This window comes from Peromyscus californicus, unplaced genomic scaffold, assembly GCF_007827085.1.
Source record: "Peromyscus californicus insignis strain IS unplaced genomic scaffold, ASM782708v3 Scaffold_17__1_contigs__length_78620276, whole genome shotgun sequence".
In the NCBI taxonomy this organism is placed as follows: Eukaryota; Metazoa; Chordata; class Mammalia; order Rodentia; family Cricetidae; genus Peromyscus; species Peromyscus californicus.
In genome coordinates, this window is record NW_026294469.1 from 73,851,575 (window position 1) to 73,923,663 (window position 72,089).

Below are 72,089 nucleotides of genomic sequence, written 5' to 3' on the forward strand. Positions count from 1 at the left end.
TGGGAGGTCCCAGCTGGATCAGGAACAGAGTGGGAGAACAAGGAAAGAGATACCATGATCAATGAAGACCCCATGGGAATAGGAAGAAGCAGAGTGCTAGAGAGGTCCCCAGAAATCCATAAAGATACCTCCACAATAGACTACCGGCAATGGTTGAGAGAAAGCCCGAACTGACCTACTCTGGTGATCAGATGGCCGAACACCCTGGCTGTCATGATAGAACTCTCATCCAGTGTTTGATGGAAGCAGATGCAGAGATCCAAGGCTAAGCCCCAGGTGGAGCTCTAGGAGTCCAATCGGTGAGAGAGAGGAGGGATTATATGAGCAAGAGATATCGAGACCGTGATTGGAAAAAGCACAGGGACAACTAGCCAAACTAGTGGAAACACATGAACTGTGAACCAATAGCTGAGGAGCCCCCAACTGGACCAGGCCCTCTGGATAAGTGAAACAGTTGATTAGCTTGAACTATTTAGGAGGCCCCCAGGCAGTGGGACTGGGACCTGTCCTTAGTGCATGAGCTGGCTTTCTGGAACCTAGGGCCTATGCTGAGATATTTTGCTCAGCTTTGGTGTAGGGAGGAGGGGACTCGACCTGCATCAACTAAGTCTACCAGGCTGAGCTGAATCCCCAGGGGAGACCTTGCATTGGAAGAGGTGGGAATGGGGGAAGGATTGGGGGGGGAAGTCTTGGGGGTGGGTGGGTGGGAGGAAGGAGGATAGGGGAATCCGTGGCTGATATGTAAAATTAAATTAATTATAAAATAAAAAATGTAAAAAAAAGAGAAGAAAAAGAAGCTTCTTTGTTGAGACATGAGAGCTACATTTATTTTAGGCATAAGGGTAGGTGTTTAGAGTGTGTGGTGGTTTGAAAGAAAAAGGTCCCCAAAGGGAGTGACACTATTAGGAGGTGTGGCCTTGTTGGAGTAGGTGTGGTTTTGTTGGAGGAAGTGTGTCACTGTGGGGGCAGGCGTTGAGGCTTCTTTTTCTCAAGCTTCACTCATCATGACAATCAATCTACTTCCTGTTATCATCCGATCAAGATGTAGCCAGCACCACATCTGCCTGCATGCCGCCATGCTCTCCACCATGATGATAATGGACTGAACCTCTGAACTGTAAGCCTCCACCTCAATTTTATAAGAGATGCCAGTAGTCTATTGTGGAGGTATCTTTGTGGATTTCTGGGGACCTCTCTAGCACTTTGTTTCTTCTTATTCCCATGGGGTCTTCATTTATCATGGTCTCTCTTTCCTTGTTCTCCCTCTCTGTTTTAGTTGATTAGCTTGAACTGTTTGGGAGGCCCCCAGACAGTGGGACCAGGACCTGTCCTTAGTGCATGAGCTGGCTTTTTGGAGCCTGGAGCCTATGCTGGGACACTTTGCTCAGCCTGGGTGAAGGGAGGAGGGGACTGGACCTGCCTCCACTGAATCTACCAGGCTGAGCTGAATCCCCAGGGCAGTCCTTGCCTTGGAGGAGATGGGAATGGGGGGGTGGATTGGGGGTGGGGGACGGGAGGAGGGAGGACAGGGGAATCCGTGGCTGATACGTAAAATTAAATTAATTACAAAATAAAAATAAAAAAGAGTTGCTATGGTCATGGTGTCTCTTCACAGCAGAAGGAACCCTAACTAAGACTGAGTGTAATTAGAAATTATACTGGTTTAGAGAAGTGGTAGGTTCTCTTCTAGGGTATGTGGCCGCACCAGCCACTGGGGGTGGGGCTAGGTTTATAATACTTGGCATGAGTCCCTCCTACGGAGTAGGACTTAAGTCCAACTTGGTGGCTGTTCGTTCCCACTATTGCGCCTTTGGGGATAGCTTGTCACACTGGTCATTATTGCTGTTCATAAGCATCACACTTGGTAGGACACTTGTTGTTTTTCTCCACTGGCAGCTTCTACAGCTCCTTCTGGTGCCATGAGGGGTTGTCCCCAGGGAGAAGAATATTTTTTTTTTTTTTTTTTGGTTTTTCGAGACAGGGTTTCTCTGTGTAGCTTTGCACCTTTCCTGGAACTCGCTTTGGAGACCAGGCTGGTCTCGAACTCACAGAGATCCGCCTGGCTCTGCCTCCCGAGTGCTGGGATTAAAGGCGTGCGCCACCACCGCCCGGCGAGAAGAATATTTTTAATTTTAGACTAACTTTAGATTTACAAGTACTTTATTTAGAGTTTTGCATATGTCATGTGAGTAAAAGGCAGCTATAGTTTAATTCTGTTTTCTGCTCTTTTATCTGTTAAAGCAATGTTAACGACATAAAATAAATTGAAAATATTTTTATCTTCTTCAGAGTTCTAAAGTCTCCCCTATTTCTGCCCTTTGTGTATTCAGTAATTTACACAACGTTGTATTCATTTCTTTGAAAACACGAAGGGCTATCTTATTTCACTGACTCTAATATGCAATTTCCCTTAATTTTTAGACAGATAAGAAAGAAGAAAACTGCTTGCCAGAATATAAATATAAGAAATCTTGTACTTTAGGACTTTTCATTTTACTTATTAAAACCTTATTGGAATGCCTAAGATACGATGTTTGTTTGTTTGTTTAGATATTTGAGACAGACTGGCCTTCTCTTCACTATGTAGCCACTGATGTCCTTAAATTCCTGATCCTTCTGCGTTCATCTTCCAAGTACTGGGTTTTTGGTGTATGCCATCATGCCTGGTCTATGCAGTGCTAGGGCTTTGTGTAGGCTAAGCTGGTACTAACTCAAGACAGGTTTGTAAAAAGTTGCTATTGATATATTATTTACATGTGTAAAATAAATATAAGTTTTTCCTAAACTTCCCTTACATTCAGATCTTCATTCTTCTGAATCCCCTTCAGACTCCAAATCATTTTTGTTCACCTGTTGCCACCCATCAAGGACTCATGGGGCAGGTCAGTGGAGGCTACAAAGTTGTCTGAGTTTTTCCTTTCTCAAGTGCTCAAATGTTTCTGGAAGTTGTGCTGTGCACACACCATGCCAACAATTACATCACCCTAGGCAATGAGTTCAGGTATCTCCCAAGTTCCGAGGTGCCAAAGTAGGGAGAGCTCAGGTGTGGGTGTGGATGAAACAGCACCTGGTTTCTCTTTTTTTTTTTTTTGGTATATTAAAATCTATATTTTGTGTGTTTTCATTTGCAACATTCTTTTTTTTTGTTTGTTTGTTTTTTGTTTTTTTTTTAATTTATTTTAATTTATTTTGCAATACAATTCAGTTCTACATATCAGCCACGATTCCCTTGTTCTCCCCCCTCCCGTCCCCCTCACCTTACCCCCAACGCCCCCCCCCCCCCCCATTCCCATCTCCTCCAGGGCAAAGCCTTCCCCACAGACTGAGGTCAACCTGGTAGACTCAGTCCAGGTAGGTCTAGTCCCCTCCTCCCAGGCCGAGCCAAACAATCCTGCATAGGCCCCAGGTTTCAAACAGCCAACTCATGCAATGAGCACAAGATCTGGTCCCACTGCCTGGATGCCTCCCAAACAGATCAAGCCAATCAACTGTCTCACCCATTCGGAGGGCCTGATCCAGTGGGGACCCCTCAGCCATTGGTTCATAGTTCATGTGTTTCCATTCATTTGGCTATTTGTCCCTGTGCTTTATCCAACCTTGGTCTCAACAATTCTCGCTCATATAAACCCTCCTCATTCTCGTTAATTGGACTCCCAGAGATCCACCCAGGGCCTAGTCATGGATCTCTGCATCCAGATCCCTCAGTAGTTGGATGAGGTTTCTAGCACGACAATTAGGGTGTTTGGCCATCCCATCACCAGAGTAGGTCAGTTCGGGCTGTCTCTCGACCATTGCCGGCAGTCTGTTGTGTGGGTATCTTTGTGGATTTCTGTGGGCCTCTCTAGCACTTTGCTTCTTCCTGTTCTCATGTGGTCTTCATTTACCATGGTCTCCTATTCCTTGTTCTCCCTCTCTGTTGTTGATCCAGCTGGGATCTCCCGCTCCCCCAGGCTCTCTTTCCCTCGACCCTCGCCTTTCATTACCCCCACTCATGTCCAGGCTGTTCATGTAGATCTCATTCCATTTCTCTGTCATTGGGCGATCCCTGTGTCTTTCTTGGGGTCCTGTTTTCCGGGTAGCCTCCCTGGTGATGTGAGTAGCAGACAATTCATCCTTGTTTCATGTCTAGTATCCTGCTATGAGTGAGTACATACCATGTTTGTCTTTCTGAGTCTGGGTTACCTCACTCAGGATGATTTTTTCTAGATCCATCCATTTGTCTGCAAACCTCATGATGCCATTGTTTTTTTCTGCTGAGTAGTATTCCATTGTGTATATGTACCACATTTTGTTTATCCATTCTTCAGTTGAAGGGCATCTGGGTTGTTTCCATGTTCTGGCTATTACAAACAATGCTGATATGAACATAGCTGAACAAGTGCTCTTATGGTGTGGTTGAGCATTTCTTGGGTATATGCCCAAGAGTGGTATAGCTGGATCTTGGGGGAGATTGATTCCCAATTTTCTAAGAAAGCGCCATATTGATTTCCAAAGTGGTTGTACAAGCTTGCTTTCCCACCAGCAGTGGAGGAGAGTTCCCCTAGCTCCACATCCTCTCCAGCATAAGGTGTCTTCAGTGTTTTTGATCTTAGCCATTCTGACAGGCGTAAGGTGGTATCTCAGAGTTGTTTTGATTTGCATTTCCCTGATGATTAGGGATGTTGAGCAATTCCTTAAATGTCTTTCAGCCATTTGAGTTTCCTCTGTTGAGAATTCTCTGTTTAGTTCTATAGCCCATTTCTTAATTGGACTGTTGGGCATTTTGATGTCTAATTTCTTGAGTTCCTTATATATTCTGGATATCAGTCTTCTGTCAGATGTGGGGTTGGTGAAGATCTTTTCCCATTCTGTAGGCACTGTACCCTCAACACCTAAACTGTAGGCAAGTAGCTTTTTCCATCTGAAACTATTTATGTTTTCTGTTTGTCTGCTTATCTCTGCTTCATTTCCACAGCCACTCTTTGGGCCTATGTCACCCAAGACTTTGGGGTGGATGACAGCATAACCCTTAGAGTGGTGCTTCATGTCCTCTCTTGTTTCTTATGATCCTGTTTTACATGTTTTCTCAAATCCGCATTCTGACCTTGAGCCACTGTATAATTTATTCCATCCCGATGCCGTCTATTATTGACTGATATGTGCCAACTGCCTCCAGAGCTCGAGCTGCTCTTTCCTCGCATCAGCACCACACTCTAAATATCCTGGGGTGTCAGCATAAATGTCACTGCTTTATAGATAGCTTCCCAATCTCTCTCCTAACTTGTTCCCTGCTCTTGTTATTCTCTAGTTCCAAGTACACTCACTCCAAGAATAGATTGTGGTGGCATTTCTCATCTTGTACTTCCCCTGCGCCAACTTCCTTTTGTCTTATGTCATGAATGTCAACTGGACGTTGTCATCTTCCTTTCAGAGTCCCCCCTGCCTCATCATCTTTTCCAGGGTCTGCTTACTGTGATTTATTCCAACCTAGTGGACAGAACATGCTAATTATACCCAGCATACAGTTTTGTTTCATCGTCATTGGTTAATATAGTTGGTGTTAGATAAATTGCAATTTATGTTAAGTGACTTCTGAAGTCAGTTGTCCCCCTCCTGAACACTGGGAGGTGGGGAGCTGCAGTTGTCCATGGCTCCCAAGTGTTTGAGAAAGACAGGCTTATAAAACTGAGAAGAGAGTTGAAAGCAGATTTATAGTTCATATAATTACCACATCTAAAAGACTTGAGAAACAGAGGTAGAAGATGAAGAAGCCTGTCTATGGTTTAGCCCTGCCGAGTGTAACATTAAATTGTCTCAATCAGTAGGAAGTCATTAGTGTGTGATTTGAGTCTCTGTTTTCCATTTAAACCATAAATACCACTGCAACTTTTAGATTGTGAGGAGGAGCATGTGGTAAAAAGCAAAGCTCTATGCTGACTCATTTTTTTTCAGGTGACATTATCCTTGGGAAGCTCATGCTGACACGTTGGGTACCAAGGCTCCAGCATTCTGGTTCCTTCCGGGCTGAAGAGATGAGCGCTGCAACATGACAGACATGTTAATGGGAACAACAGATTCTGTCTTCTATCAGCCATGGCCTGATGGTGTGCTTTGGATTTCTGAGTGATGAGGTGGCCCAGGAATATTGAGGACTGTAAGCATGGAACCTATGTGGGGCTTGAGACTTCGCAACACACAAGTGCCTGTTATCTGCTCTGTGAGAAGGTAAGCGACGGCCAGGGTGCCCTAAATCCTCTAGGTTTTAGGGGGGGGGCTAGAAGAGAGAAATTTATTAGTGTAACTTCAAGGGGTGAAAAGTTGCTGTACATGTTCCATCTTGTGGAGAGGCTCCTTATGACTTAGGAAGTAAACAAAACTTACAAGCTCAAGTAAAACAACTCACATATTCCTGAAATTTACAAAGCTCAAAAGGCTTCTTCCAAGGTTGTATAAGCAGTAAGGACCACCCCGATAGGAGACTCTGACCGGTTGAGTTGTCTTCGAGTTCCTCAGGGTGTTCCAGTGAGGCAGATTTTGAGACTCATCACCCATGCTGGGTGCTAGATTTGGTTTCATTGTTGTGATACATCATTACTAAAAGCAACTTGGAGAGGAAAGGCTTTATTTGGCTTATACTTCTATGTCAAAGTTATTCATGAAGAGAAGTCAGGGCAGGAACTCAAGGCAGGATCCCAGAGGTAGGGACCAATGCAGATGCCATGGAAGAGTGCTACTTCCTGGCTTGCTCAGGGTACTTTATTATATAACCCAGGACCACCTGCTAAGGGTCTAAAAAGTGGGCTAGGCCCTCCCACATCAACCGTTAATCAAATAAATGACCCACAGACTTGCCTGCAGGCCAATCTAATAGAGGAAATTCCTTAATTAATGTTCCTTCTTAGATTACTCTAGCCTGTGTCAAGGTGACAAGTTCCTAGCCAGCACAAGGGGCTATGCTTTTTGGTGATGCTGCTGCCTTTGAGTCATCCAATGCCATGTCAGTAACCCCAATAAATTCACCAACTCACTATGCTAGCCTTCAGTGGAATTGTCCCTTTGGTCTGTCATTGGTACCCTATCTGTGGTGAAAAGATGTCTGTTCAGATCTCCCTGGGGAAAGTCACACAACCATGGCAGCACCTGTTAGAAAAAGGGCATCTGGAAATCATGACAGGAAATCCATGAAACTTGAGTAGGCCAGTCATAATTAAGAAGGACTTTCTCCCCTTCATCTGTTTTCCAGACTATTTCAAACATGTCTCTGAACACATATAGGGCTGTGTGTAATAAAATCTGACAGGTGGTTAATACGTAGAATGTGATATGTTGCTGTTGGCAGGTCTCCTTATCTAAAAGGGTTTCCGCGGTGCAGCCTGCCTTCTGTTCCTATGCAAAGCGGTGGCTGCTTAACCTGGAGAGCAGGTAAGCTGCTGGGTCTGTCGTGGAGACTGTAAATGGTCCATTGGCTCAGGATCAAGGTAAATTGAATTTATACATGAGGAATCACTCACACTGCCTTGAGCTGCTTTCCTTCTTCCTCGGGAAGCAAGCCCTGGGGACTGAGACTGTCATGTCCAGACAAGAGATTTCCCTGGTATGGCACAGACGAGTCACAGTGGGGCCTGATGTGCCTGAGAAGCAGGGCCTTCCTGCCCCTCCTGCCTGCTGGTAGACAAGAGAGAAGACTGATGTGGGAATGATAGACCACTGAGGGTATTCCTGTGAGCAGGAGAAGTCAGGCTCCCACGGGTGTTTTGTTCCATATTGTCTCCTGTATTCCCCTTGCTCAATACTTGTATATACTTACGTGTACCTGGTCTTTCTTTGTACTGCCAACTCCCGAGTAATGACATTGAGACGTTTTATTAATTATGAAAGTTTGGCCTTAGCTTAGGCTTGTTCCTGACTAGCTCTTAAAACTTAATTAACCCGTTTATTTTAACCTACTTTCTGTCACTGGCTCGTTACCTCAGTATTATTCGTCCCATTTCCTCTGCATCTGGCTAGTGAATCTCTCGCCTCAGATTGTTTCCCAGAGTTCCTATCTCTGCCCAGAAGTGCCGCCTATCTTCTCCTGCCAAGCTATTGGCCATTCCAGCTCTGTATTAAACCAATCAGAGGGTGTGTTAGGTGGGGGAAGTAAAACAGAGACACATCTTTGTGCAGTACAAAAGATTTTTTTATATACAATCTTTATGATATACAAAAAGATTATCCCAACACTTATGCAAGTGGTATCATGTACCTCATGTGCCTCAGGACTGGTTTCTTCAGAGCCCAGGAAGAGGTTTTCTTGCTGATGCTTCTATTAGAATTGTTTTCTTTTTAAAAAACTATGATCCTTCTCCATGGTCTAGCTTGGTGAGTTTGCCTGTGAGGATCCCATCTTCCATGAGCCTTCCTTAAACCCCAAGATCTAGCTTGGACCCCCTTTGCCCAAGAATTAAGGCCAACAGTTAACAAGTGGGACTCTATAAAGGTAAAATACTTCTGCATAGCCAAAGATATAATCAATCCGGTGAAGAGGAGTCCCACAAAATGGGGGAGAATCTTTGCCAAATATACATCTGACAGAGGATTTGCATACAGAATGTACAAAGAACTCAAAAAAGAAACAAAGTAAATAAAAAAAAAGACTGATTCAAAAAGTGACCCTGAACTTGAGAGTCCTCAAAGCTGGGAAATATCTGAAAAATATTCACTATCCCTAGAAATTAGGGAAATGCAAATCAAAATTTTCTTCTACCCCAGGCTGAATTGGAAAGATCAATAAAACAACCATTAGGAAATATAACAACCTGTGTGTGTGTGTGTGTGTGTGTGTGTGTGTGTGTGTGTGTGTGTGTATGTGTATTATAATATAACAAGAAATAAAACAGCCAGTAAGAAAGGATGTAAGGGAAGGGAAACCCTGATTCAGTGTTGGTGGAACTGCAAACTGCTTCAGCCCCTCTAGAAATCAGTGTGGCGATTTCCCATATGAGTCAGATGTTCCACTTCTTGATATAGACCCAAAGTACACCACATTCCCCATATACTTGCTCAGTTATGTTAATTGACATTCTATTCGTAATAGCCATAAATGGAAAAAGCCTGAAAGGCCTTCACCTGGTGATAAAATAATGGAGATGTGGTGTGTGTGTGTGTGTGTGTATATATATATATATATATATATATATATATATATATTACTACATTATGAGAATTCCTCTTTCCAGTTGTTGCTCAGCGTTGTCCAAGTGACTCCCAAAATATTACAGGCTGTTGTTGTTCCAGGTTGCTCCCCCAGAGCTCTAAGTTAAGTCCCTGTTGTTGAAGACATCATGCACTTTCAGACACTGGGCTCAGATGCTTCTGAGGTGGGACTGACCTGAAAGCCTCCTCTGTGATGATTAGCTTTCATGGTCCTAGAAGGATCCATGCAAGCTTCCACAGGAGGCAAACATTCAGCATTTCTACTCAGCTATAATACCTATGAACCACATTAACGACCAGCATGGCATGACCACCCTAATGGAATACTGGTGGCACACATTCCTTGGCAGTAATCAACAGCTCTCTTATTGGATTTAAAATCAGCTCAACAGGAGGGATACCGTGTCTGGTACTGGAAACCTGGGCAGCCACTCAGGACTAGTGAAGTGCTACAACTATTACCTTGATGAACCAGCATGATCGCTCACTAATTTCTAAATATTGCCTTTACCCATACTAAGTGTAGTCCTCAGCCTCATCAAGGAAACTTCTCTTTGCAATGGATAGAGGTTATTACAGAAAACCACAACCAACCAAAATGCAGAGTTGTGGAACCCAGTCCCAATGGATAAATCTACAAGACAACTCTTCATCTAAGGCTCAGGAATCATTGTGGAAGAGGGGGCTGAGAAGTTTTAAAACCCAGAGGATTAGAAAGTTGGCTGTAAGATCATGTCTCCTGGCAATGTTGGAAGTTATATCCACAAAGTTTCACTAATGATGGCCTAAACATGAGCTGAATAAGGATAGCAACAACTGACATGCTAATTTGGATGACAGAAAGCCCAGGAGACCTCAGCACTATGCAAAAATCAAAACAAAAACCAAACAAAACCATGGCATGGGAGACTAAAAAATCCTGAGATGGGGAGAAATAGTTTTCCCCAGGGAAGAGCACACCAATTGGGTATGTAATATCAAGTGGTCAGCTCTAAAAATATATTCATACAAGTGACATTATATAGACTGAACAGGCCGTATTCATGTATTTAGGAATATATGTACACATGTATGTATGTAACAACAATTAATGAAAAAAGAGGCCCTTGTATTTGAAAGAGAGCAAGGAGGGGCATATGGGAGGGTTTGGATGGAGGAAGGGCAAAATGATGTGATATCCTGTGTTCTCAAAAAGTAAAATAAATAATTAAGAAAGTAGTCTAGTGTTATAAGTAAAAAAATAGCGTTTGAAACACAACGGCCAATGGAGTCAAGTTTTTGCCGTGTGTTATTGGCCTGTCTGATTTTCCTTTTATTAAATAACTATGAAGTCTATCTTTTATTTTTTCTAATGTGTTACTTTTCTTTACTGTGAGGTTTTTTTGGGGGGTTGTTAGTTGCTGTGCCTCTGTTAATCATGTGTTGCCATTAATTATTTGTGTCTTTTCACCTTGGGTTGTCTGTTGATGAAAAGACATTCTGAGATTCAATATGGGTGAATTTATCACTTTTTTTTTTTACAGTGGGTGCTTTTATTGTACTAAGAGGACCTGAGGCTATAATGATACTCTGTCCTGTTTTCTTCTGACATTTTAACATTTTTCTGTTTCTAATGATGTCTGGCTTGAAGTAAGAGGTCGGTTTTATATTGTTTCCCACAGAGACAATCAAATTCCTTCTGTACCCATTGATCAGGTGGCTCCTTCCACATCCAAAGAAAATTAATTTATATAAATCCACAAAAATTATTACATTTATTTATGTTGTGTATGTGTTTAAGTGGCACAGTGTGTGTGTGTGTGTGTGTGTGTGTGTGTGTGTGTGTGTGTGTGTGTAAATTAAATGACAGCCTGCAGGAGTTGGTTCTCTCTCTCTCCTATGTAAATCCCAGGGATCTAGGTCAGGTTGTCGGGCTCAGTGGCAAGTGTCTGTACCCTCCGAGCCACGTTGCTGTCACCAAAACTGTTTTATTATAGTTGGTGAGACATTGTGATTTCTGTCTAGGTTCACTTCGTGATGGAATATACAAATGTGTGATTTTTACCTTTGTATCAATCACAGCATGTTTTCTATTAAATATATTGGTTTGTTTCTCCCACCAAATTTTGAGTTATAGAGTTGGGGAACTTTGTAGCTAGAGTTTTCCTGCCTGGCCCACAGTCAGGACAAATCTCTCTCACCCGCTGGTCCCACAGCCACTCAGACCCGACCAAGTAAACACAGAGACTTATATTGCTTCCAAACTGTATGGCCGTGGCAGGCTTCTTACTAACTGTTCTTACAGCTTAAATTAATCCATTTCCATTAATCTATACCTTGCCACGTGGCTTGTGGCTTACCGGCATCTTCACATGCTGTTTGTCATCGTGGCGGCTGGCAGTGTCTCTCTGACTCAGCCTTCCACTTCCCAGCTTTATTCTCCTCCTTGTCCCGCCTACACTTCCTGCCTAGCCAATGGCCAATTAGTGTTTTATTTATAGACTAATCAGCAACACATTTGCCATACAGAACATCCCACAGCAGAACTATGTCTTCTTTTTATTTATATCCTTTAAAACAGTGTTTGCTTATTAAGTAAACAGTGAATTATGTTCAGCTGAAGTTATAATACCCCTGGTACTGGAGGGAACAGTAACACAGAAATATTTTTTCATAGGATGCTGTTCAGAGATAATGTTTCCACGTCATCTGTAGTTCTGACATGCTATGTCTTTTCTTATTTATCTCCAGTTCTGCAGTGTTGTTCACGAAGTTTTCAGAGTTAGGAGGTGGTAAAGCACCTGAGTGTGCTCTTGTGTACTTTAGTCACAAATTAATTCCCAGCATAGTTTTAAAGATAATCAGCAGTAGCTAATATTAAAAAAGATTGGAAGTGTAGAGAAGCACGCTGCTTCTCTACAGTTTCCAGTGTTTCCAGTGGCCTGCTCGAGGGGAGTAGAGTTGTGAGGGAGAGAGAAAAGTGTTGGTAGAAACAAGACCAAGTTGTTTTGTTTCCTGGTTAGCTGGGGGCAAAAGTGAGGGAGGAAGGGAGCCTTCCTGTAGGAGGCTGGAGAAACAGAAGTGACATTTACTAAGGCCTGAAACCTTGGAGATACTTGGGTTTTGACATGGATTTAAAGGTGATTTTGACTGAGTCCTGCCTACCCCAGTCACATGGCATCCTGCACCCTAGCCCATTCTACCACAGACCTCCCCTTCTTCTTTTCTTAAGAATGACACCCACAAGGTCATTTGCTGCTGTTTTTCTACCTAAGTCAGAAGTAGCCACTTTAACTTTTCTTCCTTAATAAAGGATCTTTCTGTGAAAACAGTTTGGGTGTGGTTTATACCTAATTCTAGGACTGGAGGGGAGCCCCTGTTGTGTGGGAGTCCCCTTCAGGGAGCCTTTAATTTATATTTACAGCAACATTAGAGACTGAATTTTGAACTTAAGGCCTTGTACATTTTAGTCAATCACTCAATCACTGAACTACATACCTAGCTCCAAATACAGTATATTGTTAAATGTTTAATTCCATCATTATGCCACGCACAGATGGCAGCTGGTTATTCTACACTGAGTAGGTACATAATGTGTGTATCCTTGTGAGGTCATCAATGCCGCTGTGTGCCATTGAGCAAAAAAAAATTGGACTCCACTTCTGTTTCTTTACCTTTATACCATATAAGTCATTCACTGATCCCCTAAATTAAAAATGTAAATGTTAAAAACAAAAATAATGACTAAATACCCTACCCTATCCTTTTCCTGGTATGATGCTAACCAAGGAAATGCAGTGAGAAAACAAAACAAGAACAAATCCAACCCAGAAAACATGCTCTTTGCTCTCAAGAAGCTCACAGATGGGAGCGGGGACAGTTATTAAAGAGAAAAATCACCTCACAGATACTGAAAGATGAGAAGCTGGAGGCAGATGTATAAATAAGCTTGGCCTTGTCTGCTGCTGGTGCTGCCCTGGAGAAAGGCTACTCTGTAGATTATTAGGGTCCTGGAGAAGTCCCACAAAATACTACCATCCATGTATGCAATTAACAGAACCATTTATTATCTCGAGAAAGTTTCCAGCATGCTGGGGCTGGACATCCCACACAAAGGCAAAATGTTGAAGACTTTGAGAGGGATGTGTGTGTGTATGCGTGTGTGTGGGCTCCTTTTAAGCACAGACAAGGAGAGTTCCTTGCTAGCACATGGGGTCACTTTGGATATGATTGGCTTAAGAAAGTGGCAATTATATTAGTACATTTCTAATTGGTCAGGGCTAGTCAGGGGCTGGTCAGGGCTACAGCTTTCCATTTCTGGTCAAGCCTGGACAAGTCCCAGGCTTTATCCTTGAGCTTCTCTGGAGGTTGGATGGTCTATTATGAACTGACTGTGGGGTGGCTCAGTGGTCCAGGCTTGGTGCATCCTAACTCCCTTGTCTCTGTTGTCAGGGGCACCAGTGATTAATTGCCCTTTGCTTGTGGCTCGTTCAGTCTCAGGAAACTGAAATTGAGGCCTGATCTCTGAGAGAAGACTGAGCCACCTGTTGTGGCATCTGCTCAGTCCTCTCATAGATGTTCCTTTTGCTTGGAGCCCAGCTGTGAGGTGGCAATGATGATAGAAGACTGGAGAGAGAATGGCAGTGCATGAGACAATGTTCAAGGGAGTAAGGACTTAGTGCCTGGGGAGCAAACTGAATGTCTGGATGGAGGGAACCTAGAGACCATACAGAGTGCAGGGCAAATGAGACTGGGCTGCTAGTCAGTGATTTGGAGGTGTAAGAATGATCTGGTGTCCCCCCCAAAAAACAGCACAGAGGTAAATACTTGATAGGAAATTATACCCATCATCCCTTTCCCTGCATCCACATCAAAAGAGATTACTCTAGATATTCCTTAAAGATTGAGTTGTGTGGTGATCTAGTCAGCGCTTTTGCTGATGCAGTGGACCTCTGCACCACAGCAAGCAGTGTAAGTCTTCTCCTTCAAGTGGGATGGAAGATGTGAAACCCTGAATGGCCAATTCAGCAGGCTTGCGCTCCCTATAGACTTCCAGGAAGAATTCACATTTGCTCTCTCAGTCAGATATGGACACTATTGTAATCCCTGTCGGAATAACTGCACAGGAAGCAGCCTTCTCCAGACTTGGAGTTTTTTTCACCACAGAGCAGGATTTCTTTATTTAGAACTCAAAGCATGCCTTTATTAAGAAGAGCAGATAACCGATGAAATGCCATTGCTTTATCTCTAGAATAACAGTGTTCCATCATGTACAACAGTATCAGATTGGTCACTCTCTAACCTGCAGATGCTGTTTAAATCCGTATACATCACCTGCAAAATGTATGGCACAAAATTAGCTTAGAGCTCACAGAATGAGAAGGGAAGTTCCAGGCTTCCTTTCTCCAAATCTGTCTCCACTGCAGAAATGCAGTGAGCTGCCTGTCTACAGAGGTGCTTTCTATGTATATTTATTTTAGTTTTAATTTTTATTTATTTAAAGTTTTGACTGTTAGAGAGTTTCATACACACACACACACACACACACACACACACACACACACACACACGTATACATAATATGTTTTGATCAAATACATTCCCCATTTCCTCTCCTCCAATCCTTACCCTTATCCCCCAAATACTTTTTTTCTTTCATTTCCATATGCTGTCTTTTTCTTTTTAAATTCATACATTCCACTAACTGTGTATGGGTATTGGAGCATGGGTAGTCTCTCAGGGCACACGTTCTTGAAGATAACTGTACTAACCCATCCCTAGCAGTCATCAATTGCCAATGCCCTTTAGTTATGAACTTCATGAGCTCCATCACATACTGCACTAGGATTTTGGCTGGTTTGATCTTGTGAGGCTCTCCTGCATGAAGACACAACCACTGTGAGTTCATGTGTGCCCTGGCATGTGTGGCAAATGCTGTCTTACTACACATGCCTGGTATCTCTAGCTCCTGTAATCTTTCTGTCCTTTCTTCTGCAATAATTCCCTGAGCCTTGGAAGGCAGTGTTGGTGGAACTGTGATATGGATACCTGGATGTGCAATTTAAAGCTGATTACTCCATAATCTCTTATTCTCTTCACATTGACCAGCTGTGAGTCACTGTATCAATCACCATCTACTTCAAGTGTTTTCTGATGAGTGTTGAGAGATGCACTAATCTATGGGTAACAGATAAAAACAGGAGCAATATATATATATATATATATATATATATATATATATATATATATAATCATTTATCAGGATAATAGCATTAGACTCCTCTAGACGCTCTGATCTGGTATTGGGCATGAATTCTGTCTTTTGGGGTGTACTTTAAACACAACCAGAAAGTGATTGGTGAATCACAAAACATGCATACCATTACTAATATCAGTAGGCATATCTTTTCAGATGAGTTGTTATTGTATCTTACAGGATTTACAGCTAAGTAAGATTTTTCTCCCCTTGTAGCAGGAATAGAACCTTCTAGCATCATGGAAACTGATAAATGGGTACTGAAAATATGATACTTACATGCAGTAGAATATCACACATTTGTAAAGAAAAGTGAAAATCACAGGTATAGGAATGGAACTGGAAATAATCATTCTGAGTGAGTTAACTCAGACCCAGGAAGCCAACTACAGCAGCATGTTATCATCTCTCACACGTAGCAGATGCTAGCTTTTATATATGTGCATTTAAATTGGAGTACCCATAGAAATCAGGAAACTAACAAAGGGCTATAGAGTGGATTTCAGGGGGAGGGAGATAGAATACAGAAGGTATGAAAGAGTGAAAGGGGAATAATGGAACAGGAAGGGTTATGCAGGGCGAGGAGTGGGAGAGCAGGGTAGAGGACTGAGTAAAGAGAGGGATAATTAACACAAAAGAACTTTGAAAATGCCACCTAGAAGCCTACTACTGTAGAAGCTTCCTAAAATATATATGTTGTATGTATGTATTATATATGTATATATACATTTGTGCACATTTATACATATATAGTTTAATTGGAGTTAACCTATAATGGGGAATGCCCCTCCCAGACACCGTAAGCTATTAACTAAAAGGTCCAATGCCAATTATAGCTTACTCTTTTCCAGGTGATTGGTGAAGTCACATACAACCTCCTAAATATTACAGGCTATTGCCATTTATTGCCATTGCTCTTGTTCACTCTCGAGAACTCCATGGTAAGATCCTGTTGCTGAAGACACCATATACTTAAGTCATAGGACATGGAGAATTCAAGCTGCTACTTACCTGGGAACTTCATCTGTATACTTGTTTATTGTTTTGTTTACTTTTATTTTACAGTGTGTGTGTGTGGTGTATTGTGTGTATGCAGGTGTGCTACAGATGTACATGCATATGCGTAGGCCACTGATTAGCGCTGAGTATACTACTGTACAGCTAGCACACTCACCACCTTATTTCTTCAAATTGGGTCTCTCAGTTAACCCAAGTTGTGGTGGTATTGTGTTCCCCATAATATTGGGCACCCTAATAAACTTATCTGGGGTCAGAGAACAGAAAAGCCACTAGATACAGAGGCCAGAAAATGGTGGCACACGTGCCTTTAATCCTAGCCTTCCAGAAGCAGAGATTCGCCTGGGTCTCTGAGTTCAAAGCCACACTGGAAACTGACAGGCGTGCTAACAAGAGCCTTTAATCCCCGGAAGTGATGGTAGGGAGCAGAAAGGTATATAAGGCGTGAGGATGAGGAACTGGAGCATGGTTAGCTTTTAGGCTTTTGAGTAGCACAGCTCAGCTGAGAAGCATCCAGTCTGAGGAAACAGGATCAGTTGAGGAATTGGCAAGGTGAGGTGGCTGTGGCTTGTTCTGTCTCTCTGATCTTTCAGCGTCCACCCCAATACCTGGCCCTGGGTTTGTTTTTATCAATAAGAACTTTTAAGATTCATGCTACACCAAGTGGAGCCATCTGGTGTTACAATGTGTCTTGGTCTAGGAAGCACCTCATTTGTCATTGCTGTCTATCCTGATTGACTTCGCTGGCTGGCCAATGAGCTCTTGGGATCTGTCTCTCTCCACCCACACCAGGGCTGAGTTTAGAGAAGTGTGTGCCAACTCCTGGTACTAGGTGTCTGAACTCAGCTCCCAAGCACTTTACCGGCCGAGCCATCCCCTGAGTCCCGGTTGCGGTGTTCTCTGAAGTGAGTTTGCACTTGCTACTGTGAACTCAGATGTACACGGCTCATTTACAAGGAAATTGAAATGACTTCTCTCCCCTCATGAGTCTGTTTTCCTCCAGGTGCTTTGCACACTCTGTAGATGAAAAAGAGCCAGTTGTGATGATATAACACTAAACCATTTCATGGAAAAGGAACACATATTTACAAGAAGTCCCCATTGAAGGCTAGTGTGTTAAGCAAATGCCTGCTCTATTTTTAAATGAGAACAGACAGAATGACTAAGTAGATACTGCCTAGACCAAGACATATTGTCCACCACATGGCTCCAGATGCTTCACATGCTTTTCCCAGTGCTTCTGTAATACTTACTATCAGGCACATTCTATGCATTTTCACTAGCAAATTAAAGGTCAACGACATGGATTGGTACTTCCTTGGGGACAAAGTGGAGATTATGTGCTGTCCTCCTAGGGAGCATCCAAAAACGATGAGTGCCAGCTCCGAGATGAAGATGAAGACCTGCCTTTCGGTATGTATGCTTGTACTTAGGAACGAGTCAAGTCAGTAGATGATCAAACTTAGTCTATACCAGACACTACTCACATTGCTTATGCCATGTCGCTGAAGGGGACAAAGTCCTGTCTTTGGTGGAAACAGCAAGGAGGAATGCATCATGACTTGTTCTGGGAGACCTGGGACTTGGTGTGCATGCCAAATGGGAAGAGAAGGTTTTATTTATTTATTTATTTATTTATTTATTTTTTAGGTGGGAATTTTGGCATGAATTTCTAAGGTTGTATCCACATATGCCAGGACTTGAAAAATCATCTAAGATAAAGGAAATGGCTTCAATACATTTTTTTTTTGTCATGATTCTCTGAGCACCTCCTCTCTTGGAGGTAGGAGAGGAGTTCCTGAGTTTGAGGAAGCAAACAAACTTGTAAGTCTGGGAATGTGGAGACTTACAGGATCCACAGCCCCCTCCTAAGATTATAGATTAGTAATCAATATCCGAGCAGGACCCTTCTGGATCTTCCAGAGAGTTGTTGGGGGTGGGGAGAGCTCCAGGAGCACTACCTTTGTGAGCTGTCGTCCACACTGAGGTCACTTCTCAGTGACACTCCTGTGCTGGAGTCACCCACGTTCCTATAACGCTTCCCCCATGCTTTTGTAAGTAACCACAGGGCACTCCCTGATTCACCAAGCTAGGCTTATGTGGAATCATTTCTTTGTTCTGTGGTCAATGTTGTACCATTTGTGGTCAATGCTGAGTGTCTTCTTGGAGGGTATGAGGTGTGTCTAATGTGGTTGCTGCAGTCCAGTTTATGGTCTGACTTCGGAGAACCTCTTCTTACCTCGGCCATAGGTTCCAATGCTGCAACAGGATGCTTCTGTCCTATCAAGGAAGTGGATAAGAAAGAGGGTCCTCCTGTTAATTAGGGCAATTACCACCAGAGTAAAACACTTGCTATTTCAACTTAACCATTTTGAAAAAGGCTCCCCAGTAAAATGGTACTCAAAGTTATAATGCCTCTCCTGATAAAATCATTGCTTTAGAAGGGCAGTACTTCCTAGACCTACAAAAATGAATTAAAAAGGACTTTGTGATGTGGTCATCTTTACCCCCTAACGCATAAGAAGAAAGGAAATGATTAAATACAATCCTATTCTGACACTTCAGTGAGAGCTTTATAACTGGAGGTTCTGAACAGGTTTTGCAATTCTTCATGATGGTCGCAATCTCAGAAAGTCCCATCCAGCAAAGGCTGGCCCGAGTTACTTTGCTAGTCTTGCGTGTGAGGTATCAAAGCTGACATGAAAATAATAAAGATGAAAGTAGCACAAAAACATTTTAGATCTTTAGTAGAAGCACATTAGTTTCCTAGCACTTTGTGTTGGCTTATCTGTTCAATGGATCACTGACTATTTAATTCAATGTGCGTATCCCTCAGCAGATGTGGAAATGTGAGCTTAATTGTTACAAACTGAAGACATGATGCTGCTTATAATTGGGTCTGGCTCTCAGTAACACAGAGAGAGTCAGACACAGTGAGAGACTGAAGAGTGGAGGGACTCATGTCAAAAGGGCTAGGCCCACAGATCTGGCTGCAAAGCCTGTTCTTCAGTGTGTTAATGCAAGGCATCTTCTGGTGGAGATCTTCATGCATGCCTGATGTCTGTCTCATTAGGATGTTCTAAGCCTTGTGAGCTAACTAGAACCATGCTTTACTTTGTGACTCATTGTAAATCCTTATCAATGGTCATGAATGATAATATACTTGCTGTAGCCCAGGAACCTAGGCAAAATGAGAGAAAGTGTGATACATTTCTGAGTAAATAATAAGTAATAAGGTATGAAGAAAAGTCAATGTACCACATGTTAGATATCTGTCACTATAACAAAATACCCAAGAATGACTACTGAAAAAAAGGAGGTTTCTTTAGAGCATAGTTTTGAAAGTTCAAAGGCATGGCATTTGCATTAGCCTAGTTTTGGTGAGGGCCCCAGAGAACAGCAGGAACACGCTTCAGGGTGAAGAGCCACAGTTTCATCCAGGGAGCAGATAGCAAGGGCCAGCCATTCTCCTTTTCTCATAATTTTCTCATGAAAAGCTCAAGGGGAACTCTCTCATGCTCCTAATGAACTATACCCATCCTATGAGGGTTTACCTCTCAGCACTCCTCAACACATCACCCTTTAAACACCGAGAGCCTCTTAGGGACACAAACCATATGCAACTTGGTTGCTTTTTCAATGACTCTACCTATATACAGTAGCAGTAGAATGCCCCTGCATCAGTGATGCTGGCTGGCAATGAGACTTACTCTAGAATGTGAACAGATGTAACAAATAATGCATTTGGTAGATAATTTGATTGTTCTTGTGGGATTTGGTTGTGTTTTTGTGCTTCTGTGCATAAGAAGAGTATGGCCAAGCTACCCACCCCTTCCTAGTCCTGGAGCATAGAATGTGGCACATGTAAAACATACCTGAATCTGTCTTGTGCCATGACTGTGACCTGCAGTCAAAACGCAAGATCACAAATGAGAAGTGGGTATGTAAACCATGAGTTTGAGAGTGTCTCATTTTCTCAGAGAACGCTGACCAACATACTTGGATCATCTTTGCTGTGTAGCAGTTTCCTTTGAGATTAAAACCTTCCATTTTGGAGGGGAGTTGCTTAACACACAGGATATTAAAAGGAAAGTGAAATAATAAGATATTTAAGACAAGATGTTTTTGGGGAAGGGAGTCCTATGGAGGGAGCCCATTAAGACACAGGATGTTTACAAGAAGGTAAAACTTCAGGGTGTTCCAATGGGAAGTGAAACATTCCATCCTGCAGAGAAGATTCTTATACTTAGAAAACGAAAAACTCAAAATAGCTTCAGGAAGTGGATGAAATTAGCCAGTTTCACCAGGCTCCTCCCTCCATAAGTGTAGATAGCATTATGGATTGCTGAGAGACACTCTAACCAGCCAAGTTGTCTGGAAGGAGTAGAGATCAGCTGAGCTACCTAGAAGAGGCTCAGACCAACCCACTTACTATACTGCCTGGTTATGACAAAGTCATCATAAAGTAAGGAGTCTGTGTTGAGGAAGTGCCTCCATGAGATCCAGTTGTTGTATGTTTGTGTTCTGACAAATAAAGCTTGCCTGGAGATCAGAGGGTGGAGCTATCCATGAGTTAACTATAAAGGCCAGTCTGTGGTGGCACACACCTTTAATCCCAGCACTGGGGAGGAGGAAGTAGGAAGATAAGGAGTTCAAAGCCGGCCTGGGCGACAGGAGATTGAACCAGTCTAAAAGAGAAATAGAGCTGGGCAGTGGTGGGGCAAGCCTTTAATCTCAGTATTAGGTAGTAGGGACAGGAATATAAGGCAGGTGGAGACAGGACCTTGGCCCCCATTCAGTCTGAGGATTTGTAGAGGTAAGAAGTTTCTAGTGGCTGCTGCTCTGCTTCTCTGATCTTTCAGCTTTCACCCTCAATATCTGACTCTGGGTTTTTATTATTAAGACTAATTAGGATCACACTTCATTCAGTTGTAAGACATTTTCTCAATTAGTGATTAATGGAGGAGGGTCCCGCCCATGGTGAGTGGTGCCATTCCTGGGTTGGAGGTCCTGAATTCTATAAGAAAGCAGACTGAGCAAGCCATGAGGAGCAAGCCAGTGAGAAGGACACCTCCATGACCTCTGCATCAGCTCCTGCCTCCAGGATCCTGCCCTATTTGAGTTTCTGTCCTGACTCCCTTCTCTGATGAACAGTGCTGTGGCAGTGTAAGCCAAATAAACCCTTTCCTCCCCAAGTGGCTTTTGGTCATGGTGTTCTATCACAGCAATAGAAACCCTAACTGAGATTCAGTTTTCTACAAATGATACTCTCCAACCTTTTGAGTGGCCTGTGGGTTGTGTAGTGTGATCCATGTTTCCAGTTTTTGTGAATTGTCACCCATGCTGGGGTGGGCTTTTGGTGAGTCACTTCTGCTCCTGCCAGTAACCCCTCATCCATATTTCTGTAAGTTGCCACAATGAAACTCAATGACTCACCAAGCTGGGCTTTGGTGATGTCCCTACTTTGGTCTGTCTTTAGTTCTGTTGATAGGACATCAAAGTTGGCACAAGACGCCCCAAGACCAAGTTCTTAGCACAAAGGAGATTTATTTGCCCTAGAAGGACAAAGGGCAGGGAATAAGAGACAAAGACAGGAGATAGAGGACCAGGGAGGAGGGAAGAGAAACAAGGGAGAGGGGGAAGGGGTATTTGCTCCAGAGGCACAAAGTGACTGCCTCTGGATAGAGAGGAGACAGATGTGGCACATAGGCAGATGGTAGCTCATAAAGATAAAAGAGGAAACTCCTGCTGCGTTAGGACGGAGTGTTTGAGTTTGATTGGTCATGTTAAATAGGGTAAGTCAAAAGAGGGCTTTTGATTGCTGGACTTCAATTCTTTGTTAGCTGTACCTTGGTAGTCAGACTAAGGAGAAGGAAGTGACTAAATAAGGGAATGAACCTTGGTGGCTAGCTTAGGAATGTAATCTGACAGTTTTTAGCAAGTCAGAGGGAATGGGGAATGGGCAAAGCCTGCAAAAGTCATGTTTGCCATTCTCAGACCTGCTAGAGCCCCTTCATCCCTACCTGGAGTGAGGAGATGTTTTGTTCACATCTCCCTAGGAGTAGTGTCATATGACTGTCTTCTGGAAAGATGCTTCAAAATGAATGAATATAATTCTGTAAAAGTTACTGGTCAATTTTGTGCCATGTCCTGCCATGTGCATACAGGGAGGACAGTGATAAGAACTCCAGCGTAGTTACCTGCCTCTTGAGCATCAGTTCTTGTGTGGCATCATGTCAGAGCACTCCAACATGGCAAACCAAGCAGAAGGCACTGTCTTTTACTTGCTGACTGGAAATCTTAATTTATTAGTACTGTGCTGCAGACAGAGCACAATGAAAATTCTTGAAGCCCAGAAAAAAAATAGACCCCAAACAAAATCAACTAGTTTTCTAATTATTAAAAATTTTCTTTTCTTCTAATCAGCTATGTTAATTTTTAATATGGACAATGTGGTACCATTTTAAAATGAGACATAGGAAGCACAATTAGGAGGCAACCAAGTAAAAGATTTGTATTTTCTTAGATGCTGGATGAATCATGCCCTACTCAAAATAAAAGGGAATACAAGGAGGCAGAGATACTCAACATGCCTGACATGTGGCTTGTTAGAAGTGATCATCAAGAAATCTGTGCCCACATGCCACTAATCATTCTCTGACTCAAAGTGTGTGCTAATGAATAGGAGCCAGCATGGTGGTGTTTCAACTGGCTTGACCTTTGAGAATGGAAAGAGTTAAGATGAATTCTGAACCACAAAAAGGCATTTTACATATCACCCATTGTTAACTATTCTTATAAGAACATACAAAACAAGTTTCTCAATAGGAAGACATGAACTATCCTTTTATAATGATGTGTGTTGTAGACGTTTTGGTGTACAAACTCAACAGCTTATTCTAAGCCAGTACACTCTCTCTCGACATACTGCAGTGATGCTGTTATAAATGCTCCAAAATTAATTAATATGTGGGTGCACATGTGCATACACACATGCACAATATAATCTCAAATCATCCACTCAATTCACATTTACAGATATCATCTCTTATTTTAATATTCAGCAAAGATAGACTGCATGTTTTACATGAGTAAGTTGTAAATAAATTAGTACAAGTGACATAAAAATAGAAATCCCCCTAATCTTTATAAAACCTTACATCAGTGTACACATCCTATCATAGGATTTACAGAAATGTTAGCAATCTTAGAAATCAGAATACTGTGACAGATTAAATATAATCTCTTAGGTTCAAAAAAGATTTTAACCTCATATATTCATTTAAACACTGAATCCTGATTTTGTGTTCTTATTAACACTATTTGGCTTTAAAATATTTTAAAAACACCAAGCACACATTTAGGGAAATATACTAAAGAGAAAATAAACAAGATTTCAGCATCCCTCAGTTATTTGCAAGTAAAAAATCCTAAAAGAAGGACAATGTATTTGTTGATGAATCTGTGAAAGCCAAAGGTAAAACAAGGGACGTGCTGTCAGCTCCTCTGCTCAGAGAGAGAGGGTGGCTGTTTCTGCACCACAAAGCTTTGATGAAGAGTTCATTACTGAGAATATAGCTAAGGGGTTGGTTTAAAGCTAAGAGCCACCATGGCCTCTGTACACCTTGGCATTTTGCCCTTTCATGAAATAGTTTGAGACTCAGCTCTGGGTTTGAATGCTGGGGTCACCCAACTGTCTGCATCCTAGAAAAGTTTCTTAAACTTCATAAGCAAAACCAACTGATATTTAATTTCATTACATGACTGAAAGTGTGAGAAGGGATTTAGATGCCATGGAGCCTATGGTGAGTTTGGGAAATACTTCAGTCACTGTTTAGATGAATGGAGTTGGATATGGAGCCATCCACAGGCTGGACTGTGGCTATTTCAGTTTCCTTAACCACTTAATTGGCAAAACAGATCAGTTTTTGCTTGCTTGCAAAGATATTAAAAGTCTTATTATGGGTTTCCCCTTTAAAAATCCTTCCCTCAATCCCCTCCTCAGGAAATCTTAAATTTGGCTCAGATATTGTTCATCCTGCTCATCAATAAATCTTATAATTTTAATTAGATTAAGTCCTTGGTCTTTTCTTAGGAGTCACATACTTCATAACAATATGTTCTCCTTGAAAGTTTGTTACCTGAGGTATTTATTGCAGTAATAGAAAACTGACTAATACATAGAGCTTGATAGATTTACATCAGTTATAAAAATGAGGCATGGAAGACACAGCCACAACAACAAAGTTCCAATTAGAAGGTCAGTATTTGTTGTTGTTGATGTTGTTAGGAATGTCTCTGGAAGACTCCATTTAATATCTGCTGCTGTGTCAGCATATGTCTAAGTCATTCATGGGTAGACAAAAACACATGTAATGCACATCACTTTTGTTTTAATACCTCTTTTATAATAAAGCTGCTTTCTTCCTTTCTATCTTCCTGTGATGGTTGAAGAGGAGATTTTGATTTTGGTTGTATTTCACTTACGTATATGCATGCCATAGCCTATTCGCAGCATCCTAGTTGACATCTCCTTACGTCCTGCAGAGATACCATTTTTCATAACTGATTAATTTCTTACAACTCATTGAAAAAAATTATAATCCTGCTACTACACACCCGAGGAAATGGACAAAAAGATGTGAGGTAGTTTGCCGAGGCTGCTTAGCTCAACTGGAAAGGCCAGGACTCTAAATCCCCATTTGTTCTCTTCAACTGTGCTCTGCTGCTTGTGAGTCTGTCTTGAGTCTTCAGTGTCCATCTCTCAAGGCTGAAGATGCAGCGGCTGAAAGGAAACTGGATCCCCAAAGAGCCTGGGTGATCCTGGCATTTGGTGAAGGCTGTCACTAAGGTTCCTGAGCTCTCCGTTGGGAAATTTTGAGGAGTGATAATAGCTAGAAGTTGAGGGGATGCATGAGGAGGTTGTGATTGTATAGCTCTCTGAAACTGAAATAAGCAATTTTGTAGTATTTTTGTGCCTGTTGTAGTACTGAGAAAAATACTATTATCCCCACTTTAAATTCTGAAGGCTTAGCGTGCTTTCAGGAAGTTTGCTCTAGAAAAACATGCAGCAGCTAATCCACAGGTTTTTGAGACTGTTAAGAAAAGCAGTGGCATTTCTCACCTGATTATAAAATTTCTATTAGCCCTGGTGTGCAAGGCTATAATCAAGCTCTTTCCTTACAGAGCCTTCTTTAGTATTTCGAGCAGGCACGCTGGGTTTGTCTTAAGAGAGGGGAAATGTAGGCTTCTGCAGCAGAAGTTCTGAGTGATGGAGTGAGGACGGTGGGGACGCACATGGGTCAGCTGACCTGGGCAGTACTGTCTTTCCACAGAATTGTTTTTATGAGGTTGGCACTGGAACAGACATCTGGAAATAGCAGTGCAGACTCGCTGGGCCTAGATTCTCTCATTAGGGGATGGCCTTGGGACTTTGGAAAAAATGTATATTGGAAAGCGTCCTAAGGAAGACGTTGCAGTTGTGGAGGAGATGTGGTGGTTCAGATAAAGAGACGAGAGGAAGGGAGATGGGCATGGGTTTTGGCACACTGTTTCTTTTCATTTTTAGTTTTCTTTTCACTGTAGACTAGGACTGGGAGGAGAGTAATGAAAGTACACAGGTGAAAAAGCCTGCATTGGAGGTCATGGCACTGGAGGTCGAATCCAGGATGAGAATTACCCAATACAGTGATGAAGGACTCAGCAAGCAAAGCACAGCTACAAATAGTGGGAGTGAGAGATGGGCCAGGTAGAATGGGCTGGGCCGAGGGTGGTTGCTGCAGATCTCGCTGGCCCTAAATCCCAAGGATAAACAAAAGCAAACTTTTTATTTCTAATTAGCCAGAAGCCAAATTACTTAGTAACAAGATAGTTTCAGACCCCCACGGGCAGGGGAGGGGGGCATTTGGTTAAAAGGAAGGAAAGTAAAACCTTTTGAATTAGCCTTTGAAAGCAGGTTCCAGGAGGCCTTTAAGAACTACCTATGCTATGTAATTTCTGAGTTGTAAAAAGCTTTTCTGATGTGCAAAGGATGAATTGGTGATGATCCACAGTGCAGAGTACGAACTGGTGAGGATCCACAGTGCAAGGGATGAATTGGTGGAGATCCATGGAGCAGCGTCCATGGAGTAAAAATGATCCCTGGCCACAAATACTAACTCCAAGCTTCAGTTCACAATGAAGATTCTGAATCCAGAGTAAACTCTTTTAATTCAGTGTGATTATCCTCTTTTCTTCTGAGATGTGGTCCCCATTCTGCCTCTTTTTGGGGATTGGGTGCAGGAGAATGTTAAATAGGTTTTGGGTTAGTCTTTATTTTACTCATAATGATGTTGATTTTTACAGCTTAAAGATAATAAAAATTCAACATGTTTCTTTGGTGTATGTATAGACTAAAACTTCAAACAACCGCATCAAACATAATTTTGAAAACAGTGTTCCTATGTTTATTTCAGATTTTTGGCCCCCATATAAAATAATTATTTGGGTTTTTTGATGGACAATAAATAGCTAAAGTGTTTCACTGTCAAAGGAAAACACTACGTACAGTATCCTCACTGAATGCCTGCTAACCTTCCTCCCCATTTGATTTAGCTAGTTAGTTTTCTTTCTATGTGAGGATTATAGCGTTTCTATAGCCCCTCTTGTTCAAGACACTTCTAGCAGTTATTTGTGGCCACAGGTTAATAGTATTGAAAAAAAAATTCCCTTGGTATTTGCTGCTTTAAGATTCTAGGGACAAGATTGTAAAGTCAAAATCCCCAGTGGAATATAAAACAGAATAAGACATTCAACTGTGAAGAGCTGAGGCCCAGTGTTTGCAGCTTTGGACTGATGGAAGCATGGCCCCAGCAGCCGACATGAGATTATTTCCTTTTATGTGAATCCCTGGAATAAAGCAGATTCGGTATGCACAGATAGAGTTTGGGCTGTGATATGCATAAAGAAGGAGAACAAACAATAGGTTCCCTTGATGATAATTGCTCAAGATGTTATGGAGACTGTTAATAGCTCCTCAGGCGCAGAGTAAAGATAACATCACTACCACTAGAATGGAAAGCTGAACTTCAGAATTAGCTGGGGTTCGACTTTTCTGTCACAATGGGTCTAGCTTTTTCACTACTTCCTATCATCTTTAAAACTCTACTCAGGCCAAGAGATTATTAATCCCATAGCTGGCTGACTTATGGATGTCCTGGGAAATGTTACTGAGGACAGAGATCAAGGTTCTTCAGTGAATACAAATTCTCTTATTTAGATATTCTCTCCTTTTTTTCTGGTGTTGGCTCCATGATTGCTTACCAGCTGCTTGTAAGATCATACTGACATACAGTAAAAGTTTAGCTTGAAGCTAGTTCTAATTTTGCAATGTATCTTGTTTCACTTGCACCTACACATGTCATTTTAGTAGAGATCTTGGAATGTTTCAGTACTTAGCTCTTAATTTAGATCTATAAGTGGATGTACGATGGTCTCACTATCGTGAGCGCCTTAAAGTCAGGAACCATCTCTTTTTCTTGCTTTTGTGACTAGTAGGAAATCCCTTGGCTGCTGTGGGATGACGCTTCTGTACGCTGGTTTAATAAAATGCTGATTGGCCAGTAGCCAGACAGGAAGTATAGGCGGGATAAGCAGACAAGGAGAATTCTGGGAAGAGGAAGGCTGAGTCAGGAGATGCCAGCTCGGCGTCCAGGGAGTAGCATGTAATGGCACACAGGTAAAGCCACAGAACACATAGCAACATATAGAGGAACAGAAATGGGCTGAGTTTAAGTGTAAGGACTAGTCAATAGTAAGCCTGAGCTAATAATGGCTGAGCAGTTTTAATTAATGTAAGCCTCTGTGTGTTTACTTGGGTCTGAGTGGCTGCGGACCGGGTGGGACACAAGAAAACTTCAGCTACACTTGGCATGAGTGCTTAGACAATGTCTCTCAAGTTACAGACCTTTAGAAAAGCTCCAAGGGAAAAATGACCCTTCTATCAGTTTCTCCTTTCCTGAGGACACATGTTTTACACGATTATAAGAATCCAAAAGAGACATACATGTAGCACCCCAGGAAGGGGAAAGGGTTAAGATCTCCTGGGTAAACTGGGAGAGGAAATAGAGGGGAGGGGATGGGAGGTGGGAATATGAGGGCTTGAGAGTTAAGGGAGAGTCAGGGAGGGAGAGCAATGAAAGAGGTATCTTGACAGAGTGTACCATTAAGGGAATGGGGAGAAATCTGCAGCTATGGGAAACTCCAGGAACTCACAAGATTGTCCCCAGCTAAGACTCATAGCAATGGTGGAGGGGGTTCTTGAACTAGCTTTCCTCTGAACTCAAATTGGTGTCTACCCTAATTGTCTGTGACCTTCATCCAGTGACTGATAGAAGCAGATGCAGAGACCCACAGCCAAGCACTTGGCCAAGATCCTGGAGTTTAGTTGAAGAGATGGAAGAAGGAGTATAAGAGCAAGGGGGGGTCAGAATCATGATGGGAAAAACCACAGAGACAGCTGACACAAGCTAGTGGGAGCTCATGGACTCTGGACTGACAGCTAGGGAGCCTGCATGGGACCAAACTAGGCCCTCTGAATGTGGGTGAAAGTTGCGTGGCTTGATGTGTTTGTAGGTGTCCTGGCAATGGGACCAGGTCTTATCCAGGGTACACGAACTGACTTTTTAGAGGCCATTCCCTATGGTGCGATGCCTTACTTAGCCTTGATGCAGGGGGCAGGGGCTAGGTCCAGCCCCAACTTGGTATGCTAGCCTATGTTGACTACCCAACGCCTTATCCTCTATGAGGAGGGGTTTGGGGTGGGATGGAGGTAGGTGGGGGAGCAGGAGAAAGGGAGGGAGGGGGAACAGGGTTTGGTATATAAAAGGAAAGAAAAAAGTTTTAAATAAAAAATTATATTAAAAAATAAGAATCCAGAAAGACAATACCTCTTTCTATTACATATTTAAAACCTGATAAAGAAGTCCTTACTAAGCAATGTCGTTCAACTGTTACAATAAATCATGTCTAAATCCCAGCAGGTTAACACAGAAAACACATATTTCCCCCTCATGTAGCAAGGCTGCGCATTTATGCAGAAGCTGGTGTTTTCTCTTCTGATAAGGGACCTAGGCACCTACCACCTGTGGCTCTTTAACTCCCAGGCCATCTGCTGAATCTGATAATGTGACTTTAAGAAAGAACACAATGGATGGTCACTGTGGGAGGATATTTTGGGTCAACTGTAGGAGACAAAATCATTACATTATCTTACTCTTTTCTTGGAGCAGTTCCATTGCTACACTTGTCTGCAAGGGGGTGGGGTGGGTGGATGAGATAGGAGAAGGAAGATGGCTTAATGTGTGCATGCAAATATCTGCTATGCTGTACTTTTTCAGACACCAAACACAAACTTCTATCTTATAACCTCCACAGAACACACTCATACTTCCCAACATCCACTACCCAAGATTTCAAACAGTCATGCTGGGGTTGGGGCAGGTGTTTCCAAATGCTTGATAGCTTATTCAAGAATTGAAAAAAGATGCACACAGATTGCAAAGGTATCAAAAGTACTTTATTCAAAGCAAAATCATAGTACAGATTAGGAAGGAATACATTGTTAGGAATGGCAGTGGGCTGTATGACTGTTACTATTGCTTTGGATTTGCTTTTATGGAATACAAGAAAAGGAGGATTTTGGTTATTAAGAGGTATAGTCTATGTGGTTCTCTATTTTGATTGACAGCTTAAGTTATATAATCATTTCCCATCCTGCAGTCTATCTGATCTTAATTATATTCCTGCCCTGTTTTGTGTAGGTATAACATGGCAAGCAGATCATCCTTCCTAAAAGTTCCCTTGGGGATACTATTTTGCCTCATTGTACATGACTGTCTAAGCCAGATTGTCACCCCCACCCTGTACCTGGATATAAGTGAAATATTTCTGAATGTGAATTAAGTTTGGTGGTTGTTAGGGGGAGGTGAAGCTTATTCTACAGAGTGAGATCTATGTGTAACTTCATTCAACTGAGTTGCTAACAGGTTGCTAGATGCATTGTTTGAAGAGGAGTGCATGCATTTGCATAGTATGTGCAGGTAAGGATCTCAGGTTGCCAAATGCTTTATTACAAGAGAGGCATGTGCATAGCCCAAGCCAAGTGGAGTCTCACATTGCTCAGGTATTCCTTATGCTTGCCTGCCTCCTTAGGGCCAAAGCCAGGATCTTTAAATGATGCAGAGACTTCTCTTTCATATAAGTCCTACAGTGGGAGGTGATGAATGGTATAATTGAGACAAAAATCTTATTCAGAAGAGAAAAATGGGAATTGAGTATAGTGTCTAGTTGATAACAAGCCAAATCTTCTGCTCTCCATGTGGAAAGCTGCCTTAACTCTTGTTTTTCCCTAGGAAATTTTTTATTAATTTTACATACCAATCACAGATCCCCCTCTTCCCTCCTCTCGCCCCTCCAGCCTTTCCCCCAGCACAGCCCCCATTCCTTCAAATAAGAAGGTGAGGCTTCTCACGGGGGAGTCAGCAGAGCCTGGTACATTAAGTAGGGGCAGGTTCAAGCCCCTCCCCCTTCCCTAAGGCTGTGTGAGGAGGTATCCCACCATAGGTAGTGGGCTCCAAAATGCCTGCTCATGCACCAGGGATGGATCTTGAGCCTACTGCCAGGGGGCCCCCCAAGCAGATCAAGCCACACAAGTGTCTTGCCTATGTAGAGGGCCCAGTCCAGTCCCATGCAGGCTCCACAGGCATTGGTCTAAATTTCATGAGTTCCCACTAGCTTGCTTTGGTTGTCTCTGTAGGTTTCCCTATCATGATCCTGATGCTGCTTGCTCATACAATCCCTCTTCTCTCTCTCCTTGACTGGACTCCTGGAGCTTGGCCTGGTGTTTGGCTGTGGATCTCTGCATCTGCTTCCATCAGTTACTGGAGAAAGCCTCTATGATGACAGTTAGGTATTCACCAATCTGATTACTGAGGTAAGCCAGTTCAGGCACCCTCTCCACTACTGCTGGTAGTCTAAGCTGGGGTCATCCTTGGGGATTCTTGGGAACTTCCATAGCACCTGTTTTTTTTCCTATACATCCATGATGTCTCCCTCTATCATGGTATCTCTTTCATTGCTCTCCCACTCCCTCCCTGTTCCAGCTCGACCATCCCATCCCCTTATGTTCTCATCCCCCAACTCCTACCCTCCATCCCCCCCATCCCCAGTTTACTCACAGAGATCTTATCTATTTTCCTTCCCAGGGCAATCCATGTGTCCCTCTTTGGGTCTTCCTTGTTAGCTAGCTTCTCTGGAGCTGTGGGTTGTAGTCTGGTTATCCTTTGCTTTATATCTAGTATCCACTTATGAGTGAGTACATACCATGTTTGTCCTTCTGAGTCTGATTACCTCACTCAGGATGGTATTTTCTAGTTCCATCCATTTGCCTGAAAATTTCATGATGTCATTGTTTTTCACTGCCAAGTAGTACTCCATTGTGTATATGTACCACATTTTCTTAATCCGTTTTTTGGTTGAGGGGTATCTAGGTTGAAAGTAGGAAGTAGTTTTGAATGCATTGGTACAGGAGACTACTTCCTAAATATAACACCAATAGCACAGACACTGAGAGCAACAATTAATAAATGGGACCTCCTGAAAATGAGAAGCTTCTGTAAGGCAAAGGACATGGTAAATAGGACAAAAATGACAGCCTACAGAATGGGAAAAGATCTTCACCAACCCCACATCTGACAGAGGGCTGATCTCCAAAATATATAAAGAACTCAAGAAACTAGACATCAAAATACCAAACAGTCCAATTAAGAAATTGGCTACAGAGCTAAACAGAGAATTCTCAACAAAAGAATCTCAAATGGCTGAAAGACATTTAAGGAATTGCTCAACATCCTTAGTCATCAGGAAAATGCAAATCAAAATGACTCTGACTACCATCTTACACCTGTCAGAATGGCTAAGATCAGAAACACTGATGACAGCTTATGCTGTAGAGGATGTGGAGCAAGGGGAACACTCCTCCACTGTTGGTGGGAGTGCAAACTTGTACAGTCATTTGGAAATCAGCATGATGGTTTCTCAGAAAATTTGAAATCAATCTTCCTCAAGATCCAGATATATCATTCTTGAACATATACCCAAGGAATGCTCAATCATACCACAAAGACACTTGCTCAACTATGTTCATAGCAGCATTATTTGTAATAGCCAGTACGTGGAAACAACCTAGAAGCCTTAACTCTTAATTCATGTCCCTTGTTTCCTATTCCTGCAGCCACACTGAAGTGAGGAGAACATACGTTCTCCTGTAAGATCATACAAATTATGTAGTCAGTTTCCTTCTCGGGTAGGTTTGGGACCTCTAAGTTTGTTTTAATATAAAACACCCAGAAGAGAAGACTTCGAATGTTTACACTGAGCTGATTTCCTTATCTGAAAAGCTTTGTCTGACCTTTTTGGCTCGAGACCAAAATAAATAAATGTTTCAGGGAACACATATTTAAGCTAATTGGGATGTTACTCAGTGTATATGTATATAAAATATCACATGGTACTCATGAATATGTGGAATTTTTAACAGTTCTCTGCTGTGGATATCACTCTGCTCTGTATAAATAAAACACTGATCGGCCAGTAGCCAGACAGGAAGTATATGCAGGACTAGCAGTGAGGAAAGACAGCAAAAGGAGAGGAAGAGAGAGGGGGAGGAGACACCAACTGTGTTCAGGGAGCATCATGTAGAGGCAACAGGTAAAGCCACGGAACACGTGGCAACATATAGATTAACAAAAATGGGCTTAGTATAAGAGTAAGAGCTAGACAATGGTAGGCCTGAGCTAATGGCCAAGCAGTTTAAATAATATAAGAGTCTGTGTGTTTATTTTATAAGTGGGCTCCGGGACTGGTGGGACTTGGCTGGAGCTGGAGAGAAATTCTCCAGCTATGGGTCTCAAAACTAACTATAAAGTCATAAATCTGAAAAATGGAGTAGAAGGATGGAGTGGGAGAGTTGATAGGAACAGGAGGAGGAAAGACAGGGCAGGCTGAGAAGAAAGAATAATTGGAATGCATTATAGATTGTGAAATTGTCAAAGAAAAATTGATGAAAAAGTAAATATAATAATAAAGAGTAAAAATGTGCTTACTATTCTTTTGTCAACAATATTTCCTTAATGTTGATCAATTTTCTCAGTTCTTTGTTTCTTATTAGGGCCATGTGAGTTCAGACCTGCAGACAGAGTTTACAGATGTCATCACAGAGTTTGACTTGTGTGGTAGATTCCTTGACATGACTCTTCCTGCTCTGGCAGGTTGAGTTTTGTTTGAAATGACATACTTTGGTGACACTCTGTTTGACCTTTGCTACCAAGTCAAGACACCGTGTCTGTCTAGAAAATTTGACCTGACATTGTGGCTGCATTGTGCATAGAGCTTGGTGGAATCTTTCTTTGATCTTTGATGGAAAGCTTGGTGGTGTTTGTTTCATTGCTGGGCACCCAGCTGACTTCAGTAGACACCAATTGCCTCCTCTGGCTTCCTAGTTCTGCAGGGCTGGATTCACACTATTGCAGCAAGTAGCTCCAAGGAAATCATCAAGCACTTTCTTTAAACCAGCCAGGGCCTCAGGAACCTCTACCTTGTGACTGCACCATCCCCTAGGACCTTGGAATTCCTTCTCTTTTTTGTCCTCGGGATGAAGGGCACTATAGGGAGGTTTGTATGAGCCAGGTGGAGAACTACCTTTATGTGACTAATTTCTGGTGGTCACATATGAGTTACAATAACATTCAGGACAAAACTTCTAATTTTATGTCAGATGAAGAGAAAACAGACTTGAGTGAACACACAGTGATCTCAATTATGGCAGCAAAAAAGATGTTCAGAACTTGTAATACATGTTCTTACCCCATATTCATAGTCTATCTGTACACAGGATCAGGGAAGTCAAATCCAGTACACTTATATGGAAGATTCAGAGGCGGGGTAAACCCTTACTGAACACATTCCTTGGAGACTTTCTTAAAAACTGCATAAAAACAAGAGACAAGTTGCTTCTCTCTGCCGATGGCCCCATGCAGAGCCTTTCATGAGGCTCAGTAAAGGAAGTATGGAGAGTCTTACACAGAGGCTCAGAGCAGGTGGGCTGATCTTTCTCAAGAGCCAACTCTAAGAACCATACATTAACACACACAGGTTTGTTCCTCTCCTGCAGGGCTGTGGGCGAGTCATCCTGGTTCATCTTGTTCATTATTCTTTAAAAATAGCTGAGGCATGGTGGGAACGACAGGATCTCACCTCCGGTGTAGATGCAATCTTCTGGCATCCTTCTCAGGATGGTGTGGGTGGATGGAGGGGCCTGGTGGCCCATATACCACCTTGCCGTAGAGGTCTAGCTGCATATGCAGGTGGTTTCTGCCTAGCTGAACAAAATTCACAGTAGACTTTCATGATTCAACTCTCTGGTGCAGTTTGCCAAATCCTGTAATAGAAGGAATAATTTCTTAATTTCCCCAGAGATATAGAGTGAAGACACAACTTGAATGCGGCATGTGGGGATCAGAGGACAATGTGTGGGAGCCAGCTCTCTCCTACTGTGTGGTTCCAAGACTGAATTCAGGTTGTGGAGCCTGGTGGCAAATGCCTTTTCCAGTCATGTCCATGCCTTCATGTTTTCAGTTTCGTAGTAGGCACAGTAATAGTAAAATTTGTTTTCACATTTTAACTCAATGTATCAAAATGATATAGTTGAAATATTCCCCTTTCTTGTAATGTTGAAATGTAAATATTCACAAGTGATTAGACAAACCATGGTATATTTCTATTGTGAGTATTACTTATACATAGGATAAATGAAAAGGGATAAACACTTGATACATACAAGAACTTGAATGAACTTGAAATAAATTATGCAGTAGTAGAAAAGTCATTCTCAATAGGACACACACCTCATGATTTCAGTCAGGCAGCAGTAGTGGATATTGCAGTCACAGAGGTAGAGTATAGACTAGTAACTGTGAGGAGTTAGAGATAGAAGGGGAAGGGAACCATAGCAGTTTTAATATCAAAAGGAAGGGCACCTATGGTAGTACTCACACAGTACACACGCACACACACACACACACACACACACACACACACACACACACTCACACAGCACACACGCACACACACACAGCCATGTACAAATTGTGAACTCTAAATAATCTTTATAGATTGTCCCAACGTCAATGTTACTGTACCATATCACAGAGTGGGAGTCTGAGCGAGCATAAGCTGGACTTCTCAGGATATTTATTTACAGCTCAAGGTAGCCTCCTTAGTCATCAGGGAATACAAATCAAAACTACTTTGTGATTTTTGTCTTATACCCATCAGAATGGCTAAGAGCAATAAAACAAGTTGACAACTCTCAGGCTGGTGAGGATGTAGATAGAGTAAGGAACTCATCCATCGCTAGTGAGACTTTGAACTGGCGCAGTCACTATGGAAATTATTGTAGCAGTTCCTCAGGAAGATGTGAATTGATCTATCTCAAGATTCAGCTATATCATCATGGGCATATACACATCATGGGCATTTATCATTCCATCCTACTATAGAGACACTTGCTCAACCATGTTCATTTCTACTCTATTCATAAAAGCCAAAAATTAGAAGCAACCCAGATGTCCCTCAACAGAAGAATAGATTAAAAAATGTGGTAGATTTTCACAATGGAATATTACTCAGTCATTTAAAAAAATCATGGAATTTGCAGGGGAATGGATGGAATTAGGAACAGTCATCATGAATGAAGTAGCTGAGACCAGTAAAACAAATATGGTGTGTATTCGCTTATATGTAGATGAATTTCTAAATGGTCTTATTAAGTAAAGAACACAGAGCCAAATATAGGGGTGAAAGCCTTAGAAGGATCAGGGAAATAGGGAAAGCCGCCAGTCGACCTTACTTCACCAACTCTGCAGCTTCCAAATGTGAGTTACTTCCTGTTTACCCACGTCTATATGCCTTGCTGTTCTGCCATCCGATTTGCTCTCTGTCCAGGTACATCACTTCCTTTCTGTCTGTACAGACCTCCCGACCTCCATGGTTAACTAGTTTTGGAATTTAAGGCATGTGCCACCACACCTGACTCTGTTTCCAGTGTGACCTTGAACACACAGAGATCCTGCCTGCTAAGTGATAGGATTAAGGGCGTGTACTACAGTTGCCTGACTTCTTTGTCTACTTAAAATGGCCAACTTTCCCCTCTGATCTCCATGCAAGCATTATTTATCAAAGCATAAATAAAATGTCACCACACTTATATGTGGATATTAGCTGTTAATTCAAAGATAAGCAAGTTACAATCCATAACCACAGTGGTTAGGAATAGACTGATAAACTATGGAGGGACAGACAGATCTCTTCTGGAAAGGAAATAGAATATGTATTTATAGATAGGTTGGTGGGACTGGAACTAGAGGACCCAATAATGAGAGAAGAGAGGGTTTAAAGAGGGAATATGGGCCATAAAATTGAGTGCCATTTGAAGAATAGTATGGAAACCTAATACAGCAGCAACTTCCTAAAATATGAACATATTATAAAGGCAATCTAAATAAAATCACTAAATAATGGGTGAGACAGAGCCCCAGCTGGCCATCTCTTGTCACCAAATGAAGCTTTCAGTACCAGGAATGGGTTGCATCTAGTTGAGTTATGGGCCAAAGGGGTTCCATAGGAACCCTCAAACAACCCAGGCCTTGCCAAGACTGTAGGCTGCTCTCCACGAACGGATGGCAAATTCTCATTGTGGAAAACAGCACGTGCATAACTCAGTGAACATGGAGTTGTTGATCTCCTACATAGATCCTTTATCCCTATGTTCCAGTGTCTTTGGTACAGGAAGGTACTCTACAGGCTACCAAAAGAGACACATAAACACTGAGCTATCCATGAATGCTTTGATGTACAATGGTATCCTACATGCAAGACATGCTGGTATAATTATGGCACAAAGCTTGTGGGAGTAAACAACCAATATCTGATTTTACTTGAGACCCACTCCACAACATGGAACTCATACATGACACTGTTTGGGTGACAAAGAACCTGAAAATAGTTAGTCTAGGGACCTAGAGTAAAACCAAATACTACTTGTCTAAAAGTAATGTAGCAATAAAATGACTCTTAATGACATTCTGCATACTCATAGATCAGTGCCTTTCTCAGTCATCATCAGAGAAGCTTCCCCTTGCAGCAGATGGGAATAAATACAGATACAGCCAGACATTATGCAGAGAGTGAGAGACCTTGAACACTTAGTCCTAAATAGGATGTCTCCATTAAATCCCTCCTCTCAGGGCCCAGGGAACCCTGAGAAGAGGAAGCAGAAAATAATAAGAAGCAGTAAGAGCCAGAGGAGATGGAAGAAACCAAGAAAACAATGCCATCTGAATCAATATGATCTATGCACATACAAATTCACAGAGGCAGCATACACAGGGTCTGAATGGGTCTGTACCAGATGGGGTCCTAGAGCTGAAAGGAGAAGTGGACACATGTCCCTATCCCTAATCTAGAAGTCATCTCTAATTTATTAACCACTTGCAAATGAAAATTTAGTTTTCTCCAAGGGAGTCTCACTGGGGAAACAAATCACTCTTAAGGGTAGGCTGCATGCCCAGCAGTAGATGGCCAATAGAAAACAAACTCAGGGGCACCTTTGGAGGTTCATGTCTCAGAATGGGTCAGGGTTTTTTCTTCTTTAAAAAAAAATCTTATTTTTGTTTTATTCATTTTTTATTTGCAAATTTTTCTTCTCTCTCTTTTCTCTATGGGTCCTTGGGGTATAAATTATGGTTTCCAATTTAGTGCTTTTATGGACTGCCTGAGTGGGGGAATGAGTGGGTCTCCATGTCTGTATTTGTTTCTTGTGCTCCTTCCCTCCATCGGTTTTGTCATATTCCAATGTGCTAGTTCGGGTTTCATCATTATACTATACTATTATATTGTATCGTTTATCCCTTAGAAGCCTCTTTGCTTCCTATTGAGAGGCAGAAAGGGGGTTGATTTAGATTGGAGGGGAGGTGGAGAAGAACTCGGGTGGGGGAGGTACAGGGAAAGGAAACAGTAATCAGGATATAGGATGTGAGAAAAAAAACCCTATTTTCAATAAAATGAAAAAGAAAAAAAACTAAATAAAACTGAAATCATGGCTTCTCCTGTGACCATCGTGTACTTTAAAGAAGACACAGGAAATGGCAAGACATTTTATAAGTGAGTAAAATGAAAATCCAAGGAATGTTTCCTTATTTTAGCTATTTTGTCCTGTGGTTATAGACATCATGATAATCTTTAAAAACTTAAACTAAAGGCTGTACACAGGCCACCTCCCACATTTTAGTCTATTTTCCAAATCTGATCTCTTATCCATTTTAGTCCACAATTTTGGAATATAAAGTAAGCAATACATTTCCAATCTCCTTGTTTAGAAACATCAGTTTTCTCTAGAATTTCCCAGGGCTCTCTGTAGGAGAAAGGCTACTCTTTATATTTGTATGGTGTCTGACATTCAGTGAGCTGTGAGTACTTGAACTCTGCATGGATTTTTCTCTTCCAGGACCTCTTCACCACTGCTCGAAGAGGCTCGTGTGATGATAGAAATGTTCAGTCATGGGCGCTGTGGGGTTGACAGCTTTAAAATGTACTGCATGCAGAAAAACACTCCAGTTGCTTTCATAAAACAAGCTTTCTCATCCTTAAAATGACCTACTTCATTGACTCATCTCACCTTCCAGCTTTCCAGTCATTAGGCTGCTGAAATTGCATCTCCGAGTCCAAATGTCTAGACAGAATCTACAGTTTATTCTCCACAATTCTCTTTCTACTTCTTTTTGCCTCAGAAAATGCCACTACTCCTAATGCAATTTTCACAGCTCTAATCTTAAAATTTCAGATGCAACATGTTCAAGCTCCAGCAAATCCTGTTGGAATTACCTTCAAGATATTTTCTGCATCTCTGTTCTCTTACTATCTCCACCGTAACCACCTAAGTTCAAGGCATGATCATCTATCAGAATAAATTTATTGATTTCCTGCTATAGCTGGAGTGTGTCCCCTGCCCCAACCACCTAAAGTGCGTGTTGAAGTCCTGACATCCAGTGCCTTGGAAGGCAGTAGTATTTAAAGGCAGACACTTTAAGAAAGGGACTAATTTGACATGTGGTTGAGTGGGCACTAACCCTATGTAACTGATGTCCTTAAAAGAAGAGGAAGTTAGTATGAAGACAACTGAGCAGTACAGCCAACCCAAGGACAGAGGTGTCAGAAGAAACCGATCCATCAACATCTTGATCTCCGACTTCCAGCAGACATCACTGACAAAATGTCTGTGTTGTTTGGAATACCCAGTCTGTGTTTCTTTGTTGAGGCATCTCTAGCAAACAGCCACTAGCAACTACCCACAAGCTGTACTGGTGGGCATTGAAAGATGTTCTTTCTAGACTTCACGACTCTTGCATATCCATCCCCTCATTCCTCAGACAGACCTGCTAAGCAAGGAGTAAGTTGTCCAATCACATGTGAAGCTCTTCCAGCTTCCTCTTTTCACTCTTTAGAAGACCCATCTTGGTGAAAGTTTTTTCAGTTCTAAACACCCCTTTACTGATGAACCTCTACTGCCCTTCATTACACTTCAAAAACTAAATCCAAATTATCTTCCTTGAGCTGCAAGAGACTGAGAAGATTCACCCTGGCATAGTCCTGTGACTCCCTGGAGAACCACCCACTCCTCCACTTGGCCTGTGGGGCTCCAGGCTTTGAGACGTTCCTAGAGTTCTAGCCTGCTTTGTTTATGAAAGACACCTTCTCTGAAGGACTTCTAAATATAATGTCTGCTTTCCCACCACGTTAATTTTTCTGCTCCAAGTCTGTCACCCTTCATCATGACTTGTCACTACCTATTTTTCCACTGTTAAAATATTGGAGGGTTTTCTTGCCATTTCTCTTCCCAAGTCCAATTTTTGAAGGAACATATGATCCATGAAGCATCTTTTCTGATGTGTTCATTGTCTGATCCTGCATTCTTTTTTTTAAACATAATATTTTTATTGATTATAAGGCAATTTCACATAATGTACCCTGATCACCCCTAGTTGTCAGTCCCCACAGGTCTGTCCCCCTCAAAAAAAAGATTACCCTCTTTATTTATTTATTGTGTTCCATCATGAGCTCGCAAAGATATTTGTTCACTGTTATATTCTGTTAATTATGCTGAGTATGTGCAGTGATTCAAGATACAACGCATCTTATAAGGACATCAGAATCAAACATACAAGTTGCCAAGCAACCGGGAAATCCATTGACCTGTTTTGGAGTATTGGGAAAGGTAGTGAGATTGTCCATCAACAAGTAAGAATGAGTACCAATTGGATTATGAGGTGGGTGGTGGGCAGAGCCTAGTGAAGCAAATATGAGGTGTTTTCAAATTTGCATCTTCATGATTTGGTTCAACATAAATTTTCTCAAATTAGAGGACACATTTCTTCAGAAAGAAAAATGAAGAAAGGTGGCCAGGAGTTTCTCTCATTTGCATGTTGCTTTGCTTTTTAAGAAGTAAACATCACCTACGATGCATGAAATACTCTTTCTCATGGCTGACTGTGGAAACGCTTCTCTAGAATGAAGGGGAAAACCTCAGGAATTATGGTGAGCCCCAAAGCTGGCATTACATAATTCCCTGAGCCCTCCCTCTGCTGCAGAGTTCTGAAATAGCGTCCCCGGGGGTGGGTGGTGCAGCTGTCTAATAGCTGCAGAGGAGATTGATTCACATTTGTTTCTGCTTTGCCACATTATCTTGGGAGAGGAGGGTTAGTTGACAGCATCGCAACTTAAAGGCTTGATTTTAAGCTGTACTTAAAGGCCCTTCTTGTGCACCACAGCTCTGCAGCTTTGAGACAACACCTGTGCTGAGGACCCACCTGCCTCCAGGGGACTGTTCCTCTGGCAGAGCTCACCTGACAGGACTTGGGTATAGCCTCTGCAGCTGCTTCTCTTCCATTTGGTTCCATTGTTTGAATCACTTTTGCTTGTGTATATGTAGAGTCCTGAATTCCTGGCTTGCTTGATACTTGTTAGATATTGATACTGAATATCTACAAACCTGGAACAAGAAGACAAATTTCCAGGGAAAGGTGACCTCACCATAACTAAGACCATGGTGTCTGAACAGGAACGTATTAGAGAAACACCCATGCCTCTGTGTGTGCACACTACAATTTACACACAAGCCATTTCCATACAAGACATCTATGGGTTGTAGTACAGGAACACACACAGATTTGTATGCTCACAGTAGAATTTGCAGCCCAGTGACTACCTGTCCTAGACATCCATGTACTATAGCCCAAGACAGGTGCCCCAGCCCCCTGAAGGTGCCTTCTTTTATACTTTGTGTAAATGTGTGCACATGTGTATGTCTGTGCATGTGTGTGTGTGTGTGTGTGTGTGTGTGTGTGTGTGTGTGTGGTGTGTGATGTATGCCATGTGTGGGAGTGCCCACAGAGGCAGAGATGGCATTGCTTTGAGCCCTAGAGCTGAAGTTATAGGCATTTGAGAGCCTTCAGACGTGAGTGCTGAAACCAGACAAAGATCCTCTGGGAAGCAGTGAGACCTCTTAACCACTGCCCCATCTCTCCAGCACCTATGAAGCCTTCTCCTAAATGTAAAAGGAAATTTCAAGAAAACAGCATTTAAAAAAAAAAAAAATCCTTAATTTATGATGTGCAACAACAGTTAACAACACTAGCGAAAGCTCTAAACAAAGAAACTGAGAACCGACAAATTGCAGGCCTCAGAACACCAAATTTGTTAATATCCTTGTTTGCAAAAATAGTGATACTTCAAGAAAGCTCTGAAGTTCTGAACAGCCACAACAGCTTTGAGTTGTTCCCATGGTTTGTCCGCAAACTAAAGCTTATGCTTATCGGGTTAGAAGACACGTAATTCTTCATTTGTCTTCGTACATGTCTTTCTTCCATGAGTCATTCCTTCTTTGACAAGGCTGAAACTCTGGCTACTATTTTTATTACCTTGAATTGTTTCGTGCTGTTTGTTAGATAGATTTTAGGTGAATTTTGCTCCCAATCTTCTTTGTAGCAACTGAATAGTTCGTTTTACACAGAAATGAAAATGTCAAGAGCGTGACTCTCAAGACTTTCCTTTCTCGATGGATGTTCTTGTGCGGAAGTTTCTTTCAGTTAGTTTTCCATTGTTCGGAAGCACCAGTCAGTGTGGTTTCTAAGTTGCTTTTATTCTTTAGACCTTCTCTTTACTTTCTAGGGGTTAATTCATTTTAAAATATATAATACTCTCACTAATTCTTTGAGACTGTCATACAAACTTACAATGTACTTTGATCAGATTCACCCCAACTCTTCCCCTACTTCCTCCCAGATCTACCCTCCATCCCCACCCCTCCCCGGTCTCATATCTTTGTTTTCTTTTTTTTTTATAACCCATAGCTTCCAATTAGTGCTTCTCATATGTTCATGGTTGTGGGGCTATCCACCCAGGCACGGCTGACCTGCTTTATATTGAACTTACCGAGAGTCCCCCCATGGTTACAGGTAGAATTTATTCAAATCAATAGGAGGCATTTACGAAGGTTTTGGAAATGGATTTTGAAAGGGAATTCATTTAGCAAACATTTCTGAGTGAGTAATCCTTATGATTTCTGTAGTTCCCAGCATAGCTCCTTCAATTGCCTCTGCGTTCATCCACCCGTTTCAGGGAGCAGTATGGACTTGATTTTTGCTCCACTCTAATTTCCCCAATTTGTCATCGTCCTTAGTCCCTGGAGTGTATCGGGACATGACGTGACATGCGACAGAAGAATTGTGAAAGGCAAGTCGAAGGCAGTGGAAAGTTATTTAATCAGAGAGTGCTTTTTCATTCCGACGTGAACAGAGCCAAAGGCAATCACGGAAGGCCTGCACTTAACCTGGGAAGGATTAGGAGAATAATTCTCTTTTCCATGAAATCTTTTGTTGCCTTTGTGCTTCTGGTATTACTAGAAGACATTTTTATGTGTGATTTTCAGAAGTGGTGAGGTACAGGACAATGATGGGAAACTCAGCTGATAATCATCCTTTGATAAAGGAGCTCTTTTGCTCACTTGAGCTGAAGAATGAATGGGTATTATAAAGACTGAATCGTTTGATACCTTGAAATTTCTGTTCAGTTCTAATATTCCTTTTTCAACTTTCTGGAGAAAGTTTAAACTTGTACTAGTAACTCCTTAAAGTGGAAATGAAATAAAACAAAGAGCCCCCAAATACAATCATTAGCCTCATAGAAACTTTAGTGTTAATTTAAAATTCAGTTTCTGTATTTCATATGTAAAGTCTGACACAGGATAGAGAGTCTCTAAAAAACGCAAATGAGAATTCTCATATTTGGTTTTAAAATATGGCTTGTAATGTTCATTCATGAGCCACATTTTTATTTGGTATCTTTTTCATTTCAGACATGGGTCTGGGCAGTAGTGACACAAAGGAAAATAAATAAAGCCCAGTTCCCACTCAGCGTTACATAGCATTGAAGTGGACGGAGGGAAGACCAGAACCCTGTGTATCCAGATGGGATGGGTCACCAGCTGGGGGCAGGAAGGGAGTGCAGTGGAGGGGCAGGGTAAGGAGGCTGGGGGGTGGGGTCAAAGGAGGAACTGTGTGAGTAAGGCTGGACTACGTTCTCTGGAAGTGCGAGGCTTTCACATGACGTTGAAGAGAGCTGAGGAAATAAAGAGCAGAAGAAGGGGCCAAGGAAAGTGCGGAGCCTTCCTGGTCATGTCCTCGTGCTGCAGTGTGAGCCACTGGTGGTGTGTGAGTGTCAAGAGGGAGAAGCAGAGCTCTGACATGGCATCACCTGGAGGGAGCTGTCGTAGCTTCCATATGAAACGTGTCTTCTAGGCTCCTGTGTTTGAACACTTGGTCCTCACTAGGCACACTGATTGAGGAAGTTGTAGAGCCTTACTGTGCCTTATGCTCATTGTTAATAATAAAGCCAATTGGCCAATGGCTGGGCAGGAAGAGCTTGAACAGGAGAGCCAGACTAGAATTCTGGGAAGAGGAAGGGCAGAGTCAGGGGTCGCCAGCCAGATGCAGAGGAAGCAAGATGAGAATGTCCTACTGAGAAAAGGTACCAAGCCATGTAGCAAAGCATAGATAAGAATTATGGGTTAATTTAAGAGTAAGAGCTAGTTAGTTATAAGCCTGAGCTACTGGCCGAAGATTTATAGCTAATATTAAGCCTCCGAGTCAATTATTTGGGAGTTGCTGGTGGGACAGAAATTTCTGATTACAGAGCCTTGCTGGAGAAAGTGGACACTGGAAGTGGCCTTGAGGTTTTCAAGCCTAGCCTCCCTTGCTGTCCCCTTGTTGATTTCTGATGACAGATCCAGTGGCCATCTGCTTCATCCCTTCCCCTCCAGGACTTCCCTGACATGTTAGATTGTATCCCTCCTCTCTGCCATGACAGCATGTGTATTGGTCTTTAAAGTATAAACTAAAATAATCTCTCGTGCCCTTTAAAGTGACTTCTTGTCAGATACTTGGTCATACAAATGAGGAAAGTCATACAAACAGAGGAGCCAAGCTAGGTTTTGTACAAGTGTTTGTTGTGGTGATATATTGTGTACCCTAATAAACTTGCATGAGGATCAGAGGACAGAGCCAGCCACTAGATTAGACATAGAGGTCAGGTAGTGGTGGCACACACCTTTAATCCCAGCACTGGGAAGCACACAGGCCTTTAATCCCAGGAAGTGACATGGCAGGGCAGAGAAAGGTATATAAGGTGTGAGGAGACAGGAACTCACTCTCTTTAGACTGAAGATTTCATAGAGGTAAGAACTAGAGACTGGATGTTCTGCTTCTCTGATCTTTCAGCTCTCACCCCAATATCTGGCTACAGTTTGTTGTTGTTGTTGTTTTTGTTTCTGAGACAGGGTTTCTCTTTGTAGCTTTGGTGCCTGTCCTAGCTCTAGCTCTGTAGACCAGGCTGGCCTTGAACTCACAGAGATCCACCTGGCTCTGCCTCCTGAGTGCTGGGTTTAAAGGCATGTGCCACCACCACCAGGCTGACTCCAGGTTTTTTATTATAAGACCATCTAACAGATTTGAACAACAGATTGTATTGTTCACATTAAAGAGGTTGATCTGAGAAAAATACATTAAAGGTGTGAAACAGCTGAGAAGAAAAAAAAATGACATGAACCGCAAGGAATGAGCCAGCTAGATGGCTCAGTAGGTAATGGTGCTTGCTGCCCTGGCTGGTGACCTGAGTTTGACCACTAACATCTACATGGTCAAAGGAAAGAGCCAACACCTGCAGGATGTCCTCTGACCTCCACAAGCTGCTATGTTATGGCTGCCTGTGCACATACATGTTGCCTGCACACATACATGCAGATATGTGTTGTGGAAGATTCCTTCACACTGTGTGAATATATGTCACTGTGATTGGTTTAATAAAGAAGCTGACTGGCCAATAGCTGGACAGAATAAGGTTAGGAAGGAAAGCCAGGCTAGGAGAAATGTTGAGAGGAAGAAGGTCAGAGTCTGGAGTTTCCAGCCAGATGCAGAGGGAGCAGGAAATGAATGTGTCATGCTAATAAAGGTACAACCATGTGGCAGCGTGTAAATAAGGAATATGGATTAAGTTAAAATGTAAGATCTAGTTAGTAACAAGTCTGAGCTATTGGCTGAGCATTTGTAATTAAGATAAGCCTCAGTCTGTTTATTTGAGAGTAGCTGTGGGACAGGAAACTCTGCCTACAGCTATATAAGCACACATACACACAATAACAAAAAACTGTAACAGTAAATCCAGAGATGGCTACTTTACCTGACTTTGTCTACAAAGAGAAGGCCCTGAAAGATTGCAGATGACTACTAGTGTGTTAGAACTGTGGAAGATGGGTATGTGAGAGGCAGATGACACATGTTTAAGCATGCCAAACTCGAGCTGGCTTCAGGTATATGGCTGCATCAGTGTGAAGCCCAGGGATAATTGGGATAGAAATCGAAATTCAGTAGTCACAGCATTGGTAACTGTATCAATGATACTTTATGAGACAATCACACTTTTCCTACTATAATATTCTTTATTCATCTGATTTAAAGGAAGTAAGTCCTTTCTGGAATAATTAGTGTTATAGAAAACTTAAAGTAATATTAAACATTGAGAACTATAAATGCATGTAAACCCACTTTCTCACTGCGCTTATGACTGGTCACAGACCTAAAATATCCTCTCTAGATACTACCAGATATGAAGTCCCTTTGGTTATGGGAGATTTTAGCCAAAGGGCAGCAACCTGGGAAGTCAGGTACTAGAGTGTAAGATCTGACTCCCTTTTCTTTGAGTGGCCATTTACTACCAACAATCCCAGGCTAGTTTACTTAGTTCTCTTTGCCCAGTTTAAAAGCCAGGTCATACATGAAGAGTTTCACACCCTCTGGGCTGGGTTTGTTCACACACACTGGCTGACATCTTAGCAGCCTTCCTTCCAGATGAAGCTCAGCACACATCTCTCCTTTTTCCTGAGCCATATTGTGTTTATTTAGTAAAACTTCCATTACAAATGGTAGCATAAGTTTTGGTAGGGTGGGTATTCCTTTTACTCATGCTTGCCTTCTTGTGAACACCATTTAAAGTGTTACGGGATCTCATTATCATCAGGATAATGCGTGCTGTGGAAAGAATGTTTGTATCACTCCATAATTTGACATCTTAACCCCAGATGCAATTAACCCAGAGCTGGGACTCACTTGGGTTTAGATGTGATCAAAATTGAAATCTCTTAATGTGATGACTTTCTTTATAAAGTATGAGATTTCAGGGATGCTCTGTCTTCCCTGAAGGACACAGCTCTGTGAAGACACAGCCAGCCAGGAGAAAGATCCTCACCAGAACCCAACCTTCTGGTACCATGCTCTCAGAGTTCCAGGTTTAGAAGCTGTGCCAACTAAAAAAACAAAAACAAAACTTGAGATAGTTCCAATTAATTTTTAGTTCCTATGTCCTCTTTGGTAATGTGTTTGGATCAAATCCACCCTCATTTACTTCCCTCCAATTGCTGCCCTTTAACTGCCACAACTTTTTCCTCCCAACTTCATGCACACTTCTGTTTTGTTTTGTTTGTAAAAACCCATTGAGTCCACTTAGTGTTGTCTGTGTGCACATGAGTGTGGGGCCATATACTGGGCATGGGAAGTGTACTGGTCAGGGTTCTCAACAGGTACAGGCAATATAATTAATTATAATATTAAAGAAGATTTATTATACTGGCCTCAGGATGTGGTCTAGGGAATCTAACAACAGCTGTGTTATGGCAGGAAGGCTGGAAATTCAGGAGTTGTTCAGCCCACAAGGCTAGACATCTTAGCAGCCCCAATCTAGCATTGCAGTCCTGGGGTCTAATGGTCTTCATTGCACATTAGAAACCTGAAGAAGTTTGATTTAATTCCAGAAGCAACAAGATATATACATTTGCCAGAGAAGGTGAAGTCAAGTAGGCAAAAAAACTAGATTTTTTTCTGTGTTCTTTTATGTGGTCTGCCACTAGAAAATGTGGCCCAGATTTAGGATAAGTCTTCTTGCTTCAAATAATTATTAAGAAAATTCTTGCTGGGCAGTGGTGGTACACGCATTTAATACCAGCACTCAGGAGGCAGAGGCAAGTGCATCTCTGTGAGTTCGAGGCCAGCCTGGTCTACAGAGAAGAATTCCAGGACAGGCCCCAAAGCTATACAAAGAATCCCTGTCTTAAAAAAAAAAAAAAAAAGAAGAGAAAAGGAAAGAAAAGAAAAAGACTGGATATCTTAGGCTTTAATTAATTCTTGAGGTAGTCAAGTTGAAAGCCAAGGTTAGCCATCACAGATAGCCTCTCCTCCAACAGCCATCGGTTGTCTATAAATCCTGGGCTAAGGGTGGGTCATCTTGAGCCCCTCTGCCATGGTTGCTAGGAGTTTGGTTGGCTTGCTCTTGTGAAGATCTTGTGCACACTTTCTATTGTGGCAGTGCTGTGGGCTGTTCTGTAGCTGGTGTCTGCCACCTCCAGCTCTCACAGTCTTCCTCTTCCCTCTTCTTTGATGATCCTTGGTCCTTGTGGAGAGCGGCTATGATGTAACTTCCCCTTTTAGAGCTGGGCACTGCATAGCTGCTTACTCTCTGTATGGGGTCTAGTTGTTGGTTTCTATAGTAATCACCATTTACTGTAAAAATGGACCTGCCTCAGCTGGGTCTACCAGGCTGGGCTGACTCCTCAGGGGAGACCTTGCCTTGGAGGAGGTGGGAATGGGGGTTGGATTGGGGGAGAGGGCTGGGGGGTGGGAGGAGGGAGGACAGGGGAATCCGCGGCAGATATGTGAAATTAAGTTAATTATAAAATAAAAATATTTAATAAAAAAAAGAAGTTTCTCCAATAAGGACTGAGAGATTCATTGTATATAAAGACTAGAACTTGTTACCTCCTTTGAGGAGAATGTGCGGGAAGGCTTTCAAATCCTTAGGCTTCTGTCCCTTCAGGAAAATCTCCCCTTCTCTTTCTCAAAGTTTCATTTAGCCATGTAGCCCACACTGGCCTTGAGTTTGCTATGTAGCCTAGGATGACCTTGAACTTCTGATTCTCCTGCCTCAACCTTCCTTGTGCTAGAGTTATAGCAATATACCACCACACCTACTTTTATGGTGTGCTGAAAATTGAACTCAGGGTTATCTGATTATTAGCTAAGCACCCTACCGACAAAACTACATTTTCAGTCAAGAAAACACACTTTCTAAATTCTGGTGTTCTCCTTATCAACTCTTCATGCTGACAGAGCAGTGTGCTTCTTAGCCAGTGTCTGACACTGTGCATTTTTAAAGGAGACTCTTCACAAAAGAGCCAAGTGACAGGAACCCTCTCAATCCTCAGTCATATTTTTCTCTATGATAAAAATTCTCACAAGCAAAGAAATCCTTGACTACAAAAAATAATGATCTGTCCATGCACCACTGCACCAGAATGGGTCTCAATTCTCCTTTGTGGCCCATGAAAATCACTCTCGTGGCTTTATGGTATAATTTATCTGCGGCACAGAGAGACCCCACTTAATTCTTCCTTTGTTCAGGAGGCAAATCAGCGTGAGCCAGGTAGAAGTGGATTAAGGTAGAAATAATAATGATTTCAATATATGTTCATAAATATCTGAGGTTGGCCTTTGGGAAAGAGCCTTCCAAATCTGAGAGTATTATTGGCAATGATTCCATTAAGCCCCACCATGCATGCATTAGGAGATATAGCTTTTCTGTGTTCTCAGGGGTAGGAAAAATGTATAGAGTTGGGATTTTCTCCAGAACTGCATGGAAAAAGGCACGGCAAAGCCAGCTTGGGCTGTCAGCAGGGTCTGAGGCTTCTGCAGACTAGAGTCCTCTGAGAGGGGCCTGTACTGGGTTGGTGTTTCATCACTCTCATGAAACCACATGAGTTTTGCTGAAGGGCCCCACATTTTCACTTTATACTCAATCACACATATTATATAGTCCTGATCATAAGCTTTTAATTTTTAGTTTTATTTATTTGGGGTTTTTTTTGTGTGTGTATGTGTGTGTGGTTGCTTATGGCATGTGTATACCACAGTATATGTGTAGATGTCATAGGTCAGTTCTCACCTCCTATCATGCTGTTTCTGAGGATGAAACTCAGGTCACCAGGCTTAGTAGCATGTACCTTTAAGCACTGAGCACCTCACCAGCTCTTCTGACCACAGCTTTGATTATTTTGCAGATGTTTGTTGTCTATGAAATTATGATATTTATAAAATAATAGATTTTATTGAGACTCTGATTAAATGGAGGCCAACTAATGATGAGAAACTTCCTGAGGGGGAAGGCAAAGCCAGCAGGTCCAAAGACAGGCAAAGAGGGGAGGAGCTTGCTCCTGGCTGTTCTTTCAAAGTGAGGGAAACAGTGCACTCTGACAGTGGAGGAGAGCACAGAGACTTCCCCAGCTCTGGGAGTGGTAATAACAGCGTCTTGTCCGAGGTTTAAACCTTGCAACTCATTTAAACTCCTAAGCCAGACACTGACTGTTCTTAACAAGCAGCTGCACACAGAAGCCTCTGAAACATGAAACATGGGCATGATTGCACGAGTTATGGCAATTCCATTTGATTCTGAATCTGGAATGAAGGAGTTTTTAGATCTTCTTGGAGAAGGTAATGATACTTGAAGCACAATTTATTACTTAGCTTATGATGTGAATCAAAGTCACCATTTTCTTGCCTGGTTGGTCAAGATGATGTTATTTTCCCAGTTTTATAATGTGTTTTATAATAAGAGAAGAGTGTCTGTGGTACTGTGCTTTGTTATTTAGAGACTTTTCGCATTTTGTCTATTTTGTCTTGTTGTTTTTAGATCCAGTTACAAGGAAGTACTCTCTTTGTTATATTTCAGTTCTTAACTGCTTGATAGCAGTGATTTTTCACCCAAGGTGAGGGGCAATTTCATAACCCAAAAGATTTTGGAAATGTCTGGAAGTATTGTTAATAACCCAAATTGGGAGATGTGAGGACTGGGATAAGAGCTCAGTCAGAACTGTGTTTACCTGGCAAGCATGAGCACCTGAGATGGAACCCCTAGAACCCATGTTTTTTAAAATAAGATAAAGTGATGCATACTTGCTATCCCAGTATTGGAGAGCTAGAGACAGGCAGATCCCAGCAGCTCACTGCACAGTCAGCTTAACTCACATGATGAACAGTAGGCCAAGAGAGGCCTTGCCCCCACAAACAAGATACATAGCATCAAGGAACAATAGTTGAGTTTGTCCTCTAGGCTGTACACACAAATGCATACATGAACATGAACAACTGAACACACATGTGCACTTGTGCACACACGCACACACACACACACACACACACACACACACACACACACACACACACACGAGGGGGATTGATGGGGACCCAGAAGATTGAAGTCAAATGTGGTCCTTAGCATTCTAAAATGTACTACATAGCTCCCCCAGCAAAGAATTATCTGGCTCTGAAATGACGGCATCATCTGCAAGAATCTTGCCCTCCAGTTTCCATGTACTATGTGCTATCTGAACAATGAAAAGGTAAGGTTTGACATGTGACTAAGAGATGTAAGTGATGATGATGCAGGTGTTATACCAATTGACAGTTATTTATTAAGGTAAATAGTAAAGATGTCTCCCTGCAAAGAATTCATTAGTATTGAATTTAAAACAATATTCTGTCAAGAGAAACCTTGCTGCATTGCTCTGAAAAACCAGACATTCATTTTGGATGCACACTTTTTAATAATATGATGAAATTTTCTAACATTCCTCAAAATGTTGTTGTTCCTCTGTGTGTGTGTGTGTGTGTGTGTGTGTGTGTGTGTGTGTGTGTGTGTGTGTGCTGACACAGCAAAAAATGTATTATTTCGCCGGGCGGTGGTGGCGCACGCCTTTAATCCCAGCACTCGGGAGGCAGAGCCAGGCGGATCTCTGTGAGTTCGAGGCCAGCCTGGTCTCCAAAGCGAGTTCCAGGAAAGGCGCAAAGCTACACAGAGAAACCCTGTCTCGAAAAACCAAAAAAAAAAAAAAAAAAAAAAAAAATGTATTATTTGTGAAATCTCATCAAATTGTGCACAGTATGTACAGTGCCATTTCCCTTCATAAATATGTATAAAATGCATTGACATTTCCTGATGATGCAGAGGATCTTGTAGAACAAGGTCCATACTGTTAAATCAGATCTGCACCATGGTATCTGGATTCAGCAAACGCTTAGGGATCATTTCTTAGACAATGGGCATCAGGGTGGATAGTATATGGGATGCAAGTATATGTTATGTTTTTTTTCCTCTAAAAGGAAAGATAGGAGCCTAGAGGGAGAGGTGTATCTTCACATTCCAATCATGGCCTGGTGAAGTTATGTCCTTTTATGTTTTAGTGTTGGTTCAAAGTTCAGTAATAGATACATTTTGGGGCCTTAGAAGGAACTGCTTATGCCGGGCGGTGGTGGCGCACGCCTTTAATCCCAGCACTTGGGAGGCAGAGGCAGGCGGATCTCTGTGAGTTCGAGGCCAGCCTGGTCTCCAAAGTGAGTTCCAGGAAAGGCGCAAAGCTACACAGAGAAACCCTGTTTTGAAAAACCAAAAAAAAAAAAAAAAAAGGAACTGCTTAGTAGGTAGAAACTCACCTTGGCTCTCCAATCATAGGTTTCCATAATTTTGATGTGAATGGGATGAGTCATGGGTCTTGAAGATTTTATCGAAAGAACTCTAGTTGGGAGGGGCTGAGTTTCTCAATTTTCATCCCAGTGATGTGTTAGGAACGTCTTACTATCCACTTGATCTTCTCATACTTTAACATCCTTTGCATGGGATTCAGAACAGCAAGGAATGGGTAGACTTAGCCACTTTCCCAACACAAGCAAATACACTTCGGTTGGGCAAAAGCAGCAAAGGCCTTTGATATTGACAAGAGAGTCACTACCAGTTGCCAGTGGAGAGCACATTTGATGTGGTATCTTGGAGTAGCTATGGCAATGTTGATCAAGGAATGCTGGGCTGTTGATGGGCACCTGCACTGTAGTCGATACAGAGTCAAGACCTTCCACATGGCTTCTGGGCCTGGTCTACTCTTGCTTGCTGCACAGATGGCCTTCTGAATTGGGGGATGTTTTCCCCAGAACTGGTGTCTGTATTCTTCTGAGAAGTTTCATCCAGTTTTTTTCTCACATGCTCAAGTTTCGTATGTAGACCCAAGGAAAACGTTTTGTCATCCAGAACTGTCTTCTTCTTTGTTCCTGCTTTTCCACAATCTGAACCTGAAACCTCATTCTGTAGACCAGTACCATCCATCAGAAGCACAATGTAAAATGTAAGAATGTCACCAGAAAGTTCTAGTGGACATATCAAGGAGGTTCAGAAGAAATTGAATCAATTTATTTATTTATTTTATTTAGGCTAATGTCCCTTAAAGTACTATTTCCAATATCATTTTAAGTTTGTTTCAATGGGTTTATATGGGATGAGGTTGTTGTAAATATGAAGCAACAGAACATATATTAAAGGTTCCTTATTTCCTACAGCATACGGGAAGTTATTGATCTTACTTCCCAGGCATGGTTCCAAGTTTCTCCTAGATATTTGTACCTTTTGTCCTTGAGTTGGGCCAGGATTTTGTCCTTGTGTTAGGCCAGATCTGCCAGCATTTTGCCGTTTCTTAGATTTGGGAGAGCAAAAAGACTCCAGAAGTGAATGTACACAAATTAAAAAAATAAACTATCTAGTCTTATTTAAGCTCTAGGATTTATAGAAATGGAAAAATAGGGGTCAAACTAGTTATCTTTGTGGACAATGTATTGCATTTTACCCCAAACTTGTATATATTATTTCTGAATAAAATCTGAATGTCATTCTGCTTTGAAAATAATAGTTTTCTAACAGAAACAAATTATTCATAAAGAATCTATTGCCTTGATTGAAGTAATCCTCTTACTTTGGTCTATTGTGGGTGTTGACCTGCAGTGTCCAAAACCACAAGGAAAGAGGAAATGCTTACAGAGACTGTTCCTAAGATGCTGCCTGTTCTGCAAGGTTACAATTGTGGTTGTTTTGTGAATTTCCTCTGGGTATGCAGAACCAGGCAAGGAAAGGCTGATGATGCAGAATTGCTGAGTAAATTTGCTGGTGGTAGAGCACCAGCCAAATAGAATCATGGAGAAACGGTCTTTCAGACATCTACAGGATGAGTGGAGGCATACGGTAGAAGATGGTGCTGTGTAGTGGAAAATTACAGGCAGTTGGTAATGTTATGATTGAACTGTGAATTGAAGGAGACGCGCTGGCCACTGGGAGAAATGAATCCAGAGAACCTGCCAAGGGGGATGTTTACAGAGGGCTGTCCGCCTTCTGAAGTGACATTGTCTCACCTTTACCAGATAGTATCCTGAATTTAATACATGTTTGACAATTCTCTTCATCTTCACGTCTGAAGATCATATAAATATCTGTCACCTAAATGTGAAAATCATGACACTTTTACTATAATATGAGGAAATATTGAAGACTTATTTCCAAGAAAATGATGTTGGTTTCACTGCAAATATTTTTATGTATCTTTATCAAGAAAATGAATCTTAAGTTGAAGATGAAATAATTGGCTGTGTCAGCTCCATAAGCAGGCCAATGGAGGTATGTCATATTAATGACTTAAATGTCAGGATAATATTGCTGTGCTTCATTTTAAATTTTCTAAATTAAACACAACTCTCCCCACAAAAACAAAGTGCAAGGTAAATGTGTTCTTGGGGGAAAATCCAGTGTGTGTTAGAATTTTTATGGAAGGTACTTATTTTTATCGTGACCAGAGCGTGTATGACACCCGTGTGGCTCATACTTGATATCCCTAGTTTTGCTGCTAATTTTGTAGCCTCAGCGCATGACTATGAGAGTCCCAACCACGAAGTCACACACCAAAGCAGTCAGCAGCTCCACTGGAACCAGTGCTTTGGGACATAAAGAGTGAGAGTGCTAGAGAAACTGTCTGTAGCTGGAGAGCTTCTGTCTCCGAGTCGCACCAAGTCCCGCCAGTCCCAGAGCGCACTTATGAAATAAACACACAGACGCTTACATTATTTAAACTGCTTGGCCATTAGCTCAGGCCTATCATTGTCTAGCTCTTACTCTTATATTCAGCCCATTTCTGTTAATCTATACTTTGCCACGTGGCTCGTGGCTTACTGGTACCTTACATCTTGCTTGTCCTGGCGGCGGCTCCAGGCAGTTTCTCTCCCTGCCTTCCTGTTCCCTCAATTCTCCTCTTTGTTAGTCCCGCCTATACTTCCTGTCTGGCTACCGGCCAATCAGTGTTTATTTATACAGAGTGATGTCCACAGCAACCGTCACCAGAGCTGAGCAGACAGTTACTTCTAGAGTTCAAAGAACAGAAAACAGGGGCCGAGAGATCAGACACATGGTTTCTGCAGTTGTCCCTGCTGGTGCTGGACAACTTGAATGAGGTAGGTACAACAGGGAAAAACGAAGAACTTGGAGAGCTCTGAGGAGGCAAAGTCGTAAGAAAGTGATTGAGTAGGTAGAAGGGAGGAGAGAGACCCTGCCGGAGACTGGATCCTTGCCCCACCGGCCATGGAAACTGAAAAAATGCCCAGAGTATAAACATGGGGAGCAGACGAGCACTCTAGTTCTGAGTGACTCTGACTATAGGTGCCCCGCAATAAATGTGGGAGGGGAGATGGTAATTAGACATAATGCATATAAATCCATGTAAGTCTATTTATTATATGCATATAGAACACATGTTATATATGCAACATAATGCATAAGTTATATGTGTCCTGTGTATATTTAATATTTACATGTGCACCACATACATATTTACATGTACAGAGATAGCTAAAATTGCCTATGTAGATCTGGAATTCAGCTGAAAGTTTGGGCCACTTGAAGTCAGCAGTCTAAGGCTGAAAACAGAGCATCTTCCTGGAGAAGCATGTTGCCCTAGCTGAGCAGAAGATGGATGAAGATTTGGAGGAAGAAGGTACCTAAGGGGAAGGAAGTGCAAGAGGGGCTGTCATTGGGGCCTTGGAAGAAAGTACTAAAGAATGAAGAGCATGTTGCTGGGGGAAGCATCATCTACAATGTCAGACACAGAGGAAAGTGTACAATGCTTATTCTGAGCTAATACACATGCACACAACACGGCATGGCTTGTGAGGGATAGTTTTACAAACAGAATGCCCTACACAGAACTGATCTCTTTGTAGGCAGGTGAGGAGTGTTTTATAGATATTTATTAAAGGAATCATGATATCTATTATCTATTTGTTTGCACTCCTAGGTACCCACAAATATGTCAGAAATGGGAGTTTATGTGGATGATTGTACCTTCACAGTCCAGTATAGTTATACTGTACTGCCTGATATTCATGAGTTTGAAAGCAACTTATTTGTATACTGTCTCTGGACATTTTATAATTTTAATCTTTGTGAGAAATGCATTTTGTAGATGTAATTCTGAATGGTTTTTTTAAATAAGAAACAGAGTCAAATGCAGAGTTAAAAGCACAAGAGGTCAGAGCAGCAGCTAAGAGCTAAGACCAAGACCACCTCCTTACCACTTGCTATTTCTGTCGTCCTTCCCCTGAGAAAGAGACCTACTTCCTGTGTGTCTGTCTTTTTATTGACTTTCAGTTCTGCCTTCTCATTGGTTGTAAATCCAACCACATGACCTCCTTGTCACTGCCTGTCTATACAGACCTCCAGGTCTCTATGGTTGGTATTGAGATTAAAGGAGTTATTGAGATCTGCCTGTCATGTGATCGGGATTAAGGGCATGTGCTACCACTTCCAGACTTCTGCTAAATGGCTTGCTATTAGCTCTGACTCCCAGGCACTTTTATTTATTAATATACAAATAAAATCACATTTCAGCACAAATAAACTATCACCATACATTTGTCTTTTAAGTTTTGCTTTCCTCAGAAATAAAATCTTTCTGAACTAAATGCAAGCTGTTCCATTCATTTGGATAATCAGAGAAAGGGATGGATGAGAGCTCACCTTTCTCTCACATGCATACTCTACTAAGAAGGTTTTTTTTTTTTTTTTTTTTTTTTTTTTTTTTTTTTTTTTACTGGTGCAGTTGATTGTCCTGCCAGCACATGCCTGGTTTGAAGGCCACAAAGTCAGTTTAGAGGATTTTGCTTTTGTGGTTGTAACTATGTAATGGTAACTATGTAATTACCCCCATTTTTTTTTTCAGAAGGACCTAGGCAAAGTGCCTATGAAATGCAATGCATTGCCAGCCCCTTACTGGGCTACCATGGTATTTAACTGAGAATGACATGAGCTGGATTCAGGATGTGTATAAGTAGAAGATAAGAGGCAAGAAGTTCCTATCCAGGTCACACAAACTCTTTCACAGAAATCAGTTTGGAAATTTAGTGACAAATTTCATTAGCGATGGGACGTCTCATATCTTTGGGTTAATTCGTCATGATGAGTATCAGAATAGAGCCTAATTTCTTCCCTGCAGGGAAATAGATTCACCTTGTAAAACTTGATAATTTGAAAATCATTGAAGACACAATCATTGTGGTATACTTGACCCTTTCTAACAGGTCCTTCTTGGTGCAACCCATCAGATAGCTGCTGAATCATGCTGGCACTGACATTTTCTTCAGTTGTTTCTGTATTTTTAAGACAAAAATTAACATTTAATAAAATGATTGTTTTTATTAAAATATTATTTTACAGGTAGTAGTTAAACCCTATAAAGTTTTCTGAATATTTTGTGTTCATGGTGAAATCAGTACTTGCAAATAAAACCTTACCCTTCACAGTTCAATCTCTGAGTATCAGTTGCAAACACAAAAGTCTCCAAGTCATCATGTAGAAAAATAAAAGTGGGTTCATTCATCTTTACCAATGCTCCAGAACAAGCTGGTCATGAATATGAGAACTGGCCATGAGGGGTTATGGAGAGAAGAGGCAGGCAGATTCAGGATGGCAAAGAGTGCAATGTGTAGGAACACTCAGTAACAAGTGTGGCTTTGGTCATCAACAAAACCAAACAGAACCTAATAAATGAAGTCAGAAGCAGATATAGACAGACAGACAGACATGCATGCACATACACACATACACACACACCAAACCCCAAACCAGAATGTGCTTGGTTTATCTCAAGGCAGATTTCTGTTACCTGACTTAGATGTAAGACTCCTGCACTCTAGGGATTGTTTTTACTTATGTTTTGCTGAAAAGTTGCTCAGAAAAAACCAGCCAGGATTACTTATGATGAGACTATGCATTCATTATTATGCTATTTTCCCCAAATAGACTGCTCAAATGCAGGCTTATGCAGCAAAATGTAAGGTGCATGAAATGAGCCCAAATGTGAGCTTTCCCTGAGCTCTTAGGATTTCACTCTTTATTCCCCCTCTCTTGGAGCGACCACTTGGAAAGTATCCAAATTCCAACTTCACATACAATGTGATGCTCATGAGATAATACTTAAAATGTGCTGATTCATCACTAATACCTATATTGTTGTCGTATCAATGTATACATAGTTATCACATCAATTATTTAGATATTATACAGCAAAACATGCCCCCCCCAGATTCACTGTGGAGTGTATTTTGCTTGTGTACAATGAGCAGTTCACAGTGAAAACAAAAACAGAGGGTTTAGTTAGTTAGTTTACTGTATCTAAAGCGTCATGCTCAGTCCACAGAAGAACAGGTCTGCTGGGAACAACAGCCAGTGCAGGGACCCCACAGCAAGGGAAAAATCTGCGTGGAGCATTTTCAAGTTGAACATTTTGTTGTAGGATTGCTGTGGACTGGGCGTTTGTGTCTTCCCACCCACTTGTGTGCTGCAGCCTATCTGTCCCCGTGTGATGGTATCTGGAAGTTGGGATGATTAGGGTTAAATGAGGTCATGAGGCTGTGGGTGTCTGATCAGCTCAGGAGAGAAGCCACAGAACATCTCTCTCTCTCTCTCTCTCTCTCTCTCTCTCTCTCTCTCTCTCTCTCTCTCTCCCTCCCTCTCATTTCTTGCCACACACACTCTCTGTTTCTTTTCTCTGGTTGTCTCCCATCTCTTCTTCATTTTTTCTCTATCATTTCACTTCTCTCCCCCACCTCTATCTTCTCTTTCCCTCAGAGAGAGGCCTTGTTTGGGCAGAGGGAAGCCACTTCTTTAATCCAGGAGAAGGTGCCTAAGAAGCAAACCTTGTTGACACCCAGCCTTAGATATTCAGCCTCAGAAGAGGCTGCTGAGATGCCCACTCGTGGGTGGGCTTTTGCTACGGCAGCACAAGCTGACAATGACAGTCTCCTTAAAACACGCTAATTTCCAAATCTTCCTGTTTTTGAAGCAATTTTCCCAGACTAGATACAAATCCTTAATAAAGCTTAATTTTTTTCTTTAAATAGGAACTACATTGCTAGAGTGGTGTGGATGGTCTAGAATGAGGCAGTACCTGCCTTCCAACAAACAATGTTTAAAATAAGATTTAATATGGCCTCAGAAACTTGATTTAAACCTGTCTGACAGGCAATATTAAACATTCTAAAGCAATGAAGCTCATGAAGGCATATGGAGAATAACAGAAGCATTAGAGAATTTGAAACTCCAGTCAGCTATGAGGAAATAATGCAGTTCCGTCCTCCTGGTAAGTGTGCTTTGTGCTAATGTCCAGTTCCCTGCCAGAGGCCTTAATTATGGTGAAAGTAAATGGAGGCAACTTCTTTACCACCTTCCCCAATGAGAATCCAGACATCCAAATAAACAAGATTATAAAAGTCAAGGCTTATTACACAGTAATCATCAAGGTCAGCCCCCTCCTTGATCTGAGTATCCCTGCCCAGCAGCTAGGCTAGTGATGGCTGGTGGCTGCTCTCATCGTCCTTTCCTGGCATTACAATGCTTTTCTCACAAATGACTCTTGGTCAATATGTGAACACCACAAGGCATCTGGACATCCGGAGTGCCCTGCTGCCTGTGACTTTGGTATCACATCAATGTTTTGAATCAGGCAAGTCCCCTATGACTCAAGAGGAAAAAGTGGAACAGTACAGCATGGCCCCAAAATGTTGTCCACTGTATCTGGTCTATTAAGCACACAGCATCCCACAGGCACTAACTCATTGACCTTGTCCAACTGCTGGCCTAGCCTCAAGCTGCTGAAGTCTCCTAAGCGTCTGCTTGCCCTTCATTTTCAAGTTTAAGTGGAAACTCTGCAGATGTAGATATTTATCCTCTGGGTTTGTGTGCACATTGTTTTCTGGTTCCTAGATTTTTTAAACTTACATTTGTGTGTGTGTGTGTGTGTGTGTGTGTGTGTGTGTGTGTGTGTGTGTGTGCTGCTCCGCACATATGAGGGTCTGAGCTGGTGTTCTTCTCCCATCATGTGGATCCTGGGGATTAAACTAAGGTTTTTAGACTTGTTAGCCCTTATCCACTGAACTATCTCATTGTCCCTGTTCTCAGGTTTAAAACTTTTGTTTTTTTCTGCTTTGGAGAGAAAGCAAGCAAACGGAGAGCTGAGAATCCCAGGGGAGCCCTTACTGAAGAACAGTTCTCTCCAAGCCTAACCTAGAATGAGGTTCAGAACCGTACACTTAAGAGGAAGACATTCCAAGTCACTCACCCCTTGCACCCCACAAGGCTAAACAGTTGCAGGCCCAATCATGGGAATGTCTTCTCTTACTGCATTGGACTTAGGTGTCTCACAGCATTAGTGTGCCCCATGCGTCAGGACATGTCTCTCTGCCAAGTCCCCTCGACTTCAAACGTTTCTCTGCTTCTAACTAAACTGAAGCTTATTTGAGACCATCGTATAGTATACATCAGCTATTCATTCATAAACACACAGAGAAAAGGGCCAATGGAAGAGTTACATTGAATGAGTCTCTTAGTTAGAGTAAAACAAAACGTGGTCTGTACTTCTGTTTGCCGGTAGAACTGATGAATAGCTATCAGAATTGCTTTTGACAGTTCTGCCTATTAAGATATTGTAGTGCAATAAATAAATGGATAAGTGTACAGATATTTTATAGGGACTCCATCTTGGGCTTCTTGGCACCAGACATCCATGTGGTCAATACTTGATATAACTATGTTTCCGTAGATGGAAGATGGGGCCTGACTGAAGAAAGTACAGCTGTGTGCTTTGGGGTACATTTTACGAAGACCTGTTCCAGCTGTGGCTCTCTTGGCTACTGTGTGTTAAATGGCTCAACACCACCACAGCTGTCACAATGGCTCTGTGTGTAAATGTGTGCTGAAAGAAGACCTTCTTTAACTTTTTCTGTTGGTGTGTGTTCTCGGGGCCAAGGAAGTGATCACCACAGTTGCTGACAGAACCTTGAAATAGCCTTACTTTTTGTGTCTCAACCTTACTTTCATCTCCGAAATATCCTTCTTCCCCTAAATGGTCTGTTGAAATATTTCATTTTATTCCAGATTCATCCCAAGCTCTACAGATGTATGACTCAAGATAAAGTCCTCAAATTAAGAACCTGGAGTAAATTGTGCAAATCACTTGTACCAATCTCAAATTGTATTGTTATAACCACTAAGAAATCTGCTTAGAAATACAATGAAGGATTCGGTTGCCATTCTCATATTTAAGACTGAGTGGACTACTCTCTGTCATAAAGGATTTTTTTTTCTTAATGTGCAACCACAGAATCCACCCCTGGCTTTTCTTTTCATTGGCTGTCCCTTAGCTTGATGTTGTATATGAAGAGAAGTTTTGAAAGTACTTATTCAGGAAAACCCAACACTGTGAAGTCAGAGACTACCTTTGTAGCACTGTGGTTAGAGTGGGGTGGGGAATGTCCTCGACTCTGTGCAGTTACAGGGTCATTTCACAGGCCAGAGAGTAGATGATAAGGATGTGTCTATGGACATAGATAGTGGAGATCAAATAGAATCCAGGGTTGCATGGGTGAAAAGAATCTCTGATTGACCATCAGGGGAATCACTTATAGAACTCAAAGTGGAAATACAATTCAATGATCAACCTACCTACATCTAATTTCCTTTCTTGATGGCTTGAAAATGTAAATTACGATCTAAGGAGATATCACAGTTGTGGAAGTGTCTACACTCAAGCCTAAGGACCTGGGTTTGGATCTCTAGCTCCCATGTGAAGCTCCAGCTCTGGGTATGTTTGTGAATGTGGGTACAAGAGGATTCCTGGATCTCTTTAGCCAGTTAGCCAAGCTGAACAGATGAGCTGCAGGTGAGGTGAATATATGAGATAATTATTGATTAAATAAGACCCAGTGTGGATCTCTGGTCCCTGTGTGCATATGTACACTTGTAGACACTTGTGTGTTCTCACACACAGTAAATAAATAAATATAAAAGGTCAATTTCCCTTTGTTCTTCAATCCCTCATATTGTGTTGGTGCTGGTCATGACATTATTTAAAATTTAAAGACTACCACACACTATGCTCTGTGATTCACTGCATTTAAAGTTTCAAGAATGGCTGTCTGGGAGGAGGGAAAATCACCCACTCATAGAGGGGCGATGGGAGGTGGCTTCAGAAGTCCCATGATGACTTGAATTTGTGAGTGCTGAGTTTCAAGTGTCAAAGTGACAAATATACAAATCAAGACATCCAGGTGTTTATTGGAAATATACAAGAGAGTAAAGAAACATAAATTGGAAAAATAAAGATTTTGAAGTGGTTTCATAAAAAATAAAGTAGATTCCTAGCTAGGGGAAGCAAAATCATTTTTTTAAAAATTAGAATTGTGATTAATCCTGCTAATTTTTCTGTTGAAATGTATGTTTTTAAAACTTTTGGTTTGATCACACTTTTACTAAGTTTTTCCTCCTCCTTTTTTTTTTTTTTTTTTTGAATAGCCATTTTTATCCTGTTTTTCCCCACTCAGCTTTCTTCTGGGCCTTCAGGAGCACACACTGCAATGGTAATGATAGAAGATGATGGGTGGAATGTCAGCCCTAATTAGAGCCTTGATTGCTCTGTAATAAAAAATCCTGCGTTTGATTTGGATGGCTCTGAGTTGTCAGGTGGAATGAATCAACAGAGTCTGCACTTCCATTTCAAAATGTGAGGAATGTGAATGTGCATTATTTATATTGTATTTCATGACTATAATTAATGATGTGTCTGTGGAAATGATGTCCCCAAAGAGAGTCGATTTTATGTTCAATCTGTATGTGCATTTGTAAAACTAATTTGTTCTCATTAAAAATTTTAAGGGTTTATTTGAGCTAAACTCATGAGGCTTTTCTTGGTCTGAAGCTCACAAAATACAAAGCAAAAGTCTAACTTTGGTTTTTTTACTGGAAAACTACTTGGTGCCTGAAGCATTGTATGAGATATTATTATACTGAGTATAGTTGAGCAATAAAAACTAAGAGAAGATTTACTTTCTTCTCAGAAGAGCTTCGTAACTTGTTTGGAGCATAAAACAGAGGAACATGGGCTGTCCGAACTCATGTTACTTAATTCAAAGAACAATGTTTATTCCATGAAATTTTAAGGTGTAGGATGTTGACAAAGTTTTCTTGTTAACCTCTGGAAATTTGTAAGATATTTTGCTTAGGGTATTTTTCAGAGCTGCTCATCATTTCTTCCTGTTTTTCTGTACAGTGTTAACCAAATACATAAAGTATCACACTACAAAAATCATATGCATTCAGTGTCAGTCTTTATCAGTGTAGGAAGTGGGTTGTCTTTCTAATAGACAAGCAAGTGAAGAGCATTGGTGAAATACATTGTTGCCTCAAGTTCATGTAACTAAACCTCTTCACTGTAGTCAGATATAATTAGGGTATTTAAAGCGACATTTAGCACAACAGGATATTCTCATCTTTTAATATGATACTAATCCCTAGGTTCCCCTAGTCATGCTATATTTCATCAACAGTTCAATGTGCTGTTTCCACAGATGTGGGGACATATATCTAATATTAAAGCAGTGAATGTACAATGTATCTGTATGTTTGAAATAGAATTTCTTTCCATAGGTTGAAAGTTATTTTCTTCTTTTGTTAGTATTCTTTTGTAGATTTGCAGCATGATGATGTTGGTAAGAGTAGCCAATTTGTTTTATTTTACCCAATTTCAGAGATCACTACCCTCAGCAAGATGAAGCAATTATTTCTCTCTTTATTTGGTGTTTTTAGAGACCATTAAGCTTATTTTGTCTGTGTTGTGAAACAAAGCAATTTCCTCTTCAAGGTGTTACTGAGTCTCAAGAACTGGATTTTCATTAGAATGGATTCCATTCTCTAAGGAGTCATGCCTCAGCAAGCCTGGCTATACCTAGAACCTGGTCAAGAATCTGGAGAGGAGGGCAAGACAGGATCTCTGAGGAGTTAAGGATTGTCACCAAGCCCCTATTCTTAGCCTTAAAGATTGGCCAGGTTTCATCTTAGAGAAATGTAAATGAAGCAGAGAGTGGAAAGCAAGATGACATGACACAGAGATGGTCTTGTTATGTGTCTCCATTAGCAAACTGACCACGACCAGTTTAAAATTAGATTGTCCATAGAATACAGTATACAGAGAGGGATGGTAGGTCAGCTGTCAATTGAGAACTTGACAGAAAAGGAAGAAGAATTTTCTTGTCACCTTCAAAAGAAATCAAAGGATTAGATGTCTCTAGGAAGAAAACATAAACCATGAAGTAAGGACATCAAAGAAGGAACAGTATTAAGTGCCGCAGTGATGTCCACATTGGCTTTTTAAGTAAACATCGGTGTTGATTCTTTCCAGTAGCCTCAAAGGCTAGACACAAAGGTGAAGAGTGATCCCGGTGAGGCATATCTGTAATTCAAATGATTGTGATTTGCAGAAACTGAGGTGGCAGATTGGGATCCTGGAATACATAGGAAGTTTCAGGTCAGCTACAAAGTGAGCTGGTTTTGCAGAAGAAAGCGGCAGGAAGAGAAGGGGGAAGAGGAAGGAGTGGGGGCAGACGATGATAATGAGGTGATAAGTAGGGGTTGGACATAGCAAGTAATAGATATAGTCTAGTCTTTCATGAAAATTGCTCCAATTGTTTTTATATGAATGAAATAGTAAAGTGATTGTTCTCATCAGTGATCTATGGCTCAATCTACAAGGTCATTGGAATTTTGACTATTTTTTTTAATGTTACTTAGATGCGTGATATGATGTTAACAATGTTTCTCCCTCTCTCATTATGAGACATGTTAAAATTCCATACTTTAGAATTACTGGTCTGTCCTTATTATACCTCATCTATCTCAATTTACTAAACTATGTAGTTCTTTGCTTGTTTTTATTTCAACTATTTTAAAGGTTTTTTTATTTTATAATTTAATTTAATTTTACATATCAGCTACGGATTCCCTTGTTCTCCCCCCTCCTGCCCTACCCCCGCCTTCCCCCAGCCCACCCCCATTTCCATCTCCTCCAGGGCAAAGACTCCCCTGAGGATTGAGTTCAACCTGGTAGATTCAGTCCAGGCAGGTCCATTCCCCTCCTCCCAGGCTGAGCCAAGTGTCCCTGCATAAACCCCAGGTTCCAAACAGCCAGCACATGCACTGAGGACAGGACCCGGTCCCACTGCCTGGATGCCTCCCAAACAGATCAAGCCAATCAGCTGTCTCACTTATCCAGAGGGCCTGATTCAGTTGGGGGCTCCTCAGCTATTGGTTCATAGTTCATGTGTTTCCATTTGTTTGGCTATTTGTCCCTGTGCTTTTTCCAACCTTGGTCTCAACAATTTTCGCTCATACAAACCCTCCTCTTTCTCGCCAATTGGACTCCTGGAGCTCCACCTGGGGCCTGGCCCTGGATCTCTGCATCCGGTTCCCCCAGTCATTGGATGGGGTTTTTAGCACGACAATAAGGGTGTTTGGCCATCCTATCACCAGAGTTTTTTAAAAATTTTATGTGTTTAGGTATTTTGCCAGCATGTAGGTGTGCACACCACACATGTGCAGGGCCTGTGGAACCTAGAAGTGGGTGTCAGATCCCCTGAAAATGGAGTTACAGACAGTTGGAAACTGCCTTGTGTGTGGTGATATATTGTGTACCCTAATAAATTTGCCTGAAGATCAGAGAGACAAAGGAACAAGCCACTACCAAGTCTTACCTCTAAGACTCCTCAGCCTGAAAAAGCCTCTAGCTGAAAGGGACACTTCTGCTGAAAAGCTTTAGTTCCTGTCTCCTCATGCCTTATATACCCTTTTACATTCACCATATCACTTCCTTCTTAGTGCTGGGGTTAAAGGCATGTGACCTCCCAAGCAAAGGCTTGAGATCTTAAGTGCTGGGATTAAAGATCTGTGCCTCCCAAGTACTTGGATTAAAGGTGTGTGTCACAACTGCCTGGCCTCTATGTTTAATTTAGTGGTTTGTTCTATTCTCTGATCTTCAGGCAAATTTATTAGGGTACACAACATATCACCACACTTGTGGGTACTGAGAAAAAAAAACCAGGTCCTCTGGAAGATCAGCCAGTGCTCTTAACCATTGAGCCACCTCTCCATCAGTCAACTACTTTTATATAGCAATTATTAATCTATTTGATATTTTCAGAGACTAATGTTTAAATAACTATTATTCATGAAATAATGCAAATTATACATCTAGTATTATTACAAGAAATATTAACATATCTATAATAAGACAGATGTGAAATCAACTTATTTTTAAAATGTAAATCTTGAAATCTCACTTTAAAATTTTTATTTTATTTTCACTTTTGATATTCATTTCCAGACTAGAAATATTAGAAATAATTTAACAAATAAGGGAACTTATGAGTTGAACATGAAGGGCAAAGCCAAGCACAGTGGCATCAATCTGTATTTCTAGCTGTCTCAGAGACTAAGGGGGTATCGTTACCACTTCAAGGCCAGAAAACATACACGACTCTGTATCAAAAACTAATACTGAAGTAATTTTATTATTATTCATTTGGTAGCATTTTTCATGTGAAGTTTGTTATTTCTGACACTATGAAGTCAGATACTATAAAAACAGTAAGGCCATTTCTTCTTCTGCCAAGTTAAGGTTTACAAAATCTAAAGGGAACATTGACAAAGCTGTTTTTAAGATGAATGTTCAACACTGCGTCTATTATACTGCTTCATCCATGTCACTGGCTTGGCCAGACTACACTCTGGTTCTGTCTTCACTTTGCATTAACTCCATTCTCTCTCCCACACCCTCCAAGGACTCCTACTACAAGCCTTTCCTCCCCAGACCCACCCCTCCTCCCCTCCTCCAACAGGGTAAGTTCTCCCATGGAGGGGTGGACAGCTAAGCCTGGTACATTCAGTTGAGTCGGGACTCAGAAATACATGATGTCACATACCACTCGGGCTGGCCTTGCAAAGCTAGCAGCTGTCTGCTCAGTGTTGTTAGTCTACTCCAAGTCTCGAATAACAAGAATGATGCACAGACTTAAGTGCAAGAAATTTGTCTTATACATTGATGGGCTTGAGTAGACATCTACGGCACTAGAAGCACCAGTTACATAAATCTCTTTCCAATTCTGGGTTCAGTGATGTCAACCTTGGAAACTCGAATCAAACACCCGAGGAGTGTTTGCGTTGTGAATGTTGTCAAGCTTCAGTAATCAGTCTTTGTGGAAAGTTGGTTCATCAGTCTTTCAATATCACATTCTATAACCCCCATTAGCTGGCTACTGATCCTCACCTCATCTCTCTCCACCACCCACCTCATCTTTCTTAAATCTTTTCTCAAAATCTCCATTATATCTCACCCTAATGTACTCTGTGAGTTCCTGTTCACAATACCCACTTCCTCAAAATTACATTTTAAGTATATTTGGTTTTGAGCGACATTTTAGGTTCCCTGAAAAAGTGAGTAGTGAGTTATTCTAATTACAAATGTATGTAACATTCCCAGTAAAAGGGGAGGGAAAATTGTGTTGACGTGAATACCTGCATAAATAAGTGTTGTCAGTAGTACTTAAGGCAAAAGAAACTGTCCATGAATGCTGTAGTCTATTAATAACACTGCCTACCAAAGTGGTATGGTTAACCTTTTGGTTATTACTGTATTTGTGGACTGGAACTGAATAATTTAGTGAACTAAAGATGGAGAGGGAGAATTATATTTCTTACTATTGCTGTGTATATCAGAAAAAGAGTAGACCAGAGTGATCTGTGTGGTAATAAACTAAACTTGGAAGTACTAATATGAACTTGCAGTTAGCTTATTATAGATAGAGTTGCTTACATATAGAAATGGTGTATACAAATAAAACCATATGTATCTTCTTGCTTTCTTGACTCAGAAGACCTAACATCATTGAGCACATATATCCCATGGATTGCAGGTTCTCATATAGTTCTGCATAAAGGCAAGCTGATCCTTGAAGAATATGCACATAAATGAAAGGACAACATACAAAACGGGAATATTTATTTTTCTGAACTATTTAGATTGAAAGTGCTCCCTATCCACCTACCTACTTGTATTTCTGTACTATCTATCCTCAATAAAGTTGAAAATAAAATGCTAAAAAATAAAATAAAATAAAGGCAAGCTGAATGTCTTGGGGAAAAGATTGCTTTTAGTACTGGGCAAAGTATTTATAAAGTAAATTGGAACATCTTGTATTTAGTAAGAAACTAATTTTAAAAACAATGTGATGTGGGTAGGTCAAAGGGACACACACTCCATTGAAAGAAGATTACAATGACCACAACAGAAATAGTTTGTACAGAAAATTCCGGTGGTATTAGATTATAATCCAAAGCACAATATAAGTATCCATGTGCCCACAATGTCAAAAATGACTGAATGAGGAGGGAAAATGATGTTTCCTGAAGTAGATTTCTAAATAATTCATACAGATACTACTCTCAAGGAGGGAGGGGATGAGTGCTCACTCTCTAACTTGGGCATTGCACAAGGATATCTTTCTGAAAAGTGTAGAACGGGAAGGACAGGGGTATGTAACATCTGTGTAGGGGACAAAGCACTCTCTAAGTCAGAGACACAGTATCAGAAGAGATGATTCATGCTGACACTGTACACTTTAAAATGTATCAGACATGTCAGCAATGAAAACAGAAGAGGCAGGCTTCAGTGGTAAAGTGCTTGTTTGGGAATCATGAATAATGTAGCTCACAGTCTCATCACCAGTGTTTGGGAGACAGAGGAGGAGGATCCTTGTGGCTTACTGGCAGTCAATCTAGCCATATCAGCGGGTTCCATGTTCCATGAGTGACCCTCTCTCACCAAATTGTGATGGAGAGTTATTGAGACAGATAACTGGCATCAATACCTGGTCTCCATGTGCATGTACACTCACGTACATACGTAACTCTCCCACATGCACATGAACACACACACAGGCATATACACAAGTCACAGGATCATGTGAGATGATGCATAAAAATTGACTAATAGGGTTTGACAAAATCTAACACTCATGCTTCATAATGATCTCCAATCAGTTAGAAATTAAGTATTATTTTAACTTGATAAAAAGCATCTATAGAAATCCTACATCTAAAATTATGCTTAATAATGGAAACCAGTAAAAAATCAACTAAAACAAATAAAGGACAAGGTGACTAAAAGAAATTAATCTCTATTTATATAGAATACTCCAAGGAATTTGCAGAAAATAAAATTCTACAGCTAATAAAGGAACTCAGAAAGAGTGAAGTATACAAGGTCAAGAAACAAACATCAATCACACTTCTCTATCCCAGTAATGAATACATGAACAACAAAACCCAAGGCATGATAGTGCTTGGCAACCACTAAAGAAAGTGAAATGCTGAAGAATTTTCTACCAATATGTATTAGTATGTATGATGGAAATTATAGAAAATGTGCTGAAAAAATTAAGCAACATCCTAATAAATTGAGAGATACATTGTAACCACATATTGGATGGCTCAACAGATTTGTCCATTTTTCTTCATTGTGATCAAATAGTAAAGGTGTGGATTGTTCCAAAATGACCAGTAGTTTCAATGTACTTCCTGTCAAAATCTCTTCAAGTTATTTTATAGATATAGACAAGGTTGTGCCATAAGAAATCTAAAATAATCTCAACAAAATGAAAATAGTGAGAGAAATCCCTCTCCATCAAGACTTACTACAGCAATCAACACTCTGTGCCGTTGGATGAGAGGTAAGTAAACTGAGTCCAGGAGAAAGCCTGACAGAAATGTGTCCAGTGAGTTTTGAGAAACTCAGACCATAATTCTATGCAGGCAGGATATTTTTATTCCACAATGGTGCTGAAGCAATTGGATATCTATAGGGGGGGAAATGAACTCAAACTAAAAATCAACATCAAATAAAAATTAACTCAAAGGGGAGCATGAAAGTAAAATGGTACAGTAAAATCTTTAGATAAAAAGCATACAAATCTCAAAGATCTAGAGTCAAACTAAAACGTTATAGTCTTGAAACCACACAAAGTTTGGTAAAGTGAATAGTTGGCAAGTTAGTTGTAGTAGAATATTATTTTAAGATGTGTTACATTTGTTTATGCTGTGGAACATTTGTTTAATGATGTAAAATGTGTTGCATTCTTTTATGTTGCATTTGTTTAACTCTGTGAGCTGTGTTACTTTGCCAATCTAAAACATTTGATCAGTTTAATACAGAGTTGAATGGCCAATAGCAAGGCAAGAGAAAGGATAGGTGTGGCTGGCAGGCAGAGAGAATAAATCAGAGAAATCTGAGAGAAGATCAAGAAGCAAGAAAAGGAGAGGGAGAGGAGGACATCAGGGGCCAGCCACCAAGCTACACAACCAGCAATGGAGTAAGAAGGAAAGAAAAGATACAGAAATAGAGAAAGGTAAAATTCTAGAGGTGTAAGTTAGATGGACTACTTTAAGAAAAGCTGGCTAGAAATAAGACATGATAAGGCCAGAAATTCATAAGAAAAAATAAATGTCTCCAAGTATTTATTGGGAGCTGGGTGGCAGGTCCTCCCAAAAAGCAAAAGCAAAAAAAAAAAAAAAACAAAATAAAAAAAAAAAACAGCAGTAAGAACAGTTGGCTATCTTAAGTTAAAGTATTCTGATGTCTACTTATGTAAATAGAAAAATTGATTACTAATAAGAAGAAACTATTTGTACCTCATGTCTTATAAAGCACTAGTGGGTAGAATATATAAATATGTTGATACTTAAAAGTGAATGGTCAGTTTTTCCCAATTATAAAATGGATATAAGTTATGAGAAGACACTGAAAATCTGTTCTTTCTATCAGGAAAAAATGACTTAATACCAGAGTGAGATATCAGAATGGAGACATTAAAATAAATTACATTATTAAATGTTGGTAAATACGCAGAGAAACTGAATGTTTTAGGCATTGCTGGTAAGAATGTAAAATAGTACAGCCACTCTGTTCATCTCTTTGGCACATGTAACTACTATACCACCAGCAAAATGGCCATAGCGCATTCATCTTCATACAAGTAAGTGTTGTAGTTACACGAATACCCATGTACAAATTTTAATAGCTTCTTTCTTTATGAAAATTAAAGGTATGAATCAGCCCAGATATCCTTCAGCAAATGAACAACTTAAAGAACTTTAAAGGTGGGCTAGGGATACAGTACAGGTAATGTAGCAGCAGGCACAAAGCCCCATTTCATTCCAAGAGCTGCAGAAAACAAACACAAATCTTAAAGGAACTAGAGAAGTTACAACTTCTTCCAATCATGCTACATCTCCTAAATCTCCCCAAATAGCATTACCAACTAGGGACCAAGTGTTCAAATGCCTGAGCCTATGGGGGACATTCTTGTTCAAACTACCTCAACTGTGGTTTTTATGGAATGCGAGTATTGGGGTAAATTGAGTGAAATATACAAAGAATCTGTTTTACGGATTTCTTAGAGTTACTTACAAATTTACAGTTATGTTAATGTAACTTTCAATTTAACAGTCATCATCATCTTCACAATATTAATTCTACCAACCTCTAGGTATGTAAGGTCTCTCCATCTTCTGGTGTCTTTTTCAATTTCTTTCTTCAGGGCTTGAAAGTTTCATTGTATAGGTCTTCCACTTCTTTATTTAGGTTTATTCTACGATGTTTCTCTTGAGGTTGGTGTGAATG

The 72,089-nt window shown here is 41.3% G+C and overlaps 1 long non-coding RNA gene across 1 annotated transcript; it reads left to right on the forward strand.

Moving 5' to 3' along the window:
• The first annotated feature begins 5,906 nt into the window (after window positions 1-5,906).
• On the forward strand, window positions 5,907-44,037 carry LOC128113045 (uncharacterized). The gene is made up of 4 exons (XR_008219319.1): window positions 5,907-6,204; window positions 7,319-7,401; window positions 31,221-31,397; window positions 39,027-44,037. It is a non-coding gene; the product is annotated as an uncharacterized LOC128113045 (long non-coding RNA).
• The last annotated feature ends 28,052 nt before the right edge of the window (window positions 44,038-72,089 follow it).